Source organism: Drosophila melanogaster, chromosome 2R (genome assembly GCF_000001215.4).
Source record: "Drosophila melanogaster chromosome 2R".
NCBI lineage: Eukaryota > Metazoa > Arthropoda > Insecta > Diptera > Drosophilidae > Drosophila > Drosophila melanogaster.
This window is the reverse complement of record NT_033778.4, coordinates 4,592,713-4,651,302: the sequence shown is the minus strand read 5'-3', so window position 1 is coordinate 4,651,302 and position 58,590 is coordinate 4,592,713. Positions and strand designations below refer to the sequence as shown.

Genomic DNA, 58,590 nt, shown 5'->3' with positions numbered 1-58,590 from the left:
AATATAATTTGCTTGCTTGTGTGAGTAAAAACAAGAGACGAGAACGCGTATATGTTTGCGTGTTGTGCTAGAAGACGATTTTTGGGCCGAAATCAATTCTGATCGAAGAAACGAATTTACATTGTACATATTAGGGTAGTTTTTTTGCCAATTTCGTAGCAATATGATATAATAAAATAATTTTTAAAAATTCGCGCCCTGACTATTATAATTTTAAAGCTTTTTAAATTTGTTTGTTAAAATCGCCGATCGAATTAGCTACCGTTTACATATTTATATTTATGTTGATAATTATTTATGTGTAATATGTGTAATAATCGGTACCCAGGGAACACCACGGGGAGGCCATTACAATTGTAATGGGGTCTTATATTTACGTATATGACCTTCGAGTCGACTTGAAATATTTTAATGTTTAACATTAAAACATTTCCATATTCCCCAATTAAGTTATTTTTCTAACTATTGTTTTTTATTATATATTGCTCGATTTTTCAGTCGTCAGTTATTTAAATAACGCAAATTTTTTTATTTATGAGATAGAATGCTGAGCTTAGCTTGCTTTTTTTGTCTATCAGCTAATACAGTCCACTTACAATGCTTAAAAAGCAAAACTTTTATAAGTTTGTTTAAAATATCTGTTATATGTGCATAATATTAATTATTTTCATAAAACCATAATGAGAAGGCACTACTTTCATTTGTGCCCTTAATGCATTGCTCAACAATAAATTTTTTTATACACATTTGTTTTTTATTATTTTTAAAAATATTTTCGAAAGCTTTAATGTGTATTTTGCAAATATTAAAAAATAAATCAGATGGTGCCTTTAATTTCCCGAAGTCGGATTCTATTGAGTAGTTTTTCTCATGTATAAAAAGCTCTGATGGAGCTGTTAAATGCTCGATACTGATTTTAACATAAAAAATGGTTAACTTCTTAATGTGATAAGTGATTAAATATTATTTTTTTAAATATTTTATTGTGCCTAACATATAACGTTAATATAAAACCGTTTTGGGCGGTTTGTAGCATGGGTCAAATAACTTGCGCGAAGAATATATAGTAAATATATAAGAATATATAGTGAAATAGTTGTTATATTTTTAAGTCGAACTTTTGATTTCAGCTTAAGAATAAATGTTAGTGACAAAAATCTTTCTTATACTGCCCTTTTGTTTACATTATTTCGGGAGTGAGATCGCCCACTTGGGATATTGATTGGCACTCAGCATATTCTTATTTCTTTGGAGAGTTTTATCATTTTATCTATTTTCTTCTTTAATTTTTTGAGTATCTAATATTGGATACTCAGCGTATAAGAAAATTTTAGTAGGTGTTTGTCCAGTAGTGTCATTTTTTATTTTATGGTTGTAGGTTTAAAAGATTGTTTCTACAATATCTTGCTTGATTTTACTTCATCCCTTCATCTTCATTCATTGATTATCTGCTACTCCGTTTTGTATTAAGCTGTAATTTGATTCTTCTTTAAGCCATCGTTTCAAGGCTAAACTGAAGAAAGCTCTGTCTCTGTCTGCCTTTAGTAATTCTATTCATTCTATCCAGTCCTTTGTTTTAATTTGCTCAAGTGAAGCGATTTGAGAAAAAATGTCAATGCAACTGATGTTATGGTTTCCCTCAGACGAATAAATGTCTACCACAAATTTTTCCCGGCAATGTTTAGGGTTAGGTGTGACTTTTAAAGGCATTTTGGTGTTTCAATGTTCTGTTTTAGCCAAATTGCATATGTTGCATTCGTATATTATATTCTGAATTATTAGTTGGCTATTTGGAAAGAGTGATTTTCTTTAAATAATTTTGTCATTTTCTGTATACCAGGGTGTAAACGTTTTCCATGTGATTGAAGTATGATTTCTTCGAATTCGACGTATGAAGCAACGTTCTTTAATAAGAAGAGATATGTATAATTAAATACTTGCAATATTTATAAGTGAAAAAAATATAATTTTTATTTCACTAAATGATTACAATCTTTTTATTTGAGAAGAACACCGACCTTTTACAATTAGGTCTCAAACTGAACTCTGATAATTATTCTGATTTGATTGACGTTCAAGCCTCGGTATCGAGCTTTTCTAATATGGACTTTAGACTTTAGGATTCTGATCGTGAAGAGAAAAAGCTTTGCGTTTCTCTTGGATACAAGTGCTCTTAGATTCTTATAATTTGTTTATTGAAATCGATACTTTTGTTTTTCGGGATTGCGGCTCCGAGCTTTGAACGTGGGAATGTGACGATGGGGTGAGGCTTAAGCAAGGAATTGTTTAAATTAGGGGACGGATGTTTAGTCTACCAGTGGGTGACTTATCTAGAATTGGGGTTTTTTTAACAATCTTATTCTTTCTGGTATCTGTTGGATACATCCGGAGTAGTGTATGTTGTATTGGGGTGTATATGTTGTAAGTGTATTAGTATGTAGGCATATGCTTAAGTCTTAGGGACTTATGGATATGTCACTCCCCCAACCTTTGAATTTGGCCTGTCCTCAGGTCGTTAAATTTGGGTATAAGGTAATATTATTTCCTTGTTGAATATTTTCATTGACATTATTTTCAAGGTGCGTGTGTTCTTTTTGCTTACGATATTTGACAATAATTTTCTTAGGTATATTTTTAAACTTATATGCTACATACAGAGTCAAACTAATTATCATTATGACGAACGTTGTAATGCATATAATTTGGAAAAAGTTATAGTGTTTTACATGCGATTCTATCATTTCTCTCGTTTGTAAGTGATTTATTGGTTCTAGACGTGTTACATTGTTGGTGATATAAATTGTTTGTGTAAAGTCTGCTAGATTATTAGAGATTAAGAATTCATCTATTTGCATGGTACAATTTTTAATTTTAATGATGTTGTTTCCTGAAATTAATATTTTATTGTTTGTACAGTCTTGGTTAACAGCTGTTTGAGGAATATTCCATGTTAATAGTATATTTGGTTCTATATAATTTATTTGGTAATTTTTATGTGTTTTAATATATTTGCATTGAGTTTGCTCTTGTTTGATGATTCCGATAATACATTTGTCGAATATTACCCTATTGGTATCTTTATGGAATACTTGGTTATCAAATATGTAGAATTTATCGAATATTTGCTCGGTTAGAATATAATTATGTTCATCTGGGTACGGAACAATTTGGAATATTGGAACTTTAGTAACCTCGCTAGGAATATGGGAAATAATCAAAATTTCGTTCGTGTCTGTTTTAAGCCAGGTTGACGTTTTTATCTTTAGCATTTTTTCTGAATTTACATGTTTTAAATAGTCATGCTTTAGTAATTTTGGATTGAAAATTCCTAGTCTGGTTAATTGCATACCCAATTCTATGTCTTCTATATATTCTGTAAATTGCTCTAGGTTAAATATTAGTACCGCAATTTGTTGGTGTCGTTCTTTATCTACTTTGAGCTTATTAATTATATCTATACCACTATTGATTACATCTAGAATCGTGTTTAGGTCATGGGTTTTTACAGAGTCTTCTGACATGTTGTTTATTTTTTCTTCTAACTCTTCTCTGTCATCCTCATCTAATGTGCCGAATAAGTATTTGTATGCTTTTCCTACTACGTTTAAAAGACCTCTTTTACTTCGACTAATAATTCTTAACCCATTTATTTCTCGTTTTAATTTGTCGACTAAATATTGTATTTGTGGTACATTAGGATAGTTGTTTGCTTCACTTACTATATCTTCGAACATGAGCATTGTCTTTGTTATGTTTATGCTTAAATAATGGTATTCATAGCTGGTTGGAATTTCCATTGTTCCTGTTTGGAATATAAGGTATCCATTTTTCGCGTTTATTGGATTTACTTCTATATTGTTGCACTTGACCGTGATGATAAGTGATAGTATGCAACTAAGCATTATTAGAAGTATGTTGTGTACTTTGTGCTTCTTTGGTTGGTCTGGAATTATCATATTTGCTCTTATTAAACTTTTTTTGTTTCTTAAATTTTGACTTATAGTGAACGATCTTCCTGCCACGATTTGTTTCTTCGAAATGTTTATCATCTACTTGTCCAATTCTTCCTGTCTTTTTAAATGGATTGGTTATTTTACTTTTTACAAGTGGGGCTTGTCTATATTTTATATCAACTTCAAAATCGTGTCTATTCTTATTGAGGTATTCTATCCTATCGATTTTGTTTTGTTGTACATTAAAATCTGGACTGCCTGCATATAGGAAAATGTCTGCTGGAAATCTTTTAGTACTATTATGTTTAGTTTTGTGATTGTATATGTATAGAATTGTTTCGAATTTTGTGCACCTATCTTCAATATTTTGTTCGCTACCAATGATTCTTAGCTTTTCGTTTACGGTCTTGTGGAATCTTTCTATATCAGATATACCATTTTTGCTAGTCGTTATAGAAATTTGTACACCTTCAGATCTTAACCAATTTTGTAAGGCTATACACATAAAAGCTGAGTCTTTGTCTGCTTTAATTTCTTGCGGTTTTCCCATATCATTGAATATTTTAGTAATGGCTCTTTTTGCTTCTAGCCAATCTCTACTTTTTACTTCAACTAGTGATGCAAATTTCAAATAGATATCTGGTTTCCTGTGAGATAAAAATCTATCACGTATTTTTCTCTTGTGTTAAATATTTCAGGTGTTGTCTGATATGTCAATTTTGTGTTTCGATGCTCTGTTTTTGCTAGATTACAAATTTCACATTCATTGATAATGTTTTGAATAAGCTTTTGACTATCAGGATAGTAATATTATTCTTTAAATAAATTGATTGTTTTTTCTATACCCGGATGTAAAAGTTCCTTATGTTTCTTTAAGATTAAATCTTTGAATTCTGCATACGTTAGTATATCAATTAACTTTGTGGTACATCTCAAGAGTTTTGTGAAATTGTTAGGGCTTATAATTTCAGTAAACGCTCTCTGGAAGATCAGAAAATCTTCGTCATTAGGGAAATAAATTGCACTCTTTTTGGTACACACATATTCCTTAATGAGGTTTTTGGCGAGTTCAGGTGTCATTTCTTTATAGACTATTTTAATCTTTAATTTTTGAAAGAAATGTTGTACACTTGTTGTATCGTTATCGCCTTTTTCTATCTCTATTTGTCTAGAGAAGTAATTTATTGGTCTTTCTGTTATGGATATGTAATTTAGATTATCTTCAATGGCACTGTGTATAGTTGCGTCTGCGCTGTTTGCGACCTCGCCAACCATAACTTCTTCTATTTTCGTGCGGGAAAGAGCATCCGCGACATGGTTTTCTTTGCCTGGAAGATATTTGATTTTATAATCGAATTCATTAAGTTTTATTTTCCATCTTTGCAATTTCATGTTTGGTTCTTTAATGTTGTTGAGCCATACCAGTGGCTTGTGATCACTTAATATTTCAAATGGTCTGCCGAATAAGTATGACCTGAAATATTTTGTAGCCCAAACTATAGCTAACAATTCTTTTTCAATCGTAGCATAGTTGATTTCATGTTCGTTTAGCGTTCTACTGGCATAACAAACTGGCTTGTGATTTTGTGATAACACTGCACCAATAGCTACGTTGCTAGCATCAGTTGTCAAGGAAAAAGGTTTTGAAAAATCAGGATAGATTAATATCGGGTCTGAAGTTATCAAAACTTTTAATTTTTCAAATGATTCGATGTATTCTTTACATTTGGTGTCTATTATAGCACCTTTCTTTAATTTGAGGGTCATGGGTTTAACTATTTTGGCAAAGTTAGGAATAAACTTGCGATAGAATCCACATAATCCCAAAAATGATTTTATTTGCTTAGGTGTCTTGGGTAATGGAAAATTTGTAATTGCTTTAGTTTTATTTGGATTTGGTTTGATGCCATTTGTTGTGACGATGTGTCCTAGGAATTCAGTTTCTTTCTTCATGAATTCACATTTATCTAGTTGCAACTTTAAATTAGCGTCTCTCAGTTTTTCAAAGACTTTCTTTAGGGATAAAATGTGTTCTTCCAATGAAGTGGAATAAACAATAATATCGTCTAAATAGACTAAACAGTCTTTGTAGATTAAATCTTCCAGAAGATTATTCATGCATCTCTGAAAAGTAGCTGGAGCGTTTTTTAAACCAAAAGGCATACGAGTATATTCATAATGCCCATGCTTAGTTGAAAAAGCTGTTTTTGCAATAGAATTTTCATCCATTTGGATTTGGTGAAAACCCTTGGCTAGATCTATAGTGGTAAAGTATTGGCATCTACCTAGTTTGTCCAATATCTCATCCATTCGGGGAATGGAAAATTTGTCGTTAACAGTTATCTCATTTAGGTTCCTGTAATCGACTACCAACCTGAATTTTTGTTTCCCAGAGGCGTCTGCCTTCTTGGGGACCACCCAAATAGGAGAACAATAAGGGGACTTTGATTTGCGAACAATCCCTTGTTCTATCATTTCTTTAATTTGTTTGTTAACTTCTTGGTCAACGCTTTGAGGGTACTTGTAGGGTTTACGGTATACTGGGTCTTCGTGTTGAGTCTGGATGACATGTTTAATAGTACTGGTGAAGGTCAAATTTTCGCCCTCTTTGTACTGAATGTCTCTATATTCGTATAGGACCTTCTTTAAACATTCAACTTCCTCTGCATTTAAGTGTTCGAGTCTATACTCGTTACATTCGCGTAACTCATTATTAATCGCGAAGTTGACTATATCGTTGTCAACGGACATGGGATCGAGATGTGTTACATCATTGTCCACTGTGTCTTTAACAACATTTGAAATGAGGCATTTGGGTAATGCGGTCTCTTTCTTCTGCTGTTGATGTTTTGGTTTAAGGCACTTAGGTGCGGTCTTAACCTTTTGCATTTTTGGTTTGGTTCTGTCCACTAGAGCGGAATCATTCTTTTCTTGTGGGTCAAGGCATTTGGATGCGGTCTCGCCCTTCTTTTCTTCATAGAGAAACTTAAATACTTTTGAGCCTAGTGTTACTGTTTCGTTAGCATAATCTATTTTAGCTTTTGTATCTTCTAAATACTTTCGACCTAACAAGAAATCATAGTTATCAGAAAATTTGTGAATGTAGAATTTTTGAGCAGACGGACACACTGAGGTAGGTTTTATTATTATACTTTTCTTTAGTTTTATTGGTCCCTTAATAGTGTATACTATTAGGTTTTCTTCCTTTTCTTCTAAGTTCTCAAAATTTTCTCTTATGATGTTAATTGATGATCCTGTATCGATCATTCCCTTATAATTTTTATTATGATGAATTATTTTTACATAGGGACTTGTATGTCCTTCTCTATCATTTGAGTGTCCGAGGCAGCTTGATGAAAATTTACATCCATCCTGCTTTGGTCACTCTGACTCTCGCGTTGTCTTTTTACTGGCCCTTGTCTGTTAATATTATTCGATGTCGAAGGTTGGAAGTTAAGGGTGTTATTAAGTGGGTTGTTCTGCTGAGCTTGTGTTAAGTCTCGTCTAAATGCATAATAATTCCCTCTTTGATTATTCGGTATGAAACGCGGTGAATATTGGTTTTGATTTGTCATAGGTTGAGTCGAATTCTGAGGTGGTTGTGTATTATGATTCTGATTCGTGCTAGGATAATAATTACTGTAGTTGTGATTTCTATTATTGTAATATTTTTGATTATTATTTTGATTATAGTTTCCCCTGTTCCTACGTTTATTCATTTCTGTTCTATTAGAACGGTGATTTTCTGGAATAGCATCATAAAGGCCTAATTCCATTGATGCTTGTTTTAATTTATAAATTGTATCAATATCTTTACGTGCCAAAGACATATAAATTCTATCCGGCAGTTTTCGATCTATTACTGATTTAACAGTTTTGTTTAACATTTCGGTATAATTCGATTTATCAACATGGTCACTTTCTAATTCTAACTTATCGAAGATAATCCAGTATTGTGTTTCTAATTTTTCTATAAACTTACAGATACTTCCTGGGTATGATATGTCTTCTAATTGTCTGATGAGAGTTACATAAGGTCTATGGTCTTTGAATGCCATTGCCAGTGCTTTCTTCATGTCCAGCCATGTGTTAGCTCTTTCCTGGGTTACGACTTCTAAGGCTGAATCCACTAATAACCGCTTCACTGCTCCATATATGACGTGTGCCTGTCTTGCTTCCTGTGTTGGGTATAAACTGAGCAGTTGTTCCACTTGGTTGACGAATCCAGATAATTTGCCAGGTGCGCCATCGTAGTAGTTTAATTCTTTGATTTGGTTTAGCAGTTGGTTTAGGTGTGTTTCTGAGAGTTGTGGGACTGCCATGATGTCTTTTAGTTTTCTGGAGCTTATTTTGGTTTTAAGTTTTCTTGATTTTGAGTTTTCTTTAAACTTGGTTTTAAGTTTTCTTGATTTTAAGTTTTCTTTAAACTTGGTTTTTAGTTTTCTTGATTTTAAGTTTTCTTTAAACTTGGTTTTAAGTTTTCTTGATTTTAAGTTTTCTTTAAACTTGGTTTTAAGTTTTCTTGATTTTAAGTTTTCTTTAAACTTGGTTTTAAGTTTCGGAATTAAAAAATTTAAATTAATTTTTGTTTCCGACCGCACGGGATTTTATTTTGAATACTACTTTCACGTAGATTCTTTTGCGGATCTAAAAATATTTTTGAATCACTATTTTAATTCGCTGATCTTGGATAGCTAGTCGTATAGCATATCCTTCAGTTGATCAGTACCGTACTAAAAGGACTCTTTTATTTTATTGGATCCTACCGACTGCGCCAATTAAATACTTGCAATATTTATAAGTGAAAAAAATATAATTTTTATTTCACTAAATGATTACAATCTTTTTATTTGAGAAGAACACCGACCTTTTACAATTAGGTCTCAAACTGAACTCTGATAATTATTCTGATTTGATTGACGTTCAAGCCTCGGTATCGAGCTTTTCTAATATGGACTTTAGACTTTAGGATTCTGATCGTGAAGAGAAAAGCTTTGCGTTTCTCTTGGATTCAAGTGCATTTGCTCTTGGATACAAGTGCTCTTAGATTCTTATAATTTGTTTATTGAAATCGATACTTTTGTTTTTCGGGATTGCGGCTCCGAGCTTTGAACGTGGGAATGTGACGATGGGGTGAGGCTTAAGCAAGGAATTGTTTAAATTAGGGGACGGATGTTTAGTCTACCAGTGGGTGACTTATCTAGAATTGGGGTTTTTTTAACAATCTTATTCTTTCTGGTATCTGTTGGATACATCCGGAGTAGTGTATGTTGTATTGGGGTGTATATGTTGTAAGTGTATTAGTATGTAGGCATATGCTTAAGTCTTAGGGACTTATGGATATGTCACTGTATATATGTGTGCTCTTTGAATAATTTCATAATCTACATCGCTCTCAATATAAATGGTAATGTTTCTATGAATAAAATGATCAAGTAAAAGTTGTTTAACCTTTTCGAATGTCATTACATCATATTGAATTGCTCTACTTTTTTTTTATCGGACTTAATAAAAATCATTTGTTTTTTAAATAATTTATTTTTCTGTTAAATGAATAAGGTGGCTATTGTCTTCTTCTGCACTTCACTATAATGATTTTTTTCAATTTTAATTCTTGATAATACATCGGCAACTGAATTTTCCTGTACCATCATCGCACAACTTATCCCTGCCGGCCCAGAGTGGCCATCGCTTCCAAAATCGGTCTCAACATCCGTGCGATACGCCACTGCTTTCTCGTGGCGCATCTCTCAGGCATATGTCTGTTGTCGCCTGGAAGAGCGGAAACATTTGATATTCCTTTCAGCAGGTTGTTCAGCGTTAGTGGAGACTCCTAATCCACCGTAAGGGTAAGAGGACGAGAACTAAGTACATTCTCCGTTTCGACGAGTAAGCTCCCCAGCACGTGTTCCTTAAGGGGTCAATTCCTTCACGGTGTGGCGAGCACCTTTTTTACGCATTGAACCATCTGTTCCCATACGGCTCCTGTCAATTTTTCATTGCGATGATTCAAGGATATGTCGACAAATCGTGAGCCATCTTCAAGTGGATAGCCCTAGCGGTTAGACAAGTAAATTGAGCGACCCACAATTTCTCCACCCGACCGATCGTCACTTACAACGTTCCAAAGAATTCCATGCCAGTGACCTTAAATGGCCACCTGTTGGCCTCAAGTCGGTCCTCTGGCAACGGACCCATTAGTGGTGGAATCGGTCGCGCTCTCTAGAGTTTGCATACATGGCAGTTGGTCATAACTCTCCGTAAGAGCTTTCTTCGAATCTCGCTTATGGTCGCACCTACGTTCCGGTGCTTCATCTTTCGATGGTAGTGACCGACTATCTGCTCCGTCAGTATGTGTTTGTGTTCCCCCCAAAAAATACCATTGTATCCTCTAAGTTAACTTAAGTTAAGTTAACACAACATTTAATTCTTATACAGATTTTATCTAAAATCAAGAGAGAATTCTATAGTAGAGTTCCTTGACTATTGGATACCCAAACTCAGTTAATTTGAATGCGAACGCGAAATTTCATCATTTTTCTGAAATATCGATAGATATTGGGAAAAAAATGAGAAAAAAATTAAAAAATGGTTTAAAAGTGGGAGGGTGATCGTTTTGGACGTTTTGTAGGCGTGGCCATTGTGTTTTTGGCATACAGATAAAATTTAGCAAGACAAATAATTTTTAGATAGTGTGGGCGTGGCAATTTTGGGCTGCTTTAGGGCGTTAGAGTGGGCGTGGCAAAACGTTTTTGGCAAATCGATAGAAATTTACAAGACTAATAAAAATATTAAAAAAAATATCAACACATATTTCAAAAGTGTGGGCGGTTTGTGGGCGTAAGAGTGGGGGTGGGTCAACAAACTGTATATATCTCAACCTTCTAGCATTTATAGTTCCTGAGACTTCGAAGTACGGACAGACGGACATGGACAGCTCGATTCGGATATTGATCCTGATAAAGAATATATATACTTTGAATAGTCGGAAACGCTTCCCTCTACCTGTTACATACTTTTCAACAAATTTAGTATAGCCATTTACTCTTCGAGTAACGGGTATAACTATACCTGTTATACAAAAAAAAAAAAAAAAAAAAAAAAAGAGATAATGGTATAGTCTAGTTCCCCGACTATCAGATACCTGTTTTTTAAAATTGTTCAAAAGTATGGGCTGACCGGTTTGGCGGCTTTATAAAGCAGCCAGTGATAGCCGTGATCTCTTTTTGTTTAAGGAAAGCTGAGCATGATTTGTCTACTGGTTGTGCTGGTCGTTGACATCATTTCTACGGTTAAGGCAGAATTTGTTGTTAATGCAATCGCTGCAAATCGATCAAAGTTTTGGGTTTTACAGGTTTTTTATATATATTCAAGTCGGTCGAAATTACGACATTTAATAGTTAAAGGGATGTGGGGTAGAACCAAAGACACTAGAATAGCAAGATGCCTAACGCCATACGATTTTTTGGCACACGAATTTTTCGCCATGGCTCCAGGCTCTCTCGAATTTTTGTTCGAGAGCGAGAGAGCGGAGAGCGCTACATCGAACAGCTCTTTTCTACGCATACAGTGATAGCAGACAACTGTATGTGCATGCATTGTAAATTTGACAAAATATGCCCCTCACCTGAGAAGTTCTTGGACTTTAAATATATATTATTTTTTATCAATTGCCTTGCCTTAACGTTATTATTATTTAAATAAAGCTTAGAAATAGTAATAACCAAATCATAATATCACAAAATAAATTTCAAAAATGACTTTATATTAGAATAATTGTGATTAGAGTATTCAGCTTGCGACGTGTGAAAACTAGAAAAAAATAAAAAGGGAAAAAGAAAAAAATAAAAATAATAGGGCAATGATTGTTCAGTGTCCGCACTTCGTGCCTCAAGATATGACTTTTGCAATAAACAGTTTTCATATTTTTATTTATTTTATAAATATTTATTTTCTTCTACGTAATATTGTTATGAAATATTTATCTCAATCTAATGTCTTCTTTTTGGAAAATTTATGTTTTAAATTACAGTAGTTATAATAATTTCCTTTGTATTTGCTTTAATTATTTCGTATATTTGTTAAGTCATTTGATCAATTTTTATTATTTAAAATGCACATAGAATTAATTTGTTTTTCAGTTTCAGTTTTTTTTTATATTCCAATTTGATATTTTTAAAAAGCGCTCAATTTCATCATATTGCTACGAAATTGGTCAAAATTCACCAAATATGTAAATTCGTTTCTTCGAATCAAAATCGATTTCGGCCCGAAAATCGTCTTCTAGCACAACACGCAAACATATACGCGTTCTCGTCTATTGTTTGTACTCACACCAGCAAGCAAATTCTATTTTTCGATTTCTTACGCTCTCATTGTAAGCGAACGGAAAGAGAGTAATTTTGGCCGTCACCAAAAAAGTGGCTGCATAGTGCCAAACCAATGTATGGCCGTTACGCATCTTGTTATTCTAGTGTCTTTGGTCGAACCTTAGCACTCTCGTAGCCATTTTTCAGGGTCGCTGGTAAGATAGTGATGTCAAAAGTAAACTTTATAAGACCTGTTTCGGTTGGTGTGTTGTCGGAGAACCTAAGAATCTTCTCTACTTTGATCATTTTCATTCCGTTGTGCAATCTGTTATGGAATGTCTATAAATTCAATAGTCTAGTTGCTTGGTGCAACCCTTTTGTTCTAACTAGTAATGTTCCCGGCCTAGTTTTTTGCCAAGAAACCTCTTAGCTCCGCATGTGAAGTCTATGACTTTTTTAATCACAAATGGTGAAACTTTTTCAAAATTTTTCCCATCTGATGTGCTAATGACAATAAATAACGGACAATAATAACGGTTTCAGAATTTTAATTTCAATTCTTTTAAAGATTTGTTTTGACTCTTGTTTGTTTTGTAAGATTGGTTTTAAAGATCACTTGGTTTGCAATGCGATATGCAGTCTAATCTCCGCGAAGTCTTAACGTCGACAACAATTATTAAAACATTGAAGGATACGGAAATTTTCTATTCTTTCAAATAAGAATTCGTCAATGCACCTCGTCACGGCACACGCACAAATTAAATCAAATAAATTAAATAAACTAAACAAAATACTTTTAAAATAAATAAATCCAGTGTATCAAATAATTTAAAAAAATATTTTATAAGTAAATATATATATATTTTTTTTTTTTTTGCACGGGTCCCACGGCCACACCTCCCGCCCAACCGACCGAGGGGCGCTGCCGTGTATCGTACGGCTCGATTCGCGAGAAGATAGACGCGATATAGAAAAGAGAACAGAAACGAGGAAATGAATATAATGTAATAATTAATTATAATGAAATAACTATATTAAATATTAGTGTTAGTAGGATCTAATTATGTATATGGCTTGAAATGTCCTTGTGCTGGAGGCATAATTTAATATCGTTTGCGTACATAATTACACGCGAATGTTTTATTACTAAGGGGAGGTCGTTAGGTCGTTAATAAGTAAGGTAAAAAGAAGCGGACCAAGGTGGTTCCTTTGTGGGACACCGGATGTGACTCGGAATTTTTAAAAAGGACTTGTTGCGTCCTGCCATTCAGATAGCTTGAAATCCAATTTAGAAGATCAACAGGTAAACTTAATAGATCAAGTTTCCGTACTAGATGGTAATGATCAACAGAGTCAAATTCTTTACTAAATTTAGTGTAGATGTCATCTGTTTGAAGATTATTTTTGAAACCCTGTATTACGAAAGAAGTTAGCTCCAAGAGGCTAGTGGTTGTTGATCTGCGTTTCATAAAACCGTGCTGACACGGTGATATGATTGATCTACAAAGGTGCTGCAAATGAGGAGTGATAACATTTTCAAAAAGTTTTGGGATAGCCGACAATTTAGAGATTCCTCTATAATTGCTTGCATCCAGTTATTTATTTATCCACCTTATTTATGAAGAGGAATCACAAAGGACTCCTTCCATATATGAGGGAACTGTGAAGATTCCATAGATAAGGTAAACAGTTTCAGAAGAGGCTTGCACAAGGCTTCCGCACAGAATCTGAGCACACAGCCAGGGATTCCATCGGGACCTGGCGAATAGACCGGTTTAACACGCTGAAGATCGTTAAGCAGTGAGCTTTCGTTTATAGTGGGGAAAAATATTAGATTCGACTTAGATCCGCATAAGAGTATGGCTGATAGGAATGAGGTAACGTAGAATATGTTGTTTAAAAAAACTTGGCGAATAGATCGGTACGATGTTACCGTATTGTTTTCAAAAAATAGCGAAGAAGGGTAAGAAATTGTTTTTCGCTTAGTGTTAACAAAATTATAAAACCGTTTCGGAGCTTGTTCAAACTGGAACTTACAGCGGTTTAAATAATTCCTGTAGCACTGAGCCTTAATCACCCGAACATGATATGTTCCTAGCGTAAGAGAAGTTAAATTTTTCCACTTTTATGTTATTGGCTTTTGTTTTGTCTTGTATATACATCAGATTATGTTTGATCAGGGGAAAGCCGAGAAACGAAAATTTGTTTCTTTAGTGGAACCACCGCGAGGGGTTTTGGCCCTGCAGATTGTATTTCTGAAGTGCCAACTTGTGCACTTCCGGACTCAATGTTTCCTTGTGGTGGTAAACTAATCGGGACAGGTGGAATCACTGGTTGAGAAACCAGTGCAGACAATTCGGAATCTTTAGCAATCCCAGGGTGGGCTTCCTCCACAGCGGATTGATCGGATTGCTCCGAATCTTTTTTAGCTGCCGATCTTATTAATATTTACGGATTTGCTGCGATTGACAGCTGATCAGTTGTGAAGTCCTGTTGATCATTCGCCCGTGCTTGCGGGCCTTAGGCAGCCTACCGCCAGCTGCTTTTTTTGCGCTTTGGAGATTCCTCTAATAGCTTAAGCCCATTAAACTGTGAATAAAGCGCGGAAAGATCATCGGATCGACGAAAACTATCTCTAGCTACGCCAAAACTGTTGATCAGTTCTTTTAAGCCACCTTTAGTTTGGCGCATAAACGATTTCATCTCGTTCGCAACCACAAGGCAAGCCTCACAACAGTAATTTAGATTTTTACCCTTTGCTAGGTCATCACTTGTACGGCCATTAAAACCAGCGCACTTAGTATGCATGCTCAGGTTTTATAACCTGGCAGCAATTTTTATATAAGCAGACAACATTTACGGTTTCCATGTTTGTCCAAAATCAAACTACTGTGCACGAAAACACAAGATCAAAACTTTCAAGCGAGCTGTTAAAAAAAACCGCACGAGAGCAGTCTGCACGCTCAGAAATTTTAGACTTTGTGTGGGAGGTAAAATAGTGAGAGCGAGAAAATATGTACACAGTGCAGTTCATGTTCATACAAGAAACAACACCAAACAGCACTGCGAACAATGCCGTGCGTAAAATCGCAAAGACCGCTCTTGCTGGTGATAGATGGCTAAAAGACAGAAGAACTACTTCAACACCGCTAGTAGGCCCATAATCCTCGGAACCACGAACAGTATTGGGATCCCGGAGTACCTGAGGATATTCGATGGCAGCTAATTCAAGGACAGTGTCCTATGATACAATACGGAAGCTGACAAAGAATATACCGATTTCCGGCAGGTGTTCCCAAAGGATCTGTAACAATCCTGTGAAACAACATGTACGATGCATTGTTTTGCTGACGATGTGACAAGATAAATGTAACACCACGAATGGAGCTGCCATCCACTGGCTCGAGAAAGCCAATCTGTAGCAATGTCACTACTAGTTGATCATACCTGCAAGAAGCGCGCTCTGTGCTACGGTTCATGCCCCTTAGTCTCATTAGTGGATTCAGGACTATATCCGAAGATGCGGCACTGGCTCTAGCAGAGCAGATGGCAAACGTCGCAACGGGGAAGGTGGTCTTTCCAGATCATCCCTGAGTTGGTTCTCACGGACCATGGTTGCTTTCGGCCCTATCTACTCCGGTTCCGCCACTTTGAGTCAACCCAATGCCTGTTCTGCGTCGATTGTGAGGAAACCGCAGAACATGTACTAATGTACTGCTCCAGGCTTGTGGTGGAGAGGGAGTAGGTCAGGTACCCTGTTCAGCCGTAGTGGCTTGTTCACGGACAAGATATATGACGCAATCCCCATGACGCAAATAAATTATAGAGACGTAATGGATGAACTTTAAATACGCGATCCAATTAACTATTACCCACGTATGATGAAAACAAAGAATTACTAACAAAGTTTATTGCAAGCGAAGAGCGAATGAAGAAGTTGGTCACCAACGTAGAAAATACAGACGACGGAGAATTACTGTTAGGAGTAATTAAAGACATAATAGTTGGACAATGAATAAAACTCGATTGGGTTAATATTATTCCAGCTTTAATTGATACTTTCGGGGAATCAGAAGTGAAAAACATTTATAGGACGACCTTCGTGAAATCCCATATAAAGGATTATCTATAAAATTGTTATACCAGAAATTATCAGCCATACGAGGAGCGACACTACTAGATCTTTTAGAGAGAGAAGAACAAGTCTATGAAATACTTAAAATAAAAGAAAATTCATATGAAAAGACATGCATACAGAGTTTATAGCCGGACCGAAAATCCCGTTAAAATGGACGGTTAATGCTCAGAATCCAGAAACATTAAGACAGGCAAATGAAATAGAAACATTAAGACAGGCAAATGAAATAGCAAAGGAGTTCAGAGACGAATATATAAGAGATAGAGCTAGGGAAGATTACGGGAATTAAACCCATAAACGGGTACGTTACAGCTATAACAATAATAGTAATGGACCAACTTACCATGCAAGACAGCAAAACAACAACAGTTATTACACAAACACACAACAACCAACTAATAAAAATTACAATAACAATTATAACACGAACTGACAAAAGCAAGGGAACAGTTACCGGGACAGCGAACCAACATCGGAAGCTACAACAGCGATAGAAATTATTGCGACAACGGTATAAAAGAGGTAGTTATACAGGACCTGCTGGACGAGAGCGGAGAGTCCGTAGGAGCAGGAGGATCCGTAAACTCAGATAGAACACAGCAAAGCCCTAGTAACGAATATGTTGAAGTCAACAATGTAACAGCCGTCCTTAATTTTTCAATAAATGCCTCGGACATTCCCCCGATTATACCACAAAATCAAGACGTAGAGGAGCACTAACCTAATTTTAATTGAATCGCCTTTTGGCAGACCGTTAAAATTCTTAATAGACAGCGGGTCAAATGCTTCATTTATTAACCCAGACTTCGTACCCCTAAGCACACAACAAAATTTACAGCAGCCAATGCAAGTTGAAACAATTGTTTATCTTAGTAATATTTTGATATTATAATAGTTTGCTTATTATATTTGGTATTTAATAAAAAGATGACTCGTGTCAACACTTCTTGATCTCCGGACTACACAACTTTGCCTTACTCCGGACACGACAACTTTCGGCTTGACGATCTTTTTACTGCACAACTTTCAACTCGCTTTGTTCTTCTTCGACTGACTCTATGCTCGTCCTTTTTCTTATAACTCCTTCTTCCTCTTCTGCCTGCGCTCACGACGTTACCCTTTGCGATGATTATCGATCATCGCATATCGATAACTATCGTTACATATATATTATACAAAACAATGATGTCGAACTCCCCGACTATCAGATACCCGTTACTCAAATAGTGTGAATGCGAATGCGACATTTCATAATTTTTCTGGGATATCAATAGATATTGGGGAAAAAATGAGAAAATATTTAAAAACTGTTCAAAAGCGTGGGCGTGGCAGCTTTGGGTAACTTGTTGTTATTTTTAATGATTTTAAAAAATGTGGGTAGGTTTCACCGCGTTAGAGTGGGCGTGGCAACAAGTTTTTTGGCAACAAAATTTTCAAGACTAATAAAATTATGAAAAAATATCGAAACATGATTCAAAAATGTGGGCGTGGCAGTTTTGTGCGGTTTGTGGTCGTTAGAGTGGGTCAACAAACTTGCCCTACGTCTTTGCCTTTAGAATCCGTGTATATGGACGACATCATAATATACTCGGCGTCTAGTATGAGTACGACATCGTATACAAAAAAGGAAAGCTTAACACAAATTAAGTAAATGCAACCGGAAATATTCATGGCAGATACAGAATAGACTGTAGAAACAGCACAAAGTGCAGAGGACAAAAAACACAATTATGAAAAAATATCAAAAAAAATTTCAAAAATGTGGGCGTTGCAGTTTTGGGCGGCTTTAGGGCAAAACGTTTTTTGGCAAATCGGTAGAAATCTACAAGTCTAATAAAATTATGAACAAATATCCAACAATTTTTCAAAAATAAAGGCGTGGCAACATGGGTCACAAAACTTGGGTAGCGTCTATGTCTCTTAGCTTATATAGTTCCTGAGATCGAGACGTTCATACGCACAGACGGACATGGCCAGATCGACTCGACTCATGACCAAAAATAAATAGTATTGATATGTTCGGAAACGCTTCCTTCTGCCTGTTACTTAAATATATATAAGTAGAAGTATTAATAATAATAATAATAAGTATATCATTACAACTTCGCGGTTTGTTGGTTTATAAAAAAAATATTTTTATTAATCAAAAACTTAAGCAAACGTCGGAGACAAATTCACGTCTTACACAATTGAAAAATGAATAAAATCTAAATCTAATTTGCAAAGCGAACGCTTAGCAAACCCTTGGCTGAGATTATTTACTTCTTCATATTGAGCGTACATAGGCTCTCATTTATGTTTACGTTAATTAGGCGCTCTCTTGAGTGGATTGCGCATGGATACAGATCAGCCGAGTTTGAGCTACGTGGAAAGTTTTGATCCTTAAAGCTGTGTAAGCATTTTTGACCCTCTGGTGGGAGTCGCGAATGCGAATGAAATCTTCTAGATACCATCTAACGTCCTTGGATGGCATGCACGATTCATAACCCTCAGCTGAGGGATTATGCCTACGTATTGCCCTACGTATCTTGCCCCGCCAACATACGGGAGTACTCCTTGTCTATAGTTCCGATTTGCCATCTCGTCCTTACGGACACGCTTCATCATGATGACGATGATCACGTGAGCCCTATCCCAACGATTTTGTCCGCCATCATAGCGGCAACCAGGCCTCTCGGGCTGAGAGGTGACCCAGCGAGCGCCACGAGTTGCGCCCTCTCCTCGACGAACCTGGAGCAGTGCAGTAGGATGTGCTCTGAGGTTTCCACTGCGTCTGTGCAGTAAAGGCACTGGGCTGTATCCACGTGGCGGAACCTAAATAGGTACCCTCGAAAACAGCCATGGTCCGTGAGGAACTGGGTCATGTGGTAGTCGACCGTTTTGTGTTCGCAATCAGCCCACTCCGTTAGTTCCGGGATGAGTTTGTAAGTCCAGCGTCCCCTTTGTGACTCTTGCCACCTGGTCTGCCATACTCCTCGAATCCACTCTCTGATCTCTAACTGAGTATACCCCTCACTCGCTAGGTATTTGCCTTTTATGTCCAGGTCAATGGGTGACAGAGCGTGCGCTACGTCGTCCGATATGGTTCTAAAGCCTCTGATAAGCCTGAGAGCCATTGTCATGATACTGCGCGGGCACTATCTAGATATGTTTTTTTTTGGTGGTAACGCAGCTCCAGATAGGGGCAGCGTAAAGCAGCGTTGCCTTTGAAACCGCCACTAACAGTCTCCTAGCCGGCAGTCTGGGTCCTCCCACGTTGGGCATGATTCTCGCCAAGGCTGCTGCTGTCATTGCCGCTTTTTTGCAGGCATACCTTGCGTGAGCCTTGAACGAGAGCCTTCGGTCTATTAGAACACCAAGGTATTTCAACGTTTCTGCTGAGGCGATTTCAACTCCTTTGACTTCCACACGCATGCACTCAACGGACTTTCTGCTGCTCAGCAGGACTACTTCGGTCTTATGCGAAGCTATTCTAAGTCCGACTTTCTCGAGCCATTCTATGACCGCCCTGATTGCCACGTTACTTTTGTCCTGGAACTCCGGTATTGTCTTGGCGACCGCTGAACACCTGCGGAGACTTGGTGGCTTCTTGGACCATCTTCTGTTACGTACCATAACACATGGTCCCTGAAGTAGTTGCCAATTACGCCTCGTATGTAGTCGGGAATGCCCAAGTTGCGCTTTGCACCGAGGATATTGGGCCATCTCGCTGTATTGAATGCGTTCTTGACGTCTAGGGTGATGATGGCACAGTACTTCTTACTGCCGCCTAACCATCGGTTACCGTCGAGTGCTTTCCTGGCAGCGTCTGTTACGGCTTTGAGAGCGTCGAGCGTACTTTTCCCCTTCCGGAAGCCATACTGTTGGCCCTGAAGGCCTGTAGGACTTTCAGTGATTAGCTCACAGTATGCGCTCAAAGAGCTTGCCAACAATGTCCTTTCGGCAGAAGGACCAGCTTCATCTTTTTCCAGCGCTTGGGGAAGACTCCGTCCAGCATACACTGTTGGAATGTATCCCTGAAGACCTCAGGTCTTGCAGTGGCGGCTGCTCCATCAATGGCCGGAGCTTTGTTCGATCTGATCCTCTTTGCTGCTTCGACGACTTCGCATGTCGTGATGCACGGGAAGTCAGAGGCGGGGGGGTCAACAGCGGGTTGCCATAACGTGTGTTGGCCTGGAAATAGTTCCGACACGATGTTAGCCAGGGCGGCTGGGTCCTGAGGAGATCCTGCACCAGCGGAATTGAGTTTTTTCCATACGACTTTGTAGGCGAGACCCCAGGGGTCGTCGTCCACGCTATCAATCAGGTCCTTAAATGCATTCGCTTTTGCTGCTGATATGCCGTTCTTAAGCTCAATTCGCTTCGCTTTATATAACTCAATGCACTGGGCGTGGTGCGGTTGCCCTCTAGATCGCTGCGCTTGCCTCCTCGCCTTAATGAATTCCGTCCGAAGCTGGTGCAATGAGTCACTCCACCAGTAGACAGGGGGCTTTCGTTTCGTGTTCATTTTTCTCGGCATCACCGCATCACACGTTGCTCTGAGCCTATCCATGAGCAGCTGTAGAAGTGGATTCCTCTTATTTTAGCGTATGCTATGCCGCGCATCGGTACGGTTTCCCACTCCTCTACCAATAGACTGGATGTACATTTAATGGCCGCCTTGCCTGTCTCATCGAGTAGCACTCCTGAGTTACCCACACCAGGAAGGTATGGTTCACTCAAAAGCACTACGTCCGCATTGCGCTCCTTCGTTTGAGTCAGGAGGTTCTGTGCAGCTCCGCAATGGTTAACGTTGAGCTGAATGATGCCAGAAGGGGGCTGTTGCTATGTGGTAATGTATGTGTGTGTGTGTGTGTGTGTAAGTATATGTAGTCAAGTGTTATACTATGGCACATATGCTACTTCACCATCCTTTAAACTTAGCCTGTCCCCAGGCGGATATTCTAGGATACAATACAGGATTAGTTACTGTATTTATATTATCTGTTGTTATATTATTTTGTTGTTCTATTTGTTGTGAATTCTCTTTTTTTATATTTAACAATTAATTTTATGGGAATGCCTTTATATTTATAAATAAAATATAGTATAAGTGCACGTATTATAATAGCAAGTATAGTTAATGTAACAATTTATAATGTGTTGTATGTCTAAGTGTGTTCTTTAATTATTTCTTTAGCATTTAGATATGATAATGGTTCTAATTTTGTTACATTGTTATTGATATAGACCGTTTGTGTGTAGTCTAGTGTTGTGCTTGTAATTAATATGTTTTATATTTGAACAGAACAATTAAAAGCTTTTATTATATTGTCACCTTCTATTATAATTTCTCTATTATTATATTTGGATTTAATAAAATTTTTGATAATTTCCAAGTTAAAATTATGTTTGGTTCTACATAAGTTATTCCAATATTGTTATGTGTTTTTGAATATCTACATTCTGTTGGTTAATTGATTGATTTAATATTCCTGTAATACATTTGGTTTTCATGAGTTTTGTTTATAAACAAAATATAATATATAATATAATATAAGAATATAATATTTATCATTTACATTTTGTTTAAGTATATTATTATTTTTGTCTAGATATGGTACGATGTTAAAAAGTTCACCCTCACTTATTGCGCTGAAATGGTTGATTACTTCAATGCCTCTATTGACTACTTCTATAACTTCATTCAATTCATTAATTTGAATACTATGTTGAGAAAGATCGTATATTTTTTGTTCTAATTCTTCTTTGTCATTTTGATCTAAAGTGCCAAAAAGGTATTTATATGCGGTACCTATAATATTAATTAAACCACGTTTATTGCGTTTTATTATTCTTATTCCATTCATTTCTCTGTTTAATTTTTCAGTTAACTATTGGATTTGGGCTATAGTACCATATTCTTTAGCTTGTTTAATTAAATTTGCAAAAGTTTGTTCGGTTTTTGTTAAGTTTACGGACAAATAGTAATATTCATAGCTTACAGGTATTTATTAATTGATCCTGTTTTAAATATAAGATATCCATTTTTAGCTTGTATTGGGTTCACCTCTAGGCTTTGACCACGGACGAAACATATTATAAGTGTTATTATGAATAACCCATTTGATTTGAGCTGGAATTGTATTTACTGTTATTAATTTTCTTTTGTTTTTTAAATTTAGATTTATAATGTTCAACTTTTCTTCCTCTTTTTGTTTCTTCGTAATGTTTCTCATCTATTTGTTCTATGTGTCCTGTTTTCTTAAATGGCTTAGTTGTTTTACTTTTTACCAATGGTGCTTGTTTATATCTAGTATCTCACCCTTTGGTGGGAATAACGGATTCGGCAGCGGAAGTTAATCTTTACAATTTACTAAGGCATTCTATGATTTGGCGTATTGCTGTTGCTATGTGGTAATATATGTGTGTGTGTGTGTAAGTATAGGTAGTCAAGTGTTGTACTATGGAACATATGCTACTATATATTGTATAATATATATACAACTGGTTTTGGCAATGAAAAAAACTACGTCTAGAAAAATTAAGTGTTTGACACACATACACAAAAATAATGAAACAGTTATCCTGAAAACTCATCCAAGCGAGCGCGTTTTTTCCGCATAACCTATGTTTATACTACAATACAATAATTCGGTGTTTGCAATAGAGATCACACCGGTACAGTATTTACCGGTACAATGCAATTTATGGGTACAATATGATACATGTAAATCCTGGTACAACTTCGGGTGCCTACTTGTGGACAGCTATAAAAATGTAAAATATATAAATGTAAAATGTTGCGTCTAATTATATTGCATAGAGCCTGCAAGTCAAAGTGTCGAACCCAACCAACAAAGAAACGGAAGTCTAGCTGGTGCCGCCTCAAATAGCTTGAAAACATAGCAGAAGTCGAGCTTGAGTAAGAGAATTCGAAGTACTCAAATTTACAAAATAATAGCAGCTCTACTAAAGTTCATATGTTACAGAAGTTAGAGGAGAAACAAGAAGTTGAACAGAAATAAATAGAGATGAAACACAATAGATTAGTACAACAGTGCAGCGCGAGCATAGCACTGACGCCTACCATAATGAGTTCTATCAACACTCAGTTGTCAGCTTGGCAAATACTACCAGCACAATTTCCCATATTGAACGGGAACCCAGTTGAATGGCCCACCTTTATAAGCGCCTTCGACAATAATACATCCGCCGCTGTCTTCTCCAATGTAGAAAAATATTACGACTCCAACAATACCAATAATGGCAGTAAAGACACTAAAGACATTTTAGATCGGATGATCAAAAAAGCTAGAAGGATATCAGTGAACAAGGAAAGGCTGGACTCGTTAATTCAATTTGCCCTTGCAGTTCGCAACATCTGTGCTACTAAGCTGGCTATTCATCTCGATGCCCATTTAAACAATCTCACGCTTTTAAGGGAGTTGGTCGACAAGCTTCCAAATAAATAAAAGCTAGACTAGGCAATGCACATAAAAAATGGAACTGTTTCAAGAGTAAAGGCGTTTAGCGATCGGCTGCATACTATTGCCGAGCACCCTCCACCACAGTTTCCACTTCATATGCAAAGCCAAACAATCTGCACACTCACACCAGCTGAAATAACAGAAATCGTCATTACATGGAATCAAACGGGGCAGACGAAACAAAATCTTACTGGCTAAATGACGTTCACGCCTTCAAAAACTTGGGTTTACCCAAGCAGGCCGTCAACGTAAATGAGCTGATCACCAAATACCAACATATAAATGGAATTCCTTTGAAATCCTATTGGAACGCTGAACCAATGCTCTTGATTGGTACGAATAACTGGAAGCTAGCCGTTCCTCGAAAAATAAGAGAAGGATAGTTTAACGAGTCAATCGCTTTAAAGTGCATGCTTGGCTGTGGAAAACGAGGCTCTATAAGAACCAAAGTCGCATTTTCTATCCATCACTATCAGTGCATTTGGAACAAATCTGTTTATCTAAAAACGTTTTGTTCTATCGACGACGCATGCTCTTTCTAGTACATTGACGTCGGGCCGTCTTTTACGCGATCCTAACCCTCTCCTACCGAAAAACTATAAAACCGCTTTGAGTAAACTGTCTAAAAACAAAAATCAGCTGAGAACCTGATTTACACAATAAGATTGAGCTACAAATGAACAACTTGCTAGAGAGAGAGTCGAGTTTTCCACTGACAACATGATTGCAAAAGAGGAGCACATTTAGTACATACCAATATTTTTTATTTTTGGTTAAACAAGGAAAGACAAGCTCTCAGAATATTTGTGGCGAAATCAATGACCTTCGGAATATCCTGTGCTCTATGCGTTGCTCACTATGTTCGGGATAAAAATGCCAAGGAACACAAATGTCAAGAGGAAGAGCATGAGAGAGGGAGTTGCTTGCGAGATGCCAGGGAGTGCGGACGTGTGCTTGCTGCGTGAACGATGAAGGCAGATGTATACTGAAGACTTATACTATTGTAACACATTAATAAAAGAAAAGAATAAACATGAAGATCAACCTGACAATTCAGAAGTGGGATACAAATTCATTTCTAAGTGGAAAATGTGAATTAAAGAAAACGAGTTAAATAGTAAACGATTGGATTAGAGACGTACAACAAAACGGCACGGAATAGCAAAACGGTTGTACAAGAGCAAAGAGAGAAACCAAGGAAGATCGACAAACGGCGAGGAATAGCAAAAGGCAAAGAATCGCAAACGGTTGATCGAAAGGAAAAAGCAAGAAACAACGTAAACGATTGGATTTGAGACGGACGGCTTGACAAACTTGGCGGGAGAGCGAATCAGAACGGCAACGAGTACAGACGTGCAGAAGTAAAGGCTCTCGAAAATGCGTGTAAAGTTAAGGGATTTAAAGATTGGGGATTTGGACGTGATCTTGAGGGCTCATGATCTCCAAGTCAAAGGAAACAAAACGGCAAAGATCAATGAGTTGATGACGAAACTGGAAAGTGATGAAATTGAGACAGACGACTACGATATAATGGAACAAAACGCAAGTACAAGTATGCAAGCCCAAATCAACGAACTTAAGCAACGATGGTCCAAACGGCATGCTTGCAGCAACAAAGTCAAGCACAAGGGACTGTGGAACAAGAAACGACATGCTTACGTCAGACGCTGGATGGATCGAGACACACACATGCGCCAAACGGGATGCAACCGGAAAATGTGCTCTCATCGCCACAGCTAGAAGCTCAAGGTCAAGGTTTACAAGCATCAAAGAAATGATAGGAATTCTGCCGGATTTTGATCCAATCAAGGGATCTATCACATCGGAGCAATTCATCGCAAAGGTAGAGCAACTACAAAGCGTATACATGTGGACAAGTGACGCTGTGCTGTTTGCAGTGCAGCATAAGATGTGTGGAGCAGCAAAAACATGGCTGGATGCACAGCAGGTATATCGATCATGGGATCAATTCAAATCGGCATTCGCTCTTGATTTTCCATGTTTAGTGAGTACGGCCGATGTGCACAGAGAATTGATGCGTCGCAAGCGACGCAATAGCGAGTCATTAATTGAATACTTTTATGCGATGGTAGCTATTGGACGGCGTGCGAGTGTCGACGAACCATCAATAAATTCGTATATCATCAACGGGCTTGATACAAAAGAACTCACGAAATCATTATTAGCGATAACATACGCACTTGTTCAGAGCTGCTAAAGTCGTTGGAAAATTTGAGATTTTTACAAGAGATACATCAACAACAATACAACGCGTCAACGATCAATGAAAATCAATACAACGATGCTGATGGCAAGATGAAAGCAGTTAAATGTTATAATTGCAATAATTTCGGGCACTTTGCAGCAAAATGCACAGTGCCACAGCGAAAGGAAAGATGTTCCAAATGCTCTAAGATTGGGCATAATGAAAAGGATTGCAAGCTGAAAGAATGAATAAAACTTTATTTGATGTCAAGCGACCATATGAGGCCAATGTGTGCCTTAATTCCAAACCTGGATATAGATGAGCCGATATATGAAGAGAACGACGACGCAGGAATGTCAGGAGAGGCCGGATGTCAAGAGGAAGAGCATGAGAGAGGGAGTTGCTTGCGAGATGCCAGGGAGTGCGGACGTGTGCTTGCTACGTGAACGATGAAGGCAGATGTATACTGAAGACTTATACTATTGTAACACATTAATAAAAGAAAAGAATAAACATGAAGATCAACCTGACACAAACTAGAAAGCCCACCAACATTCGCAGCAATTCCGGAAGCTCACTACGTCTATTACTTCATAGACAGACTAGCAACCGAAGTAGAAGCGATTGACGTCACCTCAAAAGTCCAAGTCATACACGCTGCCGGAGGCTTTAATATACGGAGCTGGGCGTCTAACTCACTTGAGTTCTTGAAACACTTACAGGGTTCTTCGACAGATACACAAACACTAATGGAGCTCGGAGACGCAGAGATAGTCCTCAGTATGTTTTGGGAACCAAAAAGTGACATCCTTAAATATATTTTCAGATTTGCGCGAGTGAAAAGGAACATTCTCTCCGAAGCACCACACCCAACGAAACGAGAGGTTCTGCAAATCTTGATGTCTATATTTGACCCTTTACGATTCTTGTCTTGCTTCACCATCGGCCTTAAAATGATTCTTCAAGAAATTTGGCGTGCAGGAATAGGCTGGGATGAAATCCTACCAACAAGTCAGCATATAATCTGGACGAAATGGAAAGTTATTTTTTCCCAAGCTGTAACATTAGAAGTTCCACAACACTATTCTTCACTTCTCCATTTAGCAGACACTATCAGACCAAAGACCCTAGAATAACAAGATGCGTAACGCCATACGATTTTTTGGCACACGATTTTTTGGCCGTGGCTCTAGAGGTGGCTCCAGGCTCTCTCGAATTTTTGTTAGAGAGCGAGAGAGCGAAGAGCGCTACAGCGAACAGCTCTTTTCAACGCACAAAGTGATAGCAGACATCTGTATGTGTGCACACGTATTCACATGCATTGTAAATTTGACAAAATATGCCCTTCACCTTAGAAGTTCTTTGGCTTTAAATCTATATTATTTTTGATCAATTGGCACCATGCGAAAAATTCTTGTTTTGCATTGCCTTAACGTTATTATTATTTGAAAATAGATTAGAAATAGTCAAATCTATGTACATATTATCACAAAAATAAATTTCAAAAATGACTTTATATAAGAATATTTGTCATTAGAGTATTCATCTTGCGGCGTGTGAAAAATTAATGAGGCAATGATTGTTGAGTGCTTGTGTCCGCACTTCGTGCCTCAAGATATGAACAAAACAAAGACACTAGAATAATTCTAGTGTCTTTGATATTACTCTTGCAATAAACAGTTATCATATTTAATTATTTAGTATATTTATTAAGTCATTTGACTTAATATGATGTAACATTAACATTAAAAGTGTTTAAAAAAATATTTCGCTTTTAAAAAATTGTGAGATGAAAGACAAATTAGAATTAAACAAAAATATAAATGTGTAAACGGTAGCTAATTCGGCGATTTTAGCAAACAAAATTAAAAAGCTTTAAAATTATAATAGTCAGGGCGCGAATTTTTAAAAATTATTTTATTTTATCATATTGCTATGGAATTGGCAAAAACTACCCTAATATGTACCATGTAAATTCGTTTCTTCGATCAGAATTGATTTCGGCCCGAAAATCGTCTTCTAGCACAACACGCACACTTATACGCGTTCTCGTCTCTTGTTTTTACTCACACAAGCAAGCAAATTATATTTTTAGATTTCTTACGCTCTCAGCGGGAGTAAGCCGAAAGAGAGTAATTTTGGCCGTCACCAAAAAAGTGGCTGCATAGTGCCAAACCAATGTATGGCCGTTACGCATCTTGTTATTCTAGTGTCTTTGATCAGACACTATCGAACTACACACCTTTGTAGACGCCAGCGAGTTCGGGTATGCTGCTGTTTGCTATTTTTGCAAAAAGCAAAGTGGCGCCGCTTAATCCACTTTCTTTTCCACGCATAGAACTACTCCCTGAATTAGTCGGCGCACGCCTGGCTCAAAGGGTTTGCAAAACCCGTAATGTGAAAACCGATCAAGAGATTGATTCAAGTGTAGCATATCTACCCCACCTATCAAATAAAGAATGGGTATAACTTTGCATAAATACATTGTGACACTGTCATAGTAAACGTAAATATACAAAAACCCAAAAAACCACCAATGACTACATAAGCATTCCAGCGTCCGAGTAATACGATCTAACGCTCATACATAAGCCGATCGCGGAGCGTGGGAATGCTGAGCATGCACTTTGCAGCTCAAGTGGTCAAGCTATACATAACATATGCATGCCTTCTGCATACATATGTATATGTATATATGCAATAAAGAATACATAGATATAAGCACCCAACAGAACACACTTTGAACAGTTGAATAAAGAACCTCATAAAGAGCAGAAGCTCTTCTCTTGTTATTTAAAGTGTACTTTAGCAAAATACTAATATCTCCTAAATATCAAACATTACACAAGGAAAGTACTCTTCTGGCTGCAATGGACCCGCAAAACTTTTAGTCCTTTCTAATGTACCGAGCTTGAGAAATTATGGAGACCACGAGCGCTAATCAATGGCGCTGGGTTCCGACGAAGCTAAACGTAGCAGACTTGGCAACAAAGTTCATTTCTAAACCCTAAGCGTCGCCTAATGTATTAATGGTCCGCTGTTTCTTCGATAACCAGACAAGCACACTGGACGCACCGTTTCGGATAGCGAGCGAAACGAGATTCGAAAAACGAACTTGGTGGTAAAGATATCAAACATACAAGCGATCCAAGTAAACGACGAGGGTTTTTTTTATATAGAGCCACCGCTACGTTTCTCCTATACGTAGCCAGCCACCCTTCGAACTAGATGCAAACTTGAAAAAATTGTGAAGACTGTAACCTTTGAACAAATTAAGTACGCTAAGGGTATACAGTTCAGAGAAGCTCAACGAGATACCGTATATAAATCGGTCCGAAAATGTTGTCAGAGATGTAAAAACAATTCCGCCAAAATGTCACCATTGCCACCTGCCAGGGTCGCCATGAAGCCATTTACCTACACCGGGGTAGATTTTTTGGATATATCCTCGTGACCGTGGGAAAAACGTTCAATTAGAAATATACTACAGCTTGGATACCAGCTCTTGTGCGATGTGTCTTACTAACTTAATGTCTCGACGAGCAACACCGAAGAAAATATTCTCAGATAATGGCACAAATTTCAACGGAGAAGGTGGGGAAGGAAGAACTAAAAAGGTGGACTTTGGAAAACTTCTTGTTAAATATGACCAGATTAAGTTGCCCAAGAGAGAGTTGTAATGCGATATCAACGGAATGATTTTTTAAAGCTCTTAAAAATGTTCTAAATCTAGTTTTCGACCTTGTTGCGAATTTTTAATCTAAATGTTTCTTGAAGATCAACGATCAGAACATGAAGAACGTAATCGTCCGCTATTATATATTACAGTCGCCTTGCATTTTAACAATGTCAATATGTCAAGAGTAAGATGGAACTTACAGCAAACTGGCGCAAATTAGGGGCAACAGTCCGTTACTCACCTATATCCGCGCTCAAATACAACTATATTTGCAATCTTGTATGGTAAACAAACGTAATTTGCAATTTTCATTGCACCTTGTTTAAAAATTGTCAAAATTTTGTAGTCCTGAAAACGCTCTCTGTAGCTAAAGTGATTTAATAAATTTTTAAATAAATGTGTATGATTTGCACTGAGAATTGTTTATGCAGAAATCACCCAAGCTTATCAATTTGCTATTTTAAATACCACGACGATTTTAGAATGATCGAAGTCTATTTTCTGTTGGCTACAGATATAATTGAGCATAGCTACGCGTATGCATATGTTACAAAAGTGAACGACAAGAGACTTCATTGCAGAGAAACAGAGAGAAAGAGGAGCTTAGAGGCTCCCGCAACTTCCCAGCTTATTTACATAAGTAGATAACGAGCATAACTGTGCCTCCAAAGTGTGCGATAAAAAAATTACGATCAGGCTGGAATCGTCGTAAATTATTGTGAAATCAGTTAAACTTTTTATTTATTGATAAGATACCATAACATACACGAATATTTTACAAGCTTAAGTTAAAGATTATCAGATTGATGAGAGCCATTTTGTTTTTTGTTTGCAATTCGGGACCCAAATTGAATAGCCCTTTTCTTTAAGAACACAACATCTCGCAAACCGATTTGATAGCCATACAGTCTCAGAAGTAATTTATCGCCGACTCCTTCCGGGAAACCAAAGCAACATTTTTGATACACTTCTAACGATCTTATAAATTTTACAAAGTTCTCTTCGATGAATGGGGATCTTGCTGTTTTACCAGTATCTGCAATAATGCGGTCATCTCTGGCTAAATTACGGGCCGAAATACGTTGCCAGTCCCTTTCAAGTTCGTTTTGCACAGCAAGTTGGCGCTCCAGATCGTTTCCCAGACAACGGCTATAACTGTTGCGATAGCGGGTATACCCACCAAATAGTTCATCTGCCCCGCTTCCGATAAGAGCGACTCTAGCAGTAGAGTGAGTGCAATGCGAAGCAAACCAGAAGGCACATCCAAGACTCTCATCTAATACCGTATCTAGCGGATATATAAGATGCTTTATACGTGATGTTAGGTGCTGCTGCAATTCAAGTCGAGTTACATTCACTTTCAGTAGATTCCAGCACCTCTCCGGACAAAGCTGTTTTAGTTCATTGACAGATACTAATGACGTTTTTCTATCTGGTACATCAAAAAGCTTTTCCGATATATTTTGGCCCTTAACGCTTTCGAAAGCAACATTAATAAGTTCGATGGGTTCATTTACTGGTACAAATTGGTTGGCCAGCAAGGCCAAAATTGTACAGTCAAGGCCACCCGAAAATAGAATACACAATTTTGCGTGTCTGCATGGAGGCGATATATTTAATTTTTGCATGCAGAGTCTGCAAAATGGAGCCATGTTTCTAACACGATTTTTTATCGAATCGGATAGCAGTGTATGGAGAATAGATAGAGTATACTTAATTTCTGACTGATCTATTAAGTTTTTATAAAGGTTCACGTTATTCTTGATGTATTGAAATTCATAGAAGTTATAACTAAATGCGGGGTTGCAATTTAACATCCAATCTGGCGACATTGGACTCTCTACTGCAGTTTTCCACCCAATCGCAAGATCAAGGTTGCGTAAAAGCTGAGTCGAATAATTATTGAGGGGCTGCCATGGATACAATACGCACGAATTCAGATCATTTAGTTTAACTCGAAAAAGACCCAATGGGGGCAATTCCAGTGATATTTTTTTATCTTCAAAATGTGATGTGCTCAATAATTGGAAGCCATTACAAATGCGTTCAATTAATAGTGAATTTCTTCCAAGTGCGTCGCGACTAAAGTAAAGGATTTGTTCTCGTTTGTCATAAATTATTAAACAATGTGGTCCCTCCAATCGCTTAAGTATCTTCAAAATATTCTGTTCTTTACAACGGCATTCAGCTAGCCTTTCCGCTATCCAAGTCGTGTCAGACATATATTCAGGCTTTGAAGTATTGTAAATGTCTCCATTGAAAAGAAATATAAAATCGTCCTCCACCACAGGTTGCTTTTGTACACTTTCCCCTTGTTGCCATAACACGAAGCCAGCAAATAAAATTTTTCCAAAACAATAATCTATAACCACCTCGTCTTGCACATCAGGACCGCGGTTTTTCAGAATTACTTTCAGAGCGCTAGAAATATTAAAGGAGTTTAAAGGAACATTGTTCACGACTGAACAAAATATTCCACACATTATTGACGTTTGTATAGAAAAGTTATCAAAGAAATATATTGGTAGATCTATCAGGTATAAATCTATCTTTAACCATAAACAATTAAAGTGTGTGTCAAGATAGCGTCAGCAAGATTGCGGCATTTGAGGAATAGTGGAATATAAAACATGGGACCTTAATAATTAGTGACGAAATCAAGAACAAGAGAGAATGCTATATTCGAATTCTTCGACTATCCGAACTATTCTGGGATATCTATCGCTTGTTAGGGAATAAAATGAGAAAAAATTTAAAAACTATTCAAAAATGTGGACGTGACAGTTTTGCGCGGTTTTAGGTCTTTAATTTGCAAATCTTTTGGCAAATCGATAGAAATATACAAAACCAATAAAATTATGAAAAAATATCCAACAATTTTTCAAAAAATGTGGACATGGCAGTATTGGGCGGTTTAAGGCGGTATAGTGGGTGTGGCAAATTTTTTTTTTAGCAAATCGATAAAAATATACAATGCTAACAAAAATTTAACAATATCAACAAATTTATCAAAGTGTGATCAGCGAATCTAGTATACCCTTTTACAGATATGTTGAGATTGGAATGAACTTTCGATTTACATACATATTTACGCCTAAAGACATTAGAATAACAAGATGCGTAATAGGGCATAACACCATTCTCTTTGTTTGCAATTAGAGTATCCATTCGTTTTACTGCCTATTCAGAATACATGGCATTCAGTTGGTCGCGTTCTCTTTGCGTTCACTTCGTATGTATTCGGACTTTAAGGAGTCCAATCGAAATGAACTAACTGAATGTCTTCAAAGAATGAATGAAACGAATGATTTTTCAATGGTAATTCAGAGTACTCTGAATTCCTAATGTTGTCATTGGGTAAAATGAGTTCGGATAGCGCGGATGAAGTCAAAGTTGGTTTTTTTTATGTTTATGGTTATTATAACAATATAATAATATTGTAGCATTTGTCTTATATAGATTATTTAGCGATCTTACCAAATTGTGTTGTCAATTTTGAATATTTTAAATGGTATAGTAAAAAAAAAATAATAGAATCGTTTGTATATCTAACATCAGGCGACGCATTGTTTATCGAGGCTTGGTGGAACGATTATAAAAATATGTTCCCAAACTTATATAAAGCCAGTTGCAAAATTTTTTGCATACCACCAACAAGCGCTGCCTCTGAAAGAGCATTTTCAGACGCTCGATATTTAATAAAATACAAACGTTCTGCCATCTCTCTAAATTGAGAAAATATTAATAAAATAATGTTTCTTAATAATAATATTGAAAATTAAAAATTAGTATATTTATAAAATAAGAATATAATGTATTATCATTTAATTAATAATGAATAATAATATAAAAACACGAACTAAGCATACTATAACTGTCTTTTATTGAAACTAACACGCACATAGTATGTGCAAAGACACTAGAATAACAAGATGCGTAACGCCATACGATTTTTTGGCACACGAGCGAGAGCTCTTTTCTACGCATACAGTAATAGCAGACAACTGCATGTGTGCACACTTATGCTCATGCATTGTAAATTTGACAAAATATGCCCTTCACCTTAGAAGTTCTTGGACTTTATATCTATATTATTTTTGATCAATTGGCACTATGCGAAAAATTCTTGTTTTGCATTGCCTTAACGTAAAAAAAATAAAAAAAATAAATTTTAAAAATGACTATATTAGATTAGTTGTCATTAGAGTATTAGATTTATTTTACTACTGTTATGAAATATTTATTTCTAAATGTAATGTCTTGTTGGATAATTTATGTTTTAACTTACAGTAGTTATAATAATTTCCTTTGTATTTGCTTTAATTATTTCGTATATTTATTTAGTCATTTGACCTAATATGATGTATGTAAATGATCAATTTTTATTATTTAAAATTCACATTAGATTTAGTTGTTTTTCAGTTTCATTTTTTTTATTCCAATTTGATATTTTTAAAAAGCTCTCAATTTCATCATATTGCTACGAAATTGGCCAAAACTCCACAAATGTGTAAATTCGTTTCTTCGATCAGAATTGATTTCGGCCCGAAAATCGTCTTCTAACACAACATGCACACATATACGCGTTCTCGTCTCTTGTTTTTACTCACACCAGCAAGCAAATTCTATTTTTAGATTTCTTACGCTCTCATCGTAAGCGAGCGGAAAGAGAGTAATTTTGGCCGTCACCAAAAAAGTGGCTGCCTAGTGCCAAACCAATGTATGGCCGTTACGTATCTTGTTATTCTAGAGTCTTTGGTAGGTGCGAATGTGCACATACGCAGACAAGACATTCGAAACACCCAATTACTTTACTCGGACTTCACTTCATTCGTTTCAGAATGTGCCGATCAAATTGAATGAATTGATGTCGGCAACGAGCGCGTTTAAATGCACGATCACTTGCGAAACGAGCCGAATTCACTTAGTTCATTTCAGCACGACTGTTATATTGAATGGTTTGAATGGTGTTATGCAGCCCTCTAATGCGTAACGGCCATACATTGGTTTTGCCAAAGACACTAGAATATTCTAGTGTCTTTGGTTTTGCACTATGTAGCCACTTTATTAGTAGTGTCGCCCAATATTGTTCTCACTCCAATCGCGGTAAATTGAGAACGTAATAATCTTTATATAGAATCTATAGAATGAGCGTGTTTATACAATAAACGAGTAACTGTGTACTCGTGCTTAAAGACGGGCCGAACATAATTTTTATCCAAAAAACGAAATTACATATTTAGAGTTATGGGCAAATTCGTTGTAAAATGGTCTACTACTACATATAAAGAAATTTTAATTTTTATTTATTATTTATTATTTATTATTTATTATTTATTTTTTATTATTTATATTATATTATATTATATTATTATATTATATTATATTATTATTATATTATATTTATATTATTTATTTTTATTAATTAATAATAAGTATAATGACTCTGACGACAAACTTCAACAGCTAGACTGTGAGCAGTGAGAGAAGATTACAGCATCAACATAAAGTTCATTATTATTTTATTATTTAAACAAAGTAGTAATTTTTTTTGTAAGTTCAAATAAAATATTTCTAAACTAGAAAATAAATTCCCAAAAACATATTTCATAAAAATAATACAAAAATACACATTTAAAAAGTAAAGTTAAAATTTGTAAAATAAATAAATATTGGCGACTAGTTTCGTACAAAATTAATTTGCTGAGGCACAACGTGCGGTCATAAGCACCTAATTCTTCAGTAATTCAGTAACACGTTGCAAGCTGAATACTGTAATGACAATTATTCCAATACAAAGTCATTTATGAAATTTTTTACTTGATATTATATACATAGATTCCGCTATTCCGATTTGTATGACATACAAAGACAATGAAAAATAAGAATTTTTGACATGGTGCCAATTGTTCAAAAATACTATAGATTTAAAGTCCAAGAACTTCTAAGGTAAAGCGCATATTTTGTCAAATTAACAATGCATGAGCATGCGTGTGCACACATACAGTTGTCGGCTGTCACTGCATGCGTAGAAGAGAGCTGCCTAGTCGCGTAAGTGGAGGTATTCCGGAAGGTCTTTCGGAATAATTCTTTGTCCAGTAGAAGTACTGGCAAATGAAGGAATTGCTTCTGTACGCACTCCCTGAACGGCTTGTAAATGCTTTTCCTCTAATGATTGTGAATGCATTCTCGGAAATGATTTTGAATTCAGTGCCTGAAATGTCTTTCTAAGATTACTCTGAAAGGCTTCTGGATGTAATATGTATGTAGATGTAATATTACATGTAGATATAATATTTCAATCTAAAGAGGAGGAAGTGTTCCCAAAAAATATAACAAAGTCCCGGTTGAAGAAAAATTTCATTTTTATATACTATATACTAAAAGGGTATACTGAAAATTATGTAACAGGAAGAATTAGCCGTTTCCGATCATATAAAGTATTCTTGAAATTCTTAAAATATTCTTGATCTGGATCAATAGCAGAGTTGATGTGGCCATGTCCGTTTGTCCGTATGCACGTCTTGATCTCAGGAACTAGCATACAGATTCCAAAGACATTTGAAAAATGTGGTAATATTTTTGATATTTTTATAAATCCTGTAAATTTCTATCAATTTGCTAAAATTTTGACACGCTTGCTCTAACGCCCTACAACCGTCCAAAAATGTCACGTCCACATTTTTGAAAATTTTTCCTAAAGCCGCCCAAAACATCCAAGCACACAAGAATGTTTAGATTTCTCTTCGGTTTATGGTTTTTGTAGCCAATTTTTATCTGTACACCAAAAACACTGTGGCCGCAAAACATGTGTGGGTGGTTTTAAACTTTAATGACTTTAATAAAATTTGTGGTTCAATTTGTTACGCTTAAGATCTTGGCACCTACTTTAATCAATTTAATTGATCTCTTTTCTCTCTATTCTCTTGTGTCGTTATTACAACCGCCGACCACTCCGCGTCTCTCGGCCTATTTGCTCTTCTGGCTTCTTTCCGATTCCTACACTCGGCAGTCCTGACTGGGTGTTCGTGCCAAACTCCTTCATGAACTCAGATACAGTTAATGTTTTTGAAGGACCTTCACCATCTCCCACTTTCTCAACATCATACCTGGCATGCTTATGAACCTTTGCAATCTTGTAAGGACCAAGAAACTTTCTATTTAACTTTAGACCATCTTCATACTGAGTGAGTCTGATTGCAACTAGATCGTTGACCTTGTACTGCATTTCGGCCTTTCTCTTCTGATTGAAAGTTCGCCTGTTCTCTAACCTCCTGACGCATCTGTTTACGATATTCGCCCAACTCCTGTATCAAAGTCTGCTGCACCTGATCTTTAAGCTCTGAACTATCAACCACTCGCATGTCAACATATGTTAGTAGTTTGAACGGTAACACTTTTGTGCTTCTAGGCTCGATATTGTTTATCAATTGCTCGACCCTACCTACATGCTTGTACCAATTTCCAGGGTTCTCTAGGCTCACCTTCGACAACATCGGCACCTCGATTTTGTGCACCGAGGTACACCTGTAGCGATCACTAAATACTGAATCTGCTGTTTTTTGCAATATTCCTTGGACAAATGTAATGTGAAAGATGCACCACGGTCTGACACAATCCTGAATGGGTTACCAAAATTTACCGCCTGTCTCCCTAACCAATAAAGTACTTCCTCTACCCCAGTACTTCGTGTCGGATACAACCAAACCAAACGAGAATGTATCTACTTATTTTTGTGATATCCATCAGTCCTACGTGATCTCTATGATAAGTGACGAGAGGTTTGTCTCCCTTATCAATTGGGTTGAGATATCCCTCCTGTCTACCTGCTTTTGAGTTTACTAAAATGCACTCAACACAACTTTCAGCACCTTATCTTTCACTTTGGAATGAAAGAAGATTTCTGCACCATATCCTGTGACTCCTTCGCCAAAAAATGGGCTTGCCTATCAGCAATATGAATGATTTCAGTTCCCATTTGAAATTAAATGACGATCCTTGAACAATGTCTGATTTATTATGTAGTAATCCTCATGTCCCTTTGCTCCAAACAAACTTCTGACTGCCTTGATCCAGTCATCTGCTGAGCTTCTTTTAGCTAATGCATTCCGCTTTCTGTTAAAACAAAACATTACACTCAACTGAGAGCGTCTACATGCCTCATTTTTGTTCCTGATCGATGTTCGGATGTTTTGGAAGTTAGCCTCTACTGGAACATGAATATTGGTTGGTTGGTTAAGTACAATGTTGTGAATATTGTCCCTCCTTGGAATTTCTCAATTACTCTATTCATCTGAACCATTGGATAGTTGTCCATCACAATTTTCTCATTCAATTTGCAATAATCGCAGCACAAACGTTTCTTTACATTCATTTTCGCCACAAGTACGTTAGGTGATGCGTACTCCGAAGAACTTGGTTTAATAATCTTTTGGTCAAGCTACTCATGAACCTGCTCGTCTGCAAGTGCGATTTTCATCTCGACCGGATAATGAATGTTTCTTTTCGGCGTGTACTCTTATATCATACGTTCTACAACACTTCGCTTCAATTGTGGCAAATGCGACAAGTCTAAGTCAAGCTTGCCTGCTAATTGCTCTATAGATATCATGCACAAGCTCTGGAATTTGTTCAAGAACTCCATGCATGAACTTTAGTTCTGCTCTCCATTTTGAACATGACTTTTCCGAACACAGGCCTGAAGCATAACCACGCTTGTTGGCTTAGTCTTGCCTTCAACCTGTACTAAATATGTGTTCTTCTCCTCTTTGGCTCCATTTCGACCTTGCATTGGTTGGTTGGTTGCATCTGAAACAGTTGTTGTCTCTATTTCGACAATTTCTTTTTATGTGTGACTCTCCCCCACAGTTAAAACATTTCCCAACCTTCTCAACAACTTTAGCTACATCTTTAATGGATTGAGAGTCATATTTGACTTGCCAATGATCTCATTTCAGATGCTTCCATCTGAATTGTTAACTGCCTCATAGCCTTCGCTTGATATAATAAAGCCTTGTTCACCTTGCAGTCTGTAATCCCTTCAACAAAGTATTCGATCACGCTCTCATAGTCTGAATCAATAGGCTTACAAATTTACGGTGAACCTCTGCCGATGACATCTGTCGGGCCACGCAGTCGGCATCATTAAACAAAACCTATTGCAATAGTTAAGATTAACGTAAATCAATCATTGTTTTCCTCTTGTGCTCTATTTTATCATTTACCTAAACAAACGTTTGTCTTATCTTTACGCGCATCGGTATATACAGCGTTCGGAGAGTCGAACTCTCTCAACGTCAGTCGTTTACATACTTCGCCTGCATACAAACTCGCGGTAGTTTGACCCTTCCGCTGTCAAAATTACATTCGTTCCTTTAACTTTAAGTCGTAGCACTGATGCCACTGCGCATCCTCCCAATGTCACTGCACTCATTGCAAAGGATCTCGGTAGTGCTATTGCGCATCTAGCCACTACGTCCGTTTTAGTTAAACGCTGTAATGAATCGCTCATTCCCGGTCGGGTATTGCTTGATTCATAAAATCCCGTTTTGCAAACCATCAAGATCCTGTGGCACAGTTTCAGGAATATCCGATTTCAATTTCGTTACTGATGGGTTTTTGGTTGATATTATCCTGAGTTCCACTACTTCGGACTACTTTACAAACTGAGCTTCTGTGCGTTGGTGCTGTCCGCTGATGCAGAAAACTCGTTTGGGATGGGTTGTGTCTGTAGGTTGGGTACGGCCAGGTATCACTTCCTTAATATCTTCTCGCGTTCCATTCCAGACCCCTGAGGACAATGTTAATGAAAGGCTTAATGTTCTTTCGTAACGCTTCTGGGAGATAGAAAGTTGTCTGGACGAATATTTTAGTCCACAAGGGAAGAATAAGACTTTGAGGTGCACATCGCCCGAATGACGTCTGGTGATTATTCTGTAATTTTTTTGGGAGATTCCTATCAGCAGGATATTCGGAGGCTTCTATCTCTTGACAGGTAGCTTAATCGGAATCTTCTTATACTTCTTCTGGTTACTCTCTGAATGATCTGTCTATGTCAGGTCCATTGCTTCCAAGATGTTTATAGATGGTTATAGTGATAATCTAAACACAGTTACGTACAGAACCAAGCCAGCCTCCTATATGGATGAGCATACAGATTTCTACGTGAATAATCTCATATCAGGTGCCAATTTCATGAAAGATGCCATCAAAGGAGGAGGAGGATAAGCATGACCATAATTGTGTTTGCGGTTTGCCCTACCCTACCTATGACCACTTTCCTTAAGAGTATGGTCAAAGACTCTAGAATAACAAAATGCGTAACGGCCATACATTGGTTTGGCACTATGCAGCCACTTTTTTGGTGACGGCCAAAATTACTCTCTTTCCGCTCGCTTACGATGAGAGCGTAAGAAATCTAAAAATAGAATTTGCTTGCTGGTGTGAGTAAAAACAAGAGACGAGAACGCGTATATGTGTGCATGTTGTGTTAGAAGACGATTTTCGGGCCGAAATCAATTCTGATCGAAGAAACGAATTTACACATTTGGGGAGTTTTGGCCAATTTCGTAGCAATATGATGAAATTGAGAGCTTTTTAAAAATATCAAATTGGAATAAAAAAAATGAAACTGAAAAACAACTAAATCTAATGTGAATTTTAAATAATAAAAATTGATCATTTACATACATCATATTAGGTCAAATGACTAAATAAATATACGAAATAATTAAAGCAAATACAAAGGAAATTATTATAACTACTGTAAGTTAAAACATAAATTATCCAACAAGACATTACATTGAGAAATAAATATTTCATAACAGTAGTAAAATAAATCTAATACTCTAATGACAACTAATCTAATATAGTCATTTTTAAAATTTATTTTTTGATATTATGATTCGGATATTTCTATTTCTAAGCTTTATTTAAATAATAATAACGTTAAGGCAATGCAAAACAAGAATTATTCGCATAGTGTCAATTGATCAAAAATAATATAGATATAAAGTCCAAGAACTTCTAAGGTGAAGGGCATATTTTGTCAAATTAACAATCCATGAGCATACGTGTGCACACATACAGTTGTCTGCTACTACTGTATGCGTAGAAAAGAGCTGTGCGCTGTAGCGCTCGAGCTTCGAGAGAGCCTGGAGCCACCTCTAGGTGGACAGGGAAAAAATCGTATGTCGTTACGCATCTTGTTATTCTAGTGTCTTTGGTACAACGTCAGCTACATTTCTGGCAATAATACATATATACATACACACATACTCAAAAGGCAACTCACACGGATCAACAGTCAAAATACAACAGGAGTTAAACAGTATTTTTACCATCTGGATTCAAGGTCAAGGTGCGAAAATGATGCTCAAAAAAGAACAGGTTCTTACGGAAATTCTCGATAAAGAAATGGTCAAACAAGCCAACTAATAGTGAAACCCTACAGTGTTACGACCTTATGTTTGCCTGGATGACACAAAAGAATCACTAACCAGTTGGGTCCGTCCATCACAGAAAATTAAAACGTCAAATCCGCCTAGATATTTGATCTTAACGGACAAATTACCACGTACATAGTAGTATTTATACAGACCATACTTGGGTGGGATTGACTGTTTGAGCTACCTGAGCTAGCTTTTCTGCAAACTTTAAATTTTTTTAAAAGTTCATGAGCACATATCAAAAAACTAAATCAAAAAATGCAAACATTCGTCAATGCATCCGAGTAAGCGTATGGAGCAGCATTATGAATTAAAGCCATCAATAAATGCCAATGCTCGAATTGTATAAAACATTTCAAACATTAAATGTATACACCTCAGGAAGCAAATATGATCAATACACTTATATTATATTTATAATATATAAACTATATATGCCACTATATTTGGCACTACTTTTAATTACTTTTTTAGCAATTAATTAAAAAAGGTGAAGGGCACAATACAAGTACACAAATTTAATCTGTTTCCTTTAAATGGCCGATTATATCTACGCAGTTTTTTTTAATTTGTTTCGCTATTTGAAATTTTAATAAAACCATTTGTATTATTAAAACTTTGATATTCTTATTTTATTTATTAAATTATCTGATTAGTGCTCTAAATATTTTTTAATATGATATTTTACAATTAAGTTGAGTAAATATAGCAAATCCCTCTTTGCTATTGGAATATAAGTTAATATAATTTAAACTTTGAATTCATTTATGTATTTTTAAATACTTTAATAATAAAAAAACAACCAATTTTATAGTTGTTTTCTAACCATTTCTGAAAGCATTGCAGATTCATTAGACATAACGGCACCACTGGAATCGTTAGCACTATATAATGTGCTTGTTCCGCGTTGAATGGTTCTGTCCTCATAGCGAGTACGTCCCTGTGAAGCCATCGGTCTATTAAGTGTATTGTTAACGTTATTCGGTGAACTTGGTGGAGTATTATGTGCAGTAAAATGTTTACTAACAAAATCTTGCTCTTTCCATCCATTTTTTTTATAAACGTCTCGCAATTCATTATGTTGCCACATGGTGTATAAAACTTGACTTGCAAATTTCAACACACAAGAGGTATATTTTTCTTTCCGTTTTGTTATGTTCATAAGTCTATCTATCCCACCTGAATCCAATAGGGAACGGGAAAACTCTGGATTTTTTTTTATAACCTCATTAATTGTTGCTAATACAGCTGTGATTGTATCATCTGATGTATTTTGGTCATGTTGTACATTTCCGGATGGAAGTTTCTGAACTAAGTCACGCATTGCGTACTTTCCAATTAGTTCTTTGTTGCGTTGATCTATAGCTAAATTGCGTAGTGCTGTGGCGACTGCACAAACTACGCGATCCACTTCCATCCTAAGAAGCTCAACAAGTATCGGTAGGCCTTTCTCTTTACGCACTGTTGCGCGAATATCAATACTGGGTTGCCAATAGCATGCAGACAAATTTTGAATTGCTCCAGCAGCGGCTTCAAGTGTTTCTGGATTAGAACAACTTTGCAATAATGACAAATAGTATTGAACTACTTCAGGTTGCCATAATTGTTCATATCCCTTGTTTAATTTGTTATATGTTACAGAACTTTTAGAATAGTCAGCGGAAATGTTGTATTCGTTGAGAGCATCGGAATTATTAGCTTCTTTTTTTTTTTTATTTGTTCCAAAACAGCCCAAATTTTCTCCTGAAAATAAGGAAATATTTATAAATGTATATAATTCAATAATTTTATATAAGGAGTACAATTTTAAAATTTTATTTTTATACATTTTTTATTTGTCAACGTCGAACACTTAAAGATAGAAAAGTTAAACATAAAAAGGTTTTTATGCCAGTTTTTGGGACGAAAGATTATTATAGCCGTTACTCGTAAAATAAAAGACTATAGTAATTTCTTTGCAAAGTATGTAACAGGTAGAAGAAAGCGTTTCAGACAACAATAAATATATATATTTTTGAGCAGGATCAACCTTTCCGTCTGTCTGTCCGTCCATATGAAGGTCGAATTCTCAGGAACTATAAAAGCTAGAAGGTTGAGATTAAGCATACAGATTTTAGAGACATATGCACCGCGAGTTTGTTGACACGCCCACACTTTTGAAAAATGTTTTGATATTTTTCATTTTTGTATTAGTCATTTTAATTTCTATAGATTTTCCTAAAAACTTTCTGCTAATCTCACTCTAACGCCCAAACACCGCCCAAAGTTTTGCAAAATGTTTTAATATTTTGTCATATTTTTATTAGTTGTGTGCATTTCATCGATTTACCAAAAAGCTTTTTGCCATGCCCACTCTATCGCCCACAAACCGCCAGATCAAGAATCTCTGACTAAATTAAGGAAAAAGATAAATCCCCACGCCCATACTTTCGCAACATATTTTAATACTTTTCTTCATATTTTTATTAGTCTTGTAGTTTCTATTGATTTCAGAAAAAAAAAAAATTTGCCACTTCGCACCCACAAGCCTCCCATTTTTGTCATTATATTCTCCAATATCTCCAATACATAGGCCAGAAATATTATAAAATTTCGCGTTCTCACTTCCACTAGCTGAGTAATTGAGCACTCGTATCTGGTAGTATGGGGGAACTTGACTATAGCATTCCGTATTGTTTTTTATTATTGATATGAATTATCTATATTTTTCGCCAATTCGATTGTTACATGAGTAACAGGCGGAAAATATAAACAAAAAAAAAAACTTTTTTATTTATTTACCTTTAGATGACGATGGAATAACTCTTTCTGGTGTTATAAAGGGATGTTTGTCGTAATTGGGATCATCAACTTCTTGACATCGGTATGAAAGATTTCGAAGTATACATACGCAATTTTCTACAGTTTTATTTCCAATATTATTTTTCTCAATTGATGTTCGCACAACATAAAGAAGGCATTCAACTAAATGTTCACAATTTCGAAGACATCCTCTTGCATGTTCTCCAGCAGAACTGACATTTCGTAAAACTCCAGAAGCATTTCGAAATACCGTAGAAAAGCATGTTTCTCCACAACAAACTGCATCCCAACCAGAATGAGGCTTAATCACGCTGCAAACTACAGCAACGAGCGCTTCATCAATAATTGACCGTTTCAAGTCTTCACAGGAAGACATATTCCACAAAACGCCAGTCACCAATTCTTTTACTTCTGTTTCTTGTGACCGACATAAAAGATGCACCAAAGCTGCTATTCCACCAGCGTTCTTTATTCCACGCTTGTTTTCATCATTTTGTCTTCCGTAAGATAAATTACGTAAAGCACCACAGGCATTTCTGAAACAAAAACAAAAAGTTCGTAAACGTAATTTAGCTCTACATTTGTCTTTAAAACAATATAAAATAGATATAATCTTAACTTCTTAATTTTTTTCTAAAGTAAAAAAAAATTGAATAATATTTCTTTTTTCCCTACGTTGAGCTAATAAACTTCTATATTAGCTATTTTAAAGCATTAAAAAGGCGAAATTTATTTATAATGAGCGACTTAATCAATAGCAGGCCGGACAGCAGAACGCTAAGCCAAAGGTGTAGGTGCGAGAGTACTATAAAGAGAGCAAGAGATGGGAGCTTAGATAAGGAAAGATATTGCTGCACAGCTGAGGTGTCGCAGAGTTTAACTATCACCACACATATTACACATATTTACAAAGTATAATTTATGGATAAAAGGATAGCAGATACAGCAGAGAAGATAGCATGGAGATAAATTTGATCCACCGGGAATACGTCCGCCTTAGTAAGACGCTTTCTTCGGTACAAAAGAGGCGTGGTGGGTTCCACGCTGACTTTATCAGCTGCGCTCCACCTCCTGGAATGTCGAAGCTGTTGCGAAGGGCTGTTGCTGCATTTTAAGTTGCACACACCCCTTTAGGGTGGCCGTGGCATTGTATAAGGTTGTTTAACCATTCCACTTGGTCCTACTTGTGGCGATTCCGGCGATGGAACGCCTCCGTGGGGTGCCTTTTGTGGTTGCTCAACTTCTTCTTGTTGTTGCGATTGCTGCTGCTGGAACGGGATGACGGGCATCCTAATCTGCTGGCTTGCTCCCGAGGAGCTTATTTCGAGGTTCAGCGATATTTGCTTAGGTCCACCGCTTTCCCTGATCCCTGGTCCCTGACCACCCTGTAGCATTTGGTATTGCGGCAGCCTGTTGCTGGGTGGACCTATGTTGATGGTTCCGTGCTGTGGGATGGCCACATTGGCATGCCTGAATGGATTCCGGTCTGCCCGTTGCCGCAGCCCTGTGGCGCCATAATCTCAGTGGGATGCGCCTGGAGAGCTAAACGCCGATTAGCAAATCTGTTTTTTTAACAATTTCTAAGCTATAGCATAGGGAATTTTTTCCAAGCTCAAGGGGGGCAACGACGGTGCCCTATTGCGGAGTGAACGCTGCTGACGGAGAAATGCCGTCATTTGTTGCGAGCGCACTATGAAATCTACCCCCCCCCCCCCTCCCAGAACTAAGGATTAAAACGTTACGACAACATCAAATTAGTTTTAATTTCATCTAAATCAAGTTATTTAAGCTCGCTCATCAGCTTCAACATCTCAAGAAGAACAGAATAATCAAACGAATTCAACGTTCTGCGCTGACAAAAAATCCGCTAATCGCTACACTCTTTTATATACATATTGCAGTTGCCTAGCGCTTTAATAATATCACCCTGTTTGCATCAGCGGTAATTTTTTCAGAATTTTCAGCAGCCAATGGATACAGCAACAACAACGAAATGGCAAAAACAGCGACTTCAAAATTCGGTAAGATAAGAAGATTCGGGAGATATGCGAAAAGAAGAATTAACGGCAGCTTCCGTTGTTTGGCTATTTATGCGCACAAATGGAACTATGTATATGTAATCTTGCATAGCCAAAGGAGTTACTTGTTATGTTAACTGCCTTTAATTTTATCTGAATATTGCAGATAGCAACAACAGCAAATTAATTATACAGCTTTGCATGTATAATATATAGCATAAATCACGTCGGAGTCACCAAGTGTTGAGCTAATAAGCTTTTTATTCGTTATTTTATTACCAATGAAAAGACGATTTTTATGTAGCTATTTCGAACGATTGTGTATTGATTTCAGCATACTATATTCTGCATTAAGGCATATATGCATAAGGGACGACTATTGAATTAATTGCAGAGCGAACAGCAGAACGGTAAGCCAAAGATGTAGGTGAGAGAGTACTAGAACGATAGCGAGAGAGGGCAGCATAGATAACGAAAGATATTTACCGCACAGCTCAGATTCCCTAGTGTTTAACTGTAATTGCATGTAAACGAATAAAAAATTAAGGAATTGCTGGCCTTACCGCCAATTACTTTCCGAGAATTGCAAAAAAAAAAAGGATCTAGTGTGTAGCGATTTTTAAGGATTATGGTTTATTTGTTTGATCAAACGAGATGATGATCAACTTAATTATAAAGTGAAAGCTAATTTGGCAGCAATTAAACAATGGGTTTAGGAACTTTTAGCGGCAGCAAGGCCCCACAAATTTTTTTGTGCGCATCTTGTCGGACGGCGCTGATGAAGTTATTTGTGGGATACGGGCAGGGGACCGCAAAAAAAAGATCAAATTGCATATACTTGCCGAATCGGGGCTCATCGACCAACCAATTCTTGAAATATCTGACATCTCGTCGCGATACTTTATTGACTCTTTAACTCGAAGATCATCTGTTACGCTCCACGCTGATGTACAGGTTTAGGTTGTCACAGTTTAGAGTACTGGAACGTGCCCCAGCTTGAATTTTTAAAATTAAAGAGGCTCGGTTTCAATTGTCGCAGTCCTAGGTATATGGCTGGAATCTCAAGCATTGCAAGCTGGTTCATGGCTCAACGCATTCAAGGAAAGGGGTAATTATGTTAAAGCATCTAGCGGCTACCAACTTTCAACTTCAGGAGTTGAATCTTCCTATACACCTAGCATACTGCCCGTCTTTACAATAACCAACTCAACATACGATAAGCGTTTCTGGCACTGAAAATAACTATACTAATAACACCTTGGAAACTCTAACGGTACTAGGTTCCAACCATTCTTGCAGCCCTCCGCGAGGCCTGGATATCTTTCCGGATACTGAATCTACAATAACCCTATCATCAGAATCATTCGTCTAGAGAATATGCGCATTTCGAACGCACGCACGCACGCATATCAGTTTTTGGTCTCACAGCCAACACCGTTGGCGTAATCCGAGTATCTTCAAGCTGATCTGAATTCGAACCAAACCCTCGAATTAGTCTCTTTTATCTTACCCTCGCTGGCGTCATCACTTCTAGTTCTGTCGATTTCTCCATCTTCTACTTGGAGGCAACTCTTCCAGCTTATCTTAGCAGATCCCACATTTTTAACAACGGGATCAATCACGCTGAACTTGACACTTTGCCTTGGTCATTTATGACGATGGCCAGCATTGCCGAGGTCCGTGCCATGACAGAGAACTCCAAGGTGTCAGTCTTCGAAGTCCGCGCTGGTGAAGACACAGGAGCTTTCCGTGGCTATCGCTACACCCCTGGGCATAGACTTGAGAAAGGGGAAGGTTCGAGCATTCGACGAAGCTTCGCTGGGATCAAAACAGTTGTCCCGTCCCCAAAGGGAGGACTGTCTCAAAGCCCAGCCGCATTAAAATCTCTGTGCCGGATCCAGTGGATAAAAAAGCGCGATAGAGAGGAGTGGCACGTGTGTTAGGTGCAAAGAGTCGGGACAAAAATGTCAATCAGAATGCGGAGGTACTCGCCAGAAACCATCTTCATGCAACTAATTCAACTTTACATGAATCATTGCTTGGTGGTGCAGGAGCTGTTCACCCATGCCGTCCGCGATCTAAAGACAGAGGTGGCTCTCCTCAGCGAGACGTACAGGGTTAACCCATGTGGCAAGTGGGTTTCAGACCAAAAAGGCAAAGACACGATCTCTACGGCTGTGATCGGTGCCTTTCGCACAATATCGGACGATGCCGCTATAGTCATCGCTGGGCTGGTGTTCCTTGACGAACTAGTTCTTAAAAAGGACGCCAGGAGAAGTAGCCTAGACAACTGGCAAAACGCTTGGGACAACTCTTCCAAAGGACGATAGACCAACAGGCTGATCCCAAAAGTGAAGCTCTGGGTTAACAAGAAGCACGGTCAGGTTCACTTCCATGGATATTCTCGGCATGGATATTCTCGGGAGAATCCATGCCAAGGACTTCGGTCTAAAGCAAAAACTAGAGATTTCGTCGTCAAGAGTCCAGAGAACCCAAAGAGGAACGAAGATCCCATCCTGAGCAAAAGCCCAGGATTCCAAAGTCCAGGGGCACTCAAAAGGACTTTTCGTAAAGGAAGATCCACTCTTTTAAGCTAACAGACAAGAAGTCAAGAGAGGTGAAGGAAGGCATACAATCCAAAAAAATTTACAAGAATTCCCCAGATGGGTGGCAAGGGGTCCAAGGCTTCCGAGAATACAGCCAATGTGATAAACACCGTGGAAGTTATCGATCGCAAAGACGAGATCCTAGGCGTACTCAATAGCCAATGTTATCAAACTATGTTATAAATAAAAAATATACATTAAAAACAAGAGAGAATGCTATAGTCGAGAGTCGAGTTCCCCGATACCCGTTACTCAGCTAGTGGGAAACCCGAAATTTAATCATTTTTCTGGGATATCGATGGAATAAAATGAGAAAAAATTTACGAATTGTTCAAACGTGTGGGCGTGACCGGTTTGTCGGCTTTGCGCCGTTAGAGTGGGCGTGGCAAAGTTTTTTGTCAAATCGATAGAAATTTACAAGACTAATAAAACTATGAAAAAATTTCGAAAAATTATTAAAAAATTTGGGCAGTTGGTAGTTTTAGTAATCGAAGTTATAACTGCCGGCTGCACCTCAACGACCGCCCAGCCCAGCAATAAACTTATTAGGACATTAATCACAAACACTACCGCTAAGTGAAAGTAAACTAAGCTAGATTAAGATTTAAATACTTATTGTTAGTCTCTTAAAACAAAGGAAAGATTCAACATTTAAAAAAAAAAACAAACAAAAAAAAAACTCCTTTGTAGATCAATCAATCCTTGTAGATCAGGAACCAAGTATATATGAGTCTGCAATATGGATTTTATTGGGATGGCAAAATCGAATTCGATCGGCGCCAAAATTACCTCCTTATCCAGTTGACTTATGTTGATTAACTTGTCATCCAAACCTACCCGAAGAACGTTGCTTGAAGCAATCTATCTATATAATATTTTACGTGGGGAATTGGGTATACCAAACATGGTTAGATGGCTAGACGGAGGTGACAGATGTCTACGATTAAAATTATAAAATTATTTATTAAGAAGTTGAGTTTAGGCATTTCATAAGCAGCTAAGTTTAACTTTTTTTATTGTTATTATTTTGACGTATAAGTGTTACTGTTTCATAAAGACAGTGTACATATATACAAGTTAAGACTATCACCCAGCATCCAATCTGCAGAGTTAAATGTAAGCGCCCAAAGCTTTCAAGATAAGAGTGAAGCCTTGACTCAAGATTAGGGATAGCTTAAGAGATAAAGATTGTATTAGTTAGTTGATTTCTGGATAATAAACGAGTTGGTCATCGCCACGTAAATCGAAACTCAAATACTCATTTAGCGCAGACAGCGCTTGTCAACGAAATTGCTAAAATATTGTTTCGGCGGCCATCGTTACGAAAATAAAAAACAACAATAGCATTTCATTATTTACATATACACAAAAAAATAAACACGTTCAAATGAATCGATTCGGTGTTATCTGTAAACAATTATGTTATTATTTTCTTAGTACTCTGAAAATAGATTAGAGTACACATAGAGTAGAGTATATACTCTATAAAGGGGAGCTACCATAATCTAAAAAAAATAAATTACGAACACTTTCTTATAATTTAGGCAAAAAACCGAAAGAAACTTTTTATTGGATTATAGCTTATAACAAGTTTTGGACTTAATGCTGTGTTTAAACTACTTATTGCACATAAAGAGGTCGACCAGTAGTTATTTCAGCAGATGGTTCGATACTAGTCTGCAGCCATTAAAAAAGCGAAGGATAAACGGAAGTGGATAACAAAATTTTTGACCGATCACAATAAGTACACAATGTAAAGTATATATAAGTATATATATAAGTATAAATAAAAGTATATATAAAAGTATATATATAAGTATATATATAAGTATAAATATATAGGTATATATATAAGTATATATATAGGTATATATATATAGGTATATATATAAGTATATATATAAAGGTATATATATAAGTATAAATATATAGGTATATATATAAGTATATATATATAGGTATATATATATAGGTATATATATAAGTATATATATAAAGGTATATATATAAGTATATATATATAGGTATATATATAAGTATATATATATAGGTATATATATAAGTATATATATATAGGTATATATATAAGTATATATATATAGGTATATATATAAGTATATATATATAGGTATATATATAAGTATATATATATAGGTATATATATAAGTATATATATATAGGTATATATATAAGTATATATATATAGGTATATATATAAGTATATATATATAGGTATATATATAAGTATATATATATAGGTATATATATAAGTATATATAGAGAAAAATCAAAATTTGTAATATAGCCGGATTTTTGGCGTCTTTATGTTGAACGATCTTACACCCGCCATTGAAAATAAATATTTTCTTTATCATCACAAGACAATAATATTTATATAATAATATTCTTTAAAAGGATATGGTCTATTTTATACATAACTACTTGTTACAAAGACCATTTTATATTGCTGTAATCATGACTGCCGACAACAATTTACAAATGCTCTAAATTGATAGTCAGGAAAAACTTCTATGAACATTCGAGACAGCTATAACTTACATTTCTTGTATTTTAAAATTTGTACTCACTTATGTATTTCTGGAGAATCATAAGATAGCAGTCGAACTAATGGTGGTATACCTCCCAGAGATCTTGTACGTTGCTTGTTTGGATCATCCATGTAGCACAAATGCTGTAGATAGGCTGCTGCATTAGCTTTTATAGCACTACTCGGGTTGCTTAAAAAGCTTATTACTTCTGAAAGATTTGGATCCCGCCATCTCATTGTAGAACAAATATCATTTTCTGATCCTTCAATGTAATCATCCTTTTCTTCCAATCTTTGCGGCACTGTATTTATAGAGCTCATGGCGAATTGAGGTAATTTAAATTCAGCTGAACTTTTAAAGGTTCTACATTGGGAATCCGCAACAGCTTCTGCTCCATTTATGTTATCATTAAAAGGCCTTCCAGAAAATGGTTTAATACTTGAAGTCGTGTTTTGAATTCCTGTATAGTTTGCATCCGACGTATAGCAGTAAGGTACGACAGCTTCAGCTGTGTACTCAGAGTCTATTCCACAAGTCAAACCAGCTACACCATATTCGGATGTATCCTCATATTGACCCGCTTGTACATATCTCACTGTTGTAGCTAGTGGATGATTCTCAATGTCTGGAATGGAATTGTCTGTAGAGTTCGTCTCAATCTTATTTTGAGAGCAGTGTGGCGCAACTTTTGTTATTGCACCTACTCCTGTGGGCTTTGTTATATATAATGGAGTGCTTGAATATCCTGCTGCCGAAAATTGATCATAATTTTGAAAAGACCCAAATTGGGATTGCATGTTTGCAGGCTCGTGCGTCAATGAAAGGTCCATGTTTATGTGAGTTGAATTCATATTTAAACTGAAAAGGGAGTTAAATTTCTTTAATATACGAACACGGCATAATTAACGACTATTAGTTTAATCTAGATGTAATTTCGATTGGTTCGGAGTTCAAAACAAAAAGGGTACCAGTACTTACAATATGAATAGCAATAATTTATTGAGCTGTCTCCAGATCTGGCTCCCGGCTCTCTCAAATTTTTGTTCAAGAACCAAAACCAAAGAGCGGACAGGTCTACAGTCAGCAGCTCCCTTATACGCATACACGGACAGCCGACCACATTGACAAAATATGCTTCACTTTACTGGTTCTTAGGCTTTACATTTATATTATTTTTGATCAATTGACACCATGTAAAAAATTCTTGGTTTGCACTGCCTTAGCATGATAATTCGAATAGAAATTGTAATAGCAGAATCTATGAGCATAATATCACATAATAAATTTCATAAATGACTTTGTATTGGATTAATTGAAATTCGAGTATTAAGTTGGCCTCGTGTGAAAAATGAGAGAAAGACAACTATTTTAAGGTGCTTATGTCAAAAAGTCAAAAAAAGTCAAGAAGTCAATTAAAAAAAAAACTGGTTGTATTTTTATATTTATTTTATATATATATATATAAGAAATATATATATATTTATTTTAAACAATGTATGCTTATATAATCAGTTTGAAAAAAATTTTTTAAAAGTGTTTTATTTATTTGGAAAATGTATGCTTTAAATAATTTGTAAATAATTTTTTCACCTTTGTAAATAAGATCTGATTTAATATAAAAAGGTCATTATTTCGGCCAGACCAAAAGTGTCCGTTTTACGAATCGAAAAAATTTTACGATTTTGAAAAACGAAGCATCGATTTTTCTATTTCAAATGGAAATTGTAAAATCCTTACGAATTCGATTAACGGAGCATGCCCGATTATTAATTAGAAGCATGAATAAAAATATGAAACGATAATAAATTAGTTAAAAGGAAATTAAATTTTATATATAATTTTTTAGTAGATAATTTTGCAACGAAATTGACAAACTCTAAAAATGTACCTTCGATTCTTACATCAAAATTGATTTTGATAAATGTATGGCCATTACTTATCTTTTTATTCTAATGTCTTTGGTATGACGTCTGAGATCTCGGGAACTATTAAAGCTAGATAGTTGATACTAAGCATGCAGATTCTGGCGAAGACTTCCCTGTGCAAGATTATTCGTAAAACCCTTACTTTGAAAACTTGATTGGATTTCTTTATTTTATTTTGGTCTTACTAATTTCTAAGTCCAAAAATAAACATAAGTTATTGCCATCCGATTTTAAATTCGTATCATAGTATTATAAATAATTATTTAAGGAAGGCACTTCACAATCCGGGTAATTCTAACCTTCTTCCAACTTACCCAATGAGGAACTTTAACGAACGATCCATATGTAATTAGCGCAGTCGCACCAGAATTGATTTAATTAACGATGCCTTGTATTGGCAGGACACGAAAATGAAGCTCCTAAGATATATGTATGCACACGTATCCTCATGCATTGTAAATTTCACTAAATATGCCCTTCACTTTACAAGTTCCTATACTTTTTAAAACTCAAGTTTTGCATTGCCTGAACTGACAATTATTCAAGTATAGCTTAGAATAGAATAATACATAATAAATTTAAAAAATAGAGAATACTATAGTCGAGTTACCCGACTATCAGATACTCGTTACTTAGCTAGTGTGAATGCGAACGCGAAATTTCATAATTTTTCTGGAATATCGATAGATATTGGGGAACAAAATGAGAAAAAAATTTAAAAATTGTTCCAAAGTGTGGGCGTGACCGGTTAGGGCGCTAGAGTGGGCTTGGCGAAAAGTTTTTGGCAAGTAGATAGAAATTTACAAGACTAATAAAACTATAAAAAAATCGAAAATGGTTCAAAAATGTTGGCGTGGCAGTTTGGGAGTTTAAGGTCGTTAGCGTGGGCGTGGCAAAATTTTTTTTTTTGCAAATCGATAGAAATTTACAAGACTAATAGAAATGTTAAAAAATATGAAGAAAATTTTCCAAAGTGTGGGCTTTTTAGTTTTGTGCGGTGTGTTGGCGGTTGTCTCAAGAATCTGTATTCTAAATTTCAACCTTTACTTCCATTAGCTTTAATAATTCCTGAGATCTCGACGTTCATACGGACAGACGGACATGGCTAGATCGACTCGGAGGTTAATCGAAGCTAATGCACTAATGCTTACAGCCTTATATACCAGCAGCGGTGAACTTTTCGTTTTCGCTTTCGCTTGTGCGCCGGTGCTTTCGATGTTGCTTGGCTCTTTTCGTTTAGCGCACTTATGTAGATTAGCGGAACGCTAAGTGACGCACTACCCTGTATTCGTCAGCTATATTCTCTTCGGCGTCATTTTGCACCTTTTTCACATTTTACAGTTTTGTGCTGTTTGTGGGCGTTAGAGTGGGCGTGGGTCAACAAACTTGGGCTGCGTCTGTGTCTCTAGAATCTGTATGCTGAATCTCAACCTTCTAGCTTTTATAGTTCCTGAGATCTCGACGTTCATACGGACAGATCTTGATCAAGAATATATATACTTTATATAGTCGGAAACGATTCCTTCTGCCTGTTACATACATACCTTTCAACGAATCTAGTATACCCTTTTACTCTACGAGTAAAGGGTAAAATGACTGTTGGATTAATTGTTATTAGAGTATTCAGCTTGCGACTTGTGAAAAGTTTTAGAAGACAATGATTCTTAGGTGCCTATTTCCGCACGTCGTGCCTCAAAAAATCAATTTTGCAATAAACAGGTTACATATTTTTAAAATTTTTGGTAATAAATAGTGATGAACTATAGTTGATGTTTCGTTTGTGAAATGAGTCAAAAAACCGCTAAACGGATATGAAGAATATAAAATATGAAATGATATGAATATGAATGAAATGAATATATTATAATATAAAATATAATATATAATGTAATGTAATGTCATTAGCATTGGGAATAATTGCTGTAGTTGTCCTATCATAGTTGTACAACAATAGCGCATAAAATAGTTCAGGAGAAAATGGGATGATTGAGAACGAATCACTTGTTCTCTGACAAATTTGTCTTCTGCCTCAAACCATCGCGGATAGCATACAAATTTCCCCCGAACAAGGAATCCTTTACGACAAACAAGGGGAGGGGGCTTTAATAAAAACTCAAATTTTCATTGGATGGTAAAAGTGATGGTAAAATAATAGTATGTATACATAATATACATAATAATATATGTGTTTATAATATACACAATTTTATTAAATATTCTTTAAACGGAAGGCATGGATGGATAGACAAAAAATTATATTGTGATATTTTTTCAAATAAATCATGGGAAAATTATTGTAATTCTTTCTGAATTATGAGCGAAACTGTAAGCCACTTTAATACCTAGCCACTCCCTTACAGCTATGTACTCATAGGAGACAGGTATATAAATTTGTACATTGAGAAGCCCTGATAACAATGAAAATATTATTGTTAAAGCATTTTTGCATGCGTATCATTTTATATGTCATGTATACACACATAAGTTCCTTCCTTTTTTTCATACAGTGATTGATTAGCTCGAATTAAATTATCGATTTTTCTTGTTTTATTATGTTACACAAACTATCACTAAAAAAATTAAATTAATTTTTTTTCATTTGATTTAATTTGATTTAATTTCATTCCTTATTTAATTTGATTTGATGAAAACAAGAATTCGTGTAATTTAATTAACACTCTCTTTGCCCTTTTTATATGCGAATTCCAACATATGTATGTTTAAATTAATACCACATACCCGATTAGGCTGTGTTTGAGAGATCGCGCTTCCATAGATGTCCATATGTAAAACTACATATTCACAAAAAATTGAAATCCGATTTTCCAGATATTAAAGCATTTAGTACAACATCATACACAAAAAAGGAAATTCTGTAATGCTTGTGACAAAAGAACTAGTTCATTATTAAGTGGTTCGATAATGTAAGCGCAATCGAATACTTTATGTGAAAAAATATCCTAATTACAATCGGTTATGCTCGGGTAATCGTAATTTGTTTTCGATTTCGATTTTGGCAAAATCTTTCGATTTCGTTTTGGGTGCTCTGGTTTTCGCAAAATGATTGCTATTGGGAATGTTTTGTTTCTTTCTGCTGACTTATTTTGTTTGTCTAAAGCAAATAACGTGAAAAAGGCCTTTTATATTTGCAATTGCTTGTTTTGAAGCCAGGAGAAGCAGAAATGCATTCAACAGTAAATAGACGTTTAAGCTGTTTTCCAGACAAGTAGAGTTTTAATTCTGATTTACGCAATTACTTTTCACAGCACTTTATCCAATTAAGTAACTAACTGAAATACCACTATTTACGAATAACACTTTTGGTCGTCTTTTAAATTAATTAATATTTTATATAAAAATTATTTATTTATTTTTTATAAAATAACTCAGTAGCAGAATGATCTTGTGCTGATGTGGAATAAACATCAATAGACCACTAAGTTAACTATGTTATTCCCTTAGTAAAAGATCTGTTTTGTTATAAAATAATACTAATACTTATTACTTTACCTAATTTTATGTATATTATGTATAATAATTAAATTTCTTTTCATCTGATTTCCAAAAACCTTAGTCCTGTTAACCCTAAGGAGTATTTGTATAACAAAGAAAAATATTTATTTAAACAATTTATAATTATATGTAATTTATTTAGTTGTGTCAAAAACATTAGAATAACAAGATGCGTAACGGCCTTACATTGGTTATGCAATATTCCAGCGACTTGTTTGGTGACGGCTGTAGAGCGTACAAATCTAGGAATGGTATGCGCCCGCTTGTGTGAGTAACAACAATAACTAAAAGTGTGTATGCTGTGTGCTATTTTTAGACGAAATCAATCTATACCTAAGAAACGAATTCGTATGCTTAGAGCCAATTTTCTTTTTATATGATCTAATCTAATATTATTTAAAAATGTATGCCCTGACAATTATTTTAATATTTTTATTTAATATTTGATAAATTAGCCGCTAAAATAAGGTTTCATTAACATATTTATATTTATGTTTGTAATTACTTATACATATGTAAGAATCGGTACACCATTACAATTCGAGCCGATTTGAAATTTTGTAATGTTAAACACTAATCCATGTTCACTTTTTGATATTGTCATCGTGGAAATTGGTGATTGGCAAAATGAGTTCGTCAATACATAGACAAATAGGATAATGATAGTTACAGTGCGTAGGCTGTGCAGATGAAAAGTGTGTTAGTACATTCGGACTTATGGAAAGTCACATGGGGTCGACTCGTCAAAGAAGAAAACGATAGTCCCGAGAAAAAGGCTTTATTTGACGAAAAAGACAAAAAAGCCATTGACAGTATAATATTGTGTATACATAGCAAGTCAACCACATAAAGCATTGTGAAACCGCTAAAGAAGAATGTCAAAAATTGCGTGAAATACATACACCTACGGGACCGGCGCGTAGTATTTGCTTCGTGTTACAAAATTTAAATGTGTGAAACGGGCACAGTGGGGGCACATATGAACAAATTTTATGACATTGTGCAAAAATTAAAAGAAGTGGGTTTTCTAGTTCAAGAAGAAATCCTAAGTGTTTTATTATTGTCAAGTTTGCATCAATCGTTTGAAGGCTTCGTGATTGCTCCAGAAACACGAGATGAGTTTCCATTACTAAGAATTCTAAAAATTAAATTGCAAGAAGGACAATGGCGAAAAGTAACAGATCAAGTAGAAAAATGTGAGCAAACGGTTATTGGAATTCGGTCCGCGAACGAGAATGAGAAGATCGATAATAAAAGAAACGGACAAAAAGAACACAAGCAAGTAAAAAACGGTAAAATAGTAATAGTAATAGTAAAAGAATAGTTACATACTGGAATTGTGGAGGTAGTGGTCACAAAGCTGCGAAGTGCAAAGCGAAGAATAAAATCGCAAGAGAGTTAGAAAGCAAATCCGAAATCATATTCGGCATTCTGCTCTGTCGCTCAGCTAGACAATTCGCCGAAAAATATGTGGTGTTTGGGCTCGGGTGCTACTGCTCATTTGTGCACGAAGAGATCATTATTTAAAAATTTAAGAGAATATAAAGAGCGCATTCTCTTGGCTGGAAACAATTACATTGAAGCGGATGGTCGCGGAACAGTTATTTTAAAGTGGAAAAATTCTACTATATAACTGATTAGGCCACACAGCACGAATCATTTCATAAAATGATATTTAGGTAGTTTAGAATACGATTTGCAAACTTATTGTTAGTCTCTTAAGTAAAAGCAAAGACACGATTTTTTCGCCGTGGCTCTAGAGGTGGCTCCAGGCTCTCTCGAATTTTTGTTCGAGAGCGAGAGAGCGCATACAGGGATAGCAGACAACTGTATGTGTGCACACGTATGCTCGTGCATTGTAAATTTGACAAAATATGCCCTTCACCTTAGAAGTTCTTTGACTTTAAATCTATATTATTTTTGATCAATTGGCACCATGCGAAAAATTCTTGTTTTGCATTGCCTTAACGTTATTA

The 58,590-nt window shown here is 36.2% G+C and overlaps 2 protein-coding genes and 1 long non-coding RNA gene across 4 annotated transcripts, besides 38 other annotated features; 1 reads left to right on the top strand and 2 right to left on the bottom strand.

Moving 5' to 3' along the window:
- Positions 1 to 907: part of a mobile genetic element that runs on past the window's edge.
- A 356-nt stretch (positions 908 to 1,263) lies between these two features.
- Positions 1,264 to 9,595: a mobile genetic element.
- Positions 1,928 to 9,302: a mobile genetic element.
- Positions 9,596 to 9,638: 43 nt separating the features above from the next.
- Positions 9,639 to 10,187: a mobile genetic element.
- A 219-nt stretch (positions 10,188 to 10,406) lies between these two features.
- Positions 10,407 to 11,018: a mobile genetic element.
- Positions 11,019 to 11,053: 35 nt separating this feature from the next.
- Positions 11,054 to 11,102: a mobile genetic element.
- Positions 11,103 to 11,375: 273 nt separating this feature from the next.
- Positions 11,376 to 12,435: a mobile genetic element.
- A 694-nt stretch (positions 12,436 to 13,129) lies between these two features.
- Positions 13,130 to 15,338: a mobile genetic element.
- A 63-nt stretch (positions 15,339 to 15,401) lies between these two features.
- Positions 15,402 to 16,045: a mobile genetic element.
- A 1,542-nt stretch (positions 16,046 to 17,587) lies between these two features.
- Positions 17,588 to 17,954: a mobile genetic element.
- Positions 17,955 to 18,128: 174 nt separating this feature from the next.
- Positions 18,129 to 18,446: a mobile genetic element.
- Positions 18,447 to 18,495: 49 nt separating this feature from the next.
- Positions 18,496 to 22,862: a mobile genetic element.
- Positions 18,832 to 21,207: a mobile genetic element.
- Positions 22,863 to 27,194: 4,332 nt separating the features above from the next.
- Positions 27,195 to 28,293: a mobile genetic element.
- Positions 28,294 to 28,498: 205 nt separating this feature from the next.
- Positions 28,499 to 28,857: a mobile genetic element.
- On the top strand, positions 28,822 to 30,185 carry lncRNA:dntRL (downstream non-coding target of Rpd3 and Loco). Of its 2 annotated transcripts, NR_133102.1 has the most exons (2): positions 28,822 to 29,196; positions 29,255 to 30,185. It is a non-coding gene; the product is annotated as a downstream non-coding target of Rpd3 and loco (long non-coding RNA). The 2 variants fall into 2 exon arrangements; NR_133103.1 differs by having other exon boundaries at positions 28,822 to 30,185.
- A 284-nt stretch (positions 30,186 to 30,469) lies between these two features.
- Positions 30,470 to 32,273, bottom strand: CG17486 (uncharacterized protein). Its single transcript, NM_001042981.3, has one exon. The coding sequence runs from the start codon at positions 32,235 to 32,237 to the stop codon at positions 30,543 to 30,545; it is 1,695 nt and encodes a 564-aa protein (NP_001036446.2). The 5' UTR covers positions 32,238 to 32,273; the 3' UTR covers positions 30,470 to 30,542.
- Positions 32,274 to 32,419: 146 nt separating this feature from the next.
- Positions 32,420 to 32,772: a mobile genetic element.
- A 78-nt stretch (positions 32,773 to 32,850) lies between these two features.
- Positions 32,851 to 32,887: a mobile genetic element.
- A 778-nt stretch (positions 32,888 to 33,665) lies between these two features.
- Positions 33,666 to 34,512: a mobile genetic element.
- Positions 34,513 to 34,739: 227 nt separating this feature from the next.
- Positions 34,740 to 35,796: a mobile genetic element.
- Positions 35,797 to 36,156: 360 nt separating this feature from the next.
- Positions 36,157 to 36,445: a mobile genetic element.
- A 2,736-nt stretch (positions 36,446 to 39,181) lies between these two features.
- Positions 39,182 to 39,659: a mobile genetic element.
- A 332-nt stretch (positions 39,660 to 39,991) lies between these two features.
- Positions 39,992 to 40,047: a mobile genetic element.
- A 1-nt stretch (position 40,048) lies between these two features.
- Positions 40,049 to 40,978: a mobile genetic element.
- An 832-nt stretch (positions 40,979 to 41,810) lies between these two features.
- Positions 41,811 to 56,015, bottom strand: p120ctn (p120 catenin). The gene is made up of 4 exons (NM_001042979.2): positions 55,841 to 56,015; positions 51,216 to 52,034; positions 43,983 to 44,539; positions 41,811 to 42,944 (listed from the first exon to the last, which is right to left on the bottom strand). The coding sequence occupies exons 1-4, from the start codon at positions 55,873 to 55,875 to the stop codon at positions 42,010 to 42,012; spliced, it is 2,346 nt and encodes a 781-aa protein (NP_001036444.1). The 5' UTR covers positions 55,876 to 56,015; the 3' UTR covers positions 41,811 to 42,009.
- Positions 43,153 to 43,869: a mobile genetic element.
- Positions 45,516 to 46,283: a mobile genetic element.
- Positions 46,883 to 47,641: a mobile genetic element.
- Positions 48,833 to 49,110: a mobile genetic element.
- Positions 49,130 to 49,306: a mobile genetic element.
- Positions 49,412 to 49,545: a mobile genetic element.
- Positions 49,799 to 49,905: a mobile genetic element.
- Positions 52,182 to 53,137: a mobile genetic element.
- Positions 53,529 to 54,799: a mobile genetic element.
- Positions 53,677 to 54,220: a mobile genetic element.
- Positions 54,441 to 54,690: a mobile genetic element.
- Positions 56,016 to 56,762: 747 nt separating the features above from the next.
- Positions 56,763 to 57,147: a mobile genetic element.
- Positions 57,148 to 57,238: 91 nt separating this feature from the next.
- Positions 57,239 to 58,590: part of a mobile genetic element that runs on past the window's edge.
- Positions 58,252 to 58,348: a mobile genetic element.
- Positions 58,349 to 58,590: part of a mobile genetic element that runs on past the window's edge.

What these genes read in the sequence shown, in the direction of transcription:
- CG17486 (NM_001042981.3), bottom strand. Translation starts at nt 32,237, where the DNA reads ATGTGTGGAATATTTTGTTCAGTCGTGAACAATGTTCCTTTAAACTCC.
- p120ctn (NM_001042979.2), bottom strand. Translation starts at nt 55,875, where the DNA reads ATGGAAGCGCGATCTCTCAAACACAGCCTAATCGG. An exon ending in CTCAAACACAGCCTAATCGG is followed by an intron (nt 52,035 to 55,840) that starts GTATGTGGTATT and finishes CTCCCTTTTCAG; the next exon opens with TTTAAATATGAATTCAACTC. An exon ending in TATTCCATCGTCATCTAAAG is followed by an intron (nt 42,945 to 43,982) that starts GTAAATAAATAA and finishes CCTTATTTTCAG; the next exon opens with GAGAAAATTTGGGCTGTTTT.